General features: G+C 36.2%; 3 protein-coding genes across 3 annotated transcripts; 1 reads left to right on the top strand and 2 right to left on the bottom strand.

Moving 5' to 3' along the window:
- The first annotated feature begins 18,908 nt into the window (after nucleotides 1-18,908).
- LOC126807685 (cardioacceleratory peptide receptor) lies at nucleotides 18,909-42,740 on the top strand. Its single transcript, XM_050532434.2, has 8 exons — nucleotides 18,909-19,083; nucleotides 19,655-19,758; nucleotides 22,625-22,718; nucleotides 30,628-30,770; nucleotides 38,626-38,782; nucleotides 39,688-39,801; nucleotides 40,495-40,666; nucleotides 41,001-42,740. Exons 1-8 carry the CDS (start codon nucleotides 18,909-18,911, stop codon nucleotides 41,329-41,331), a joined length of 1,290 nt encoding a protein of 429 aa, XP_050388391.1. The 3' UTR covers nucleotides 41,332-42,740.
- A 2,183-nt stretch (nucleotides 42,741-44,923) lies between these two features.
- Nucleotides 44,924-46,410, bottom strand: LOC126807686 (uncharacterized). The gene is made up of 4 exons (XM_050532435.1): nucleotides 46,383-46,410; nucleotides 45,909-46,010; nucleotides 45,307-45,449; nucleotides 44,924-44,944 (listed from the first exon to the last, which is right to left on the bottom strand). The coding sequence occupies exons 1-4, from the start codon at nucleotides 46,408-46,410 to the stop codon at nucleotides 44,924-44,926; spliced, it is 294 nt and encodes a 97-aa protein (XP_050388392.1).
- Nucleotides 46,411-51,939: 5,529 nt separating this feature from the next.
- Nucleotides 51,940-65,260, bottom strand: LOC126807719 (calcitonin gene-related peptide type 1 receptor; the record flags this gene model as incomplete). Its single annotated transcript, XM_050532495.1, has 8 exons — nucleotides 51,940-53,244; nucleotides 54,357-54,398; nucleotides 56,102-56,237; nucleotides 57,590-57,672; nucleotides 61,685-61,751; nucleotides 62,442-62,502; nucleotides 63,059-63,209; nucleotides 65,078-65,260. Coding segments are annotated over 8 exons (975 nt in total), but the record flags the coding sequence as incomplete, so codon positions are not given.
- Between the last annotated feature and the right edge of the window lie 6,829 nt (nucleotides 65,261-72,089).

A 72,089-nucleotide genomic window follows, 5' to 3' on the forward strand; every position in this document is an offset into this window, starting at 1 on the left:
ACCATATAATGATTTAATGACAAACGATATCGACATTATAAACCCAGCATTAGCTTTGATGAATTAACACAGGTCAAACTATTAAACGAGAGCGAGAGCAATGGGGTTTAACGTCCACTCGACACAAACTAGGTCATTTCGGAACTAACATATGGTTCAATTTTATTTCAATAATTCGCTTGCGCGTAGGGGTCTTTAGCAGTGGGAGGAAACCGGAGGACCCGGAGAAAACCCACGAGGTTGGACAGGCGACCCTACTCCTTGTCACGTACAACCGGGGAATCAAAACCACGCCAATTGACTCAATGACAGACTTTATGATACAGCGCGCACGTGCTAACCATTCCGCCATCCCACCCCTCCCCCCAAAAAACTATTAGAGGTATATGGTTTATTGTAATACCGTGACATAATGAAGATAGGGGTGGACTAAGGCGATGGGTAATCCTATTAAATGCTCACATTGTAATAATGAATAGTATACGTGCTACTACATTATTTAAAACACCGTGATCCTTTAAGACCCGGTCGTGCCATAAGGTTTGATCCATTACTGTAGAAACCCATTATAAGATCTAACCATAAATCTTTTATGGTGATCTTCTGTTCTGGACCGTCTTTACTAGTTTAAATCAAGGGATCAATTCCAAGGATATGAAAGGAGTTACCACAAGGACCGTCATTAATAGACACAACCGACAGTATGCGCATATACACACAGTTATTCTTTTGTTTCTGGGGGTATGCCGAATGGTGTAAGGCGTGCGCTTTAGATCATAAGGTCTGCCTTTGAGTCAGGTGGTGTGTTTTCGAATTCTTCCACTGCCGAAGACCACCACGCACAAGCGCATTAATGAAAAACAATTGAAAATATTATGTTAGTCCCGAAATAACCTAGTTTGTATTGAGTGGACGTTAAACCTCATTTGCACAGAACAAAGATCAGAGACACTGGCAGCGTTACTCAAAGACGCAAGTCGATATTTCGCACAGCATGACCGCCATCTCGCACCGTTGAGGTTGTGGGGACCCTGGGTTGGAAACCTCCTTACTTTAAGAGATCGCAGTGTGGAAGTGATTCAAAACCCTCATATGACAATTAACTGATTTCTTCGAGCTTAATTAGGTCACATTTATCAAATCATGACATTAACGTCCACTCGACACAAACTAGGTCATCTCGGGACTAACATGGTTCAATTTTATTTCAATAATTCGCGGAGGACCCAGAGAAAAACCATGGGGTTTAAAAGACGACCCTACTCCTTGTCACGTACAACCGGGGAATCAAAACCTCGCCAGTTGACTCAATGACAGACCTAATGATACAATTAGGCCACACAACCCCCACAAAATCAAGCAATATTTAGTCCGATGTTATTTTAGCCAACACTGATCCATTACATAATGGTAATTACGTTACAGATAGTAGATTAGTGAATTTTAAAATTAACTTCTATTCAAGTATGTCTCATTATTTTGACCTTATTTTCCAATCGATAGTTAAGATTTCGACTGCCGAGGAAACAGGGGGTCTGTGTGGGTTATCTCCCCCGCCACAAGCAATTTTTTTGAAAAACTGATGGTAAATGATGCGTTCTACATCCTGAGTACCAAACCCCCAAAGTCTGTAAACCATCAAACATTATATACTATATCAAAGCACAATCTTACCAATTCGTCAAAAACGAGGTAAATGCAAGACTAAAAAGCCCCCCCCCCCTCCCTCCACCAACTATGTGAGAACATTATCCCCTTTAGGAGCCCGCAGATCTACCATACTCACTGTCTCCTTCTCAGCCCATCTCTGAGATGAAAATCATTTTTATTTTTTACGAAATTATACATTTACGAAATTTATGAAATGTCAAACGACTGGTACGAACAGATTAATTATTAGGAAGACAGGTATAAGCATGTGGACATATTAAGTGACTGTTATTATATCCATTTCCGTCTCATTTATCACATTTCCCTTGATTATGACGTTATTCCCGGTAGCACGGTTTCATTATTCATTGCCTTTATAATGAGTGGTTTCTCTAACAGAACGATTGATGATTAATAGATGTGCTGACCATTGTATGTTTCTACATATTGGGGTTCTTCATCAAACTGGATGTTCTATTTACAAGACATCAGGATACGGATATAATAATTAAAGTTTTCAGGAACATAACACAGAATAATATATAATATTATCAATTATCACACAGGCCCACTTGCCAAGCAGCTACACTGCTACTATAGTGAATCCGGAAATGGAACTGTTTAAACAGAGCATCCTGATCCATTAAATACAGTTCTAGATAAACTGAGTAACGTATAACATCTATGAACAATCAGATGTGGAAGTTTATCATATATTAATTAAACATACGTCTACTCTTAGAGAATACATCTAACATTATCTCCTAATCAAGAAATCATTATCTGTGCGAGTAGTGATTAAACAGCATATGTATTTATATGATTGGGAGCCACGGTGGCTTAGTGAGTAAGACGTCGTCTCGCTAACGTGGAGGTCCCGTGTTCGATTCCTAGCTACTTAGGCCGAGAAAGTTCATCGTGAATTTCCCGGTATGGTTCACCGCTCATCCCTGCCGGCGTGGGGGTCTTGCAAGGAAGCTCTATAGTCGTTCGGATGGGACAAAACAACGAGGTCCCGTGTTCACATTGGCGTGCACGAAAAATATCCTTTGGCTGTTGGATATGGATATGAAAGTGGTCAAAACACTGCTATCCGGTCAAAATTTTCATCATAGCACATTATATGGCGTATGTCTGTCTTCATTAGCTCAATCGGAGCAGAACAGTAGAACGTTAAACCCCATTTCATTTCATTTAAATTTCCTTTGTATGTTACAATAAATAACAGATATTGTTATGGTGATATCAACTACTATCGAAAATTGGAAAAGATAAATACCGCAGGGCTTTGTCGTCTACCATTAATAACCGGAATAGTCCAAAACAAAGGTGAACTCGGTTCATGCTGTTAATACAGAAAGCTTCCTGGAAAGGGGATTAAGTCACGGGATTATATTGTTCAACTGTAATTATGAAGCTTTTCCTCACAAACCGACCTTGCGACCCTTCACAATTGGTGTCCACTATTAGTCATTAGTAGCCTATAGACGACTTGATGAACATTCACTTTGCCATGTTAAGTCTCGGTTTATTAGGTATGACTTAGTCAGGCGGGCAGGCGTCTGTTAAATATGTTTATGGTTTATTTATGTGACAAATCACAGAAATGTCCACGATAATATTCAAACCGCAGAATTATTGAAAAAAAAAATCTGTTTTAGTGTAACCCACGCATTCCTGGTTTCCCGCCATTACCTTTATGGACTTTTTGATTGCCAGTTAGGTTTTACAGTATTTGTAATGTTATTATCTTTTTTTCATTTACTGTAAGTGATATGGTAGCTAGTAACTTCAAACACACAAATTTGTTTTATTCGTAATGGAAGAACGTTCCGCTATCTAATCAGCAGTTGATGTCTTGTTCTGTCTGTAAAAAGTTATTTTTGTCTTGCCGCGATTTAATTATAAAGCTACGATTAAACTGTACCCAAAACGTGAGACATATCCACCAACATCGTTGAGATAAAATCTTTAAAAAAATCCGTTCGAGTCGCATGTATTATAACCACGAACAATCCTTTGACAAATACTGATTATTGCATTATTATGGAATAGAACATGCCATACTTTGTTTCTCGAAAATTCTTAACTCTAAACCAAAACTATATAATAAGGTGCTCACCCTGTACAAGGCCGGTTAAGTAAGCCGAGCAACATGCAAATAAAAATCCCCCGTGTGCGCTAGGCTTTAGGTATACTGTTTTGGGGAAACATAATATTTTTCCTGTTATATTTTCCAACCATTGGTAATGTATTTAGGGCCACGGCTATCAAAGAGATATATCGTTAAAAGAGGTACTAATAAAATAGTCATCTCCGTTATCTCTATAAACACACCGCGATATTAGCGCCCCTGGTCTTGTCCTGACGTCTATACTTTTCGGGTTGCATTTTGGTTTGTGTAACGTGATGTTGACTTTCGACTTAGTCATATTTTGTATTTATTTATGTCAGTAAGAAAATCGGCAGCACGCATGCCAAGTAAAAATGCAACTCGAAAAGTAGAAATTAGGGAATTAACACACCGCGATATTAGCGACCTATCATTTTGGATTGCTGTTGTGTTATCAACTTTCAAGTTTCGCCACGGAAGTTATTGTAGTCTCTACATTCCAGGTCATATTTGAATACGCGCATTTCTAAATAACTTTAGAAATTACCTGGAGTTATTTTATGAACTATATATATATATAATGACCTACATAGCGACATATTTCGGTTTGATTTGAAATTATATTTCTGATGTTCGAGCCGTCGGCAAGCTTAGAATACTTTTTGTTATTCTTATTTTGCTTTTACAAGGTTCTCCAAATTTTCACGGTCTTCTGAATTCGTATTTTTATCCTAGCTGTCTATAATTTTTCTTATTAAATAGTCTGGTTCCTCGGGACTTATGTCGAATCCAAAGGCACGTAACATATTTTCATTGAAAAATGGCCATGCAAGGAGTTGCAGCGTATTGTCTGTTGTGTTTCAAAAGGATCTAAATTGGTAACGATCTATTCGATCATGTGAAATACATTACCACATATATACACACACGTGTACGCGTTGAACGAGTTTGTATGCTTGTGTTCATTGATCCAGTTAACAAATGCCGACAATTTCAATCAATTTCAATAAGTTCATTTACGTAAAAACAAAATCACACAATATAATATGCATAATGGGCCATCTTTATTCATATAGAATGTCTAAAGATTATAACTTGAATAGAAAAGGTTCATGTTGGGACATATTCTAGTGATCAACATGTTTATAAGTCGACTAAGATTACTTATTGTATGTGGACTTGACAAACAACAGCTGCAGTCTGCCCGAAAAATCCAAATCAAGAGTTATTATTATGCTGAATTGTATCACAAAATTTTCCAATGTTTTCTAAACCATTAAATATTCTATTTACTTAATTATACACTTGACCAAACACTTGCTGTTGATAGATTCCAATGATAGGAGCTGCAAAGTGTTGTCGCTCTCACGTGAGAGTTGAGAAAATTTCTTTGCCTAACCCTCCAGACCGTTGGGAAAATAGTCTATCAATGTCTTGGTTGTCTAGGCTAGATCATTCAGCGATTTGAACTGTTGCCCTTTTTCGTATTCTTCTAATCCCATTGGGCAGACTACACAATCCTCAAACCAGTTTTAAATCCGTTTATAGCATGGAAGTTTATCCACGTTAGATACATTCCATCGACAAATTATCTTTCTAGTCAGATTATGGTAGTCTTAAAAACTCTACAAAAGTGAGAGTAAAAAGTTGGACCCGAACATTGAAAACTCTTACGAATTCTGTTCTAAATCCAAAAATGCAAGTGGTATGAAGACTGGAGATAAATAGACTTAGGGCTGCGAAATATATGTATACCTTTCCGCACTTTTAATAATGTCTATGAATGCCATTTGCTGGATTTTTGTAATCCCTTGTAAACTCCACTAATGTGAAAGAGGAATCACCGAAAGAAATATTAAAGGACAATATTGGTGCCAGTCATTATCACATATGTGATAGAGCTGGTTAAACACATTCCAAATATAATTTTATGTCAGAGATCATTGCTACGATAGCTGAGTAATACAGATTTTCTGAATCGGAAGCGACGAACGCCAAAGGAAAACACGAGTCGCCTCTCTATATAACTGACTGATGTGACGAATGATAACGGATATACGGGCGAATTTCTGCTTACTAATAATTCCTTCGGAGACCAAAAGTTGTTATATGGGACTGTAAGAGGATACCTGACAATTCAATAAAGTAATTGAATGTCATTAGATAAGAGAACACGAGAAAAAAAGAAATAGTATGTACATTCCCTTGTTTATATTCATTCTATACCTTATAAAAACATGGTAATGCACGGGCTTTTTCTGTTTTTCTTTCGTGTTCACTTATCTAGTGACAGTCAATTCTTTTTATGAATTGTCAGATATCCTTTCACAGTCTCACACAACAACTTTTGGTCTTCAAAGGAATTATTAGTGAGCAGAAATTCGCCCGTATATCCGTTATCATTCGTCACATCAGTCAGTTATATAGAGAGGCGACTCGTGTTTTCCTTTGGCGTTCGTCACTTCCGATTCAGAAAAACTGTATTACTCAGCTATCGTAGCAATGATCTCTGACATAAAATTATATTTGGAATGTGTTCAACCAGCTCTATCACATATGTGATAATGACTGGCACCAATATTGTCCTTTAATCAATATATGGCTCAATTCCGTTCTGTATTGACTAAGATATAATGAATTAAAACACTGTAAACATTCTGCATCCACTGCTGACGATAAATAGCAACCATAACCCAGCGCCACCTATGATTTTAGTCGGTTTTGGAGTAATACTACTTCCGGTAGTATATTACAATTTTGGCAACTTTAACATAATTCTAGTGATAATTATACATTTTGTTAGAAAATAAGTATAGTTAGGAATACACCTATTATGTAGAAACTTGTTGCCCAGCCATCCAATAAAGTTTTAAAAATATCTCTAAAGCGGGAGGCCCCAAATTGCACCCGAACTCATTCGGCCGATAGACTGGACACACTGCTCAGTTCATTAGTCGATTGCATTACCTGTCACGTCACATAATTAAACATGGCAGCGACCAAGAGAAAGAAAAAAATAGCTGCAGCGGTGGTAAAATGGGAGTGGCTGGGAGAAACAATCTCGTTCGAGACACCGGGGAAGACGGTGACGGGTATGAAGCCGTGATAGTCGCCATTTTGTCTTCAAACAATCATGTGACATCTCGACATAAGTAGTGACTGGCTAATGCATTCTATAATCGGACAAATGCTTCGGCGAACCGGACACACTAGGCGAATAATTCGGCTTCGGGACACTGGACACACTAGACAACGATTGATTCAGCCGACCGATTTGGCCGATGATTCTACAAGTATGTCCGACGCTTAAGACACCCCTAGTCTCACACTGATCCGCAGTGAATATTGGCTAGACTCGTAATTCTCTGTGAAACAGATTGCCCTAGTCTCCGTAGCGTTTACAAGTAATCTGAGCAGACGGACCGAGGGACGGAATGACAACATATCCTTCGGCGGGCGTGTATGCTTCAGAACAACTTCAACTAGCATCAGATCAACCCAACCCAATATGCACGCCGACGCGATGATCAAGAAATAAACATCCTGATTTAAATAACAGGTCCAACTTCATCAATTTACTACTGTACTGTAGGCGGCAGCAGATAGTAGGGGGTAGAATAATTTCTTTTCTTCGTAAATATTCTACTCATCCTCCATTAAAATAATTGTAACTGATATTGGGGATTGGTCAAATTGTAATAAACAATATGTTGATTGCGACTGATTTGAAGAGGTGTTGATGCCCCCGTAAATAGACACTTAATAAATAAACCATAATCAGATATATGGAAATCACAGCTTGGATACTCATCTTATTTCTGGTAGCCAAATAGAATCGGCGCGTGTTAATATCGTGTGAAATTGATAACAGGCCTGTCTGTTAACTTTCTTCCTCCGAGGTAAATAAATATTAATTTTGCGTGGTGAATTTGTTAACGGTGTAAGGTGAATGATGATCGCTCATGGTTATTATTTTCCATCGATGCCCACTTATCTTCAATAAAGTACTTGGATCAGCATGATTACCTTTGCTCTACTACTTAACATCAACCTTCGCTCCTATTAGGAAATACAGCACGTAATTTTCTCACGAAGACCAAAAAAGGTTAATAAAACCTCCGCATCAATAGCTTTGATTTTTGTTTCTTAAATAACATAAGGTAAAGAACATCTAATGACTTTTGATAGCTGAGAACTTTTTACCCTAAAACATGTCCAAAGTAATAAAGAAAAACAAATTAGATTCTGTAAGAAGTGCAAACAGAAATATTTTTTAAAGATAAAAGATCTGTGTCAATGGACTGTTCAGATAACGACTTTGACAGAAATCGGCGTTTATTAATGTAACCCATTCTTTTAGGCGATAGTCTCTGGTGACTTAAAGGAGATACAAAACTTTGATTTAGGTCGGCAGTGGAACACAATATCGGTTATATCTCAATTCGAGTTAGCATTTCGTGAAGTCATTATTTTTGTCAGTATTTAAATGACTTTAACGAAAAAGACCCAAACTCCCTTAGCCCCACACCCCACCCCGTCAACGCTATTGGTAATGTGTCATGCTTGAAAATTTGGGTAAAATAGCCAGTCTTTTGAAAAGATAGATTCTTGCTTTCTTGAAATTTTGAGATAAGTTTCTATGTGACATTTCTGTCAAAGCTTGAAATAATGACGAAACATTTTCCGAGTAAAATGGTCCTTATGAGTCAAATAAAAGTTATCATCAATTTCTTTTATTAGAACCTCAACAAGAATGTGTTTTTAAATAGCATTTGATGCCATGTTTATTATTACAGTTTATTTTATAACAGCAACGGGAATATCAGAGACGGTGTATATGTCACGGATCATTTGCAAAACTATCTAACTTTTCAAACTGCTCCTTTTAAACGCTTATAAATTGGATATTAACGAGGTTTTAAACTTTACAAATCAATTTTGGCATGAAAATCATTTTTATGCACGAACATTTAATAGCCGCTATATTTCTGGCGTCCCTTGTATGGATATAGAAGGAAAGGGTAAGGGTGTTGTGGTTTTTTTTTTTGGTTTTTTTTTTTGGGGGGGGGGGGGGTCAGCACTTAGCAAGGGTAGCGTCGTTTGAACAGGACGAAAAACCGAGATTCACCCGTTTATAGTGCACATATCAGAACCCTTTATAGTTGGAGATTGGGGCAAACTTATCATCTCTAGCATTGTAGACGTGGTCATAAAAACCATAACGGCCTGTTAAGTCTCAAAATGACCGATGTATTGTTTTGGCAAGACTTTAAACCCCATTCCCATTCTGTCTGCAAGGGTAAACCCAGAATATAGAAGATATATTACTTCCCACTAAGATTGATGTGATGAATAAAGCGCTACTAAAAGAAAATGTACCCGAGGACTGAAGTAAATGAAATCGCGTTTAATGTCCTACAACAGCAACCGGGATAATGAAGAAAGACTTTTGCCTACAGTGTGCGATAAGGGAAATTTTGCCCTGACAAAGAATTCCGACGTCCTGTCGGTTCTTTTACGATACCTAGATTTTTAGGCTAATTCGAACGACTAGACGCTGTTCGTTACCAGACCCTCCGTCCTGCACCACTGACTCCCTGAGGCAAATGAATTCCATGTAAATGAAAGGTGTTTGTTTTATGGAGGATTTCATGAGGAAAAGGTGATACCTGATGGAAGAAATCCCATGTAAAAAAGGATCAATGTCGTAGGCGGAAGTATTTTACGGAGGATTTTTTCAGTCCTTTATCTCAAATACAAACGGTCAAAACAGGAAAACTTGAATACACATTTATGTTGAATATAAACCCATACACCTGAAAGAATAATAACCTCACAAGACCCCTACAGCCCATACCGGTTTATTATGTAGAATGATAACCTCATAAGACGCAGTTCACACCATACCGGGTTATTATGTAGATTGATAAGCTCATAAGACCCCGTACACTACCGGGGTTATTGTGTAGAACAATAACCCCATAAGACGTCGCACACTTCATACTGGGTTATTATGTAAGACACCGTACACACCATACCGTGTTAATAATGTAGAATAATAAACTCATAAGACCCCGTACACCTTATACCGGGTTATTATGTAGAACAATAACCACATTCCGTGTTATAATGTAGAATAATAACCACATTCCGTGTTATAATGTAGAATAATAACCCAATAAACTAGCATAATGTAGAATAAACCCAGTGAATACATTTACATGTGGTCGTATGGCAGTTACCGTTAAAAATTGATACGGTTTTTGTCAGCTAATAATAACAGCATGAAATATAATTATCAAAAAGAAATAACCTTAACCACGATTCCTGTAAACATGTTATTCAAGGTTAGGAAATTATATGAAATAAAATCTATTTAATAACAGGATAAATATCACACTGGAGTTTATAATTTGATATAAAGAGGAAATAATTCACAGATAATTTTAAACTTTATAATCCTGTCTATAATTTCAGGAAATTCTTTGCAACTTCTTTTTTCTTGATTTAACGGCGATAAACAGTTTCTTTAAGTTTCTCGGATCAGTTCCAGTTAGATGCGCTTAAAATTATGTAGTCAGTAAACATGAGCCGGGTCTTTAATTTAATGCGGCAGTTAAAGTCTTTGGAGAATACTTAATTTTTGAGTTAAACGTTATACTTTTCTGTACCAACTGGCCGCTAATGATGATTGGCATAAGCCATGCAGTGCAGTGTGCTATGAAGGGAATTTTGCCGAGACTGCTGAGCTACGGTCTTCTCTTATCCCAAGTTCTAACTGTAAAAGGTGCGTTTAAAGGTGCACGCAAATGTGTCAGTGACTAACCACTGTTCCTTGCCATGCCCCCCCCCCCCCCGTCCTGCACTTGTGGAAACCACTCCGGAAAATCTCAAGGAACTTTCTCGATTGACACCGGAAGTGAATCCGAGACCTCCTGATTAGCGAAACAACGTTTAACTATCTGAGTCACCGCGGGTCCCTTTTATTCAGTAAATATATAGAATATTATGTTTAACCATGAGAAAATATTAAAACGTCACAAAGACATGCTGTTGGAATTTATAGGTTATTTGCAGCTATCAAATTTCTTCGAAGGAAATTTTGGTATTAGTCGTTTATAGATTTTTTCAAATATATTACATATAATTTCAAGTTTTCAACTTTTCAACCTTGCACAGTCAGATTGAAGACAACAAAAGAAAATAAAACAACCTGCTTCTATATAAAAATATTTGACATAATATAGCTTTACGCTTGGCAATAAAACATTTATCGTCATAAATTGTGTCTTTGTTGTTAAAGCACGAAAGGTGGGTGCCAGGCGGGAACATTACCAAGAAAAAACGACGTACATTCAAATCCTTTAATTTTGACTTCCCTTATGAAGTGGTATGAAATATCTCAATGGTTCTTAAATTATAGCCATATTATCTATTGATGGTGTCTGCGGTGTAGATCCTGGGAGTTAAAATCTCTGAACGTCATTTGGGGAATAACAGTTATCTTACTTGGTGACTATTCCTGACATCCTTTCATTCCCCAACGTGGCCTGAACTTCATTTGGGAACCATTCATGACATTCTTTAATTCCTGCACTTGGTCTGAACATAACTTGAGGAATTGTTAATTCTTTGCAATTACAATATTTTGAACGATTAAAAATGAATATCTGTCCAAACAATATTCAATTCCTTCCGGTAGTTACAAAGATAAGATGAATTGAAGTTTTCGAACATTCGGCATCTTGCAGACTATAAAATCTTTAGTCTAAAGGACCTAAAAAAGTGGTTGTTATGACCAATGTATGCCCGTTTTGACCGAACTTTTAAGCTCTCTTCGATTATGGCCGTTTAGTCTTTTACCCTTGTAAACCAACCAATCTGATTACAATACAGATCTATATTTCGTTTGGTTTTTTTTATACTTTTGATGGCCTACACTGCATAAAGATCTGATCGTCAGAGGTCGTACGAACGGCTTTTGACCTATGACTTCAGACATTCATTAATCAATCAGCGTTGGCGTTTCTAGTGGTTTACCCACAGTTCCGTGCATCGCACGCCAAGAAGTCGCCGATGGTTCCCTTGCCTAATCCCTCACGCCATCCAGAACGCAGGTTATATAACAACTCCTCCAGATCCTAGTGTAGTACAGACAAATAAAACGAAATTTTAATCAGATTGTAAACCAACCGGTGCCATCTTTAAGTTCTGCTGAAATCTTCTGATGATCCGCTTTTTAATCCAATTAAATCCAAACCAGGAGATATCTACACTTGATATTTTGAATTTGTTTTATTTAATGTCAAATAGTCAATTTAAGTACATTTTAGCCTGCAGTAAACGGTCGGAAATCTGAAATTTTCCGAAAAATGCGAACGGCGCATCTTGGCTTTAAACACTTTACCTTGTTTTTGTGACAGAAATATTAAATCTGGTTACTCACTGTCAGGTCTCTTTAAGGACAATTATATTTTGTATCATATTAAGATAGTTAAAGTACAAGGCGCCTGCTGTTATTACGAAGTAGGTGACATTACCCGGATTAAAAAAATTGATACATTATGTCCACGGCGCCATGGGAATTCTACCTTCGCGATTCTCAGAGTAGTCAACTTGAAAACAGTACCGCCCTTCTGAATTGATTAATCACACAAATAATAATTCAAACGAAAGAATGGTGTCGAAAGCGTAAATTGTTTTGATGAAGGGTTCTATTGACCGCTGCGGGGATTGATCAATGACTTGTCTCTGATATTATTAAGGATTATGTCATTTGTGAATTAAATACCGTGTTTCAAGAATGATATCTGACATTAATAGGCGAGCTGTATTTGAGATTCTTTTTTGAAGATTTCCATGACAACAATAAAATACTATTGCATAACGTCGAAGTATAAGACGTATTTCGTAAAACCCAACTGGCAACCTTCTACAAAATTCGTTTATTTCCGAATTTATTCTCAAACATCATACAAGCTGAAGGGTTAACCCAGAAATCAGGACAGATTATTTCCTATGGAAGATATATTTTTCCTCGACAGTCGAGCACAGTGAAAATGGGTCATATCCTGGTCATTGTCCGTCATACTTACACAAATGCAAATTGTATGTCAGTATGGTAGATAGATAGATTTATTTGGCACAAACATATACAACACAATAAATAAAATCACAGAAATTATATGCTTTATATAGAAACATTTTAGAACTAGCGGTAATTTAATATTTGTGCAATTGCTCCAGTCCAGTCAGCCCCCCTCCCCCGGCCCACCACCTTATGCCGGTCCTGGTACACTGTTGGAATTGCTACATCATATTCAATTTTGGCCTACATGTATCTAAATATTTAAAGAATAAAATTCCCCACTTCTTTAAAATTTACAATTGATCAAACTTATATTCTACTCAAGACAGTTAATTAACGTTTAAAAACGATAATGTCTTTCATATTTATCGACTAGACACAAAAACTCAATAACTATTATAAATAACAAGCCTGATCAAACTGCACAGGTTGTTATAACTACATCAGAGTGAATTGTCACCTAATAAAAAATTTAAAAGTCATCTTATATAGAATGTTTAGTCAACTAGAGGGAATCGACTGATGCTAAGTACACATATTCAATGTTTAGGAGTCAATGTGTTCATCGTCTAACATTGTAATGAAATATCTGCCTTATGGCTTTTAGTAAGAATCTCATTTAAGATTTTATAGAGAACTCGTTTATAGTTTTAGTCTTGTTTTGTCTGTTTGTCATTTGTTTTTGTTAGTCGAAAATGGGTTGTCAAGAGAAGCCATGGATTTACTTTTTAAAGTACAATATTGACGATTTCTATTACGTGAAGGTTCAGAGTTCTAGTCTAAGTAGGCCTACCAAATGTTTTATGGTATCAAATTAATCTATAACATTTCATTGATGTTTTTGTTTCCTGTAACGGAAATTAAATCAGGAAATAATAATTTACTATACTTTTTGCGCATTTCTCAAAAATTACATGTTTTCTAAAATTTGGTTACATTTTTATTAATACTCTTCAGAACCGAATATAATACTATACTTAATTGCGTGAATACAAAGAAACCTATCCATTTGGCTATATACAAGCATCTATTTTTATTCCCTCGGAGATATATACATTAGTATATGTGTATTTGTAATAATATGCTTCTAATTAATAACAATGATATCGTCCAGCAACAAATTCCCTATTTTTAATAAATTATTTTCCATATTGGTTGAACTGTTGTCACAATTGTTACTTAAAATCTACTATAATTTCGTTTCATTATTTAAGTATAATTTTTATACTACATCAAAATAAAACGAAACTTAATTGATTGTAATAATATTCTACATGTGTTAGATTGATGTGGACAATGTTATCTCTCAATACGCATTCAAATAAAGCTTGTTTCTGATATTGCTGTTTCCACATGTCTTGCTATTGAAATCATGCGAAGTGACAGGTCAAATCATCTTTTTCAATTACTATCGATTGACTTTCTATCAAAATGTATTCCCGGGAGATGCCATTCCAACTTTAATAACAAAAACTTATTATATCAAAACATGGTAACGAATGAGAAAGTTCCTTTAATGTTCATAGCACTGAGCATTCCTATATAATACACAAAAGCGCCGTATTTCAAACATTAAATCTTCAAAATAATTTACATCTTTTATTCTAAGACTTCAAAACGCATCAGACTTCCAGATACCGGGTTGTTAAATTAGCCCGTGTTTTTAAATTAAATTGAATGCATTCTTTGGAAATGTCTGTCAATGTCTAAAATATAGATTAATTATAAGTCGTATACATTGAAGCCTGAAACGTATGTCAAGGAGTTCATAGCGGCGGTGGCTCGCTAACCTGTAGTTCCCTGGTTCGATTCCGGTGTTGGATGAGAAAGTGCCTCGGGATTCTCCCCCCCCCCCATTGTCAGCGGTGCATGATGGATCACAAGGCAAGGAACAGTGTCTAGTCGTTTGGGTAGTACTAAAAACCGAGGTCCCGTGTACACGTTGGTGTGCACGAAAAATGACCCCTGGCAGTTGAAATTCGTACTTATAGCAGGATATAGCGCAGCTGTCCGGGCAAAATCCTCTTCACAGCATACTACCCGGGGGTTGGGGGGGGGGAAAAAAGTTGGACGTTAAACAGCATTTCATTTCCGAAAACTCCAGTAAAGGCCCTAAGCATGCAGACCAATTATTGGAATTTTGATATGTGGTCAGTCTGTACTTGCTTTATAACGTTGAGAGAATACTCTTGGAAACGCCGTGTAAATAAATCAGCAATTGTTCATCCATAAGTATAAGTTATAGTTTTTGCTTTATCCAGTTACTAAATGAACCTAAAGGATTATCTGTAGTTTTTTTGAATATTATATAACATTATAAATCTGTTTGCTTGTTAAAAGTGAGAATGCATATTTAAATAACAGACACAAATAATAAGTAAACTGTCTTTCTCTGGTACAAGTAGAAAAAAATGTTCTGGGGTCAAGAAAATAAGAGATTAAATTGCTTCCATTATTGCTTGTAATACAATGAAATGAGTAGCAAGTGTCTTTGTATCTTGAAGCTCTTTAAGATGTCTTCTGTCTGAATATCGGGCACATTTATTTGATCATAACTAAGCCGCGAGATTAAAAAATGTTCATATATTGAGACCTATCAAGAAATCAATTAATCGAAACAAAAAATAATAAAACCTCCTTTACACTAAGCTTTGTGTGTGGTGCACTAGTTACTCTCTCTCTGTGTCGCCATGTTTCTTCTTAAGGGATTATATAGATTTTTGTGGTTGAATTTGTAGGTAATCCACGTCTGGTTTATTGACTAAACTTCCTTTTATATTAAACGTCTTATCTTCGGTGATTTCATTTTTGTTATTCTGCCTATGATGACCTAGTAACCCCAATGGCTGAAAGTTTAGATATTATAGTAGTTGATCCTATGTCGGGAGTTAAGTAAGGTATGATCCTTACGGAACTAATCGAAAAATGTTTCTCGTCACGAAAAAACGGTAATTTTTTGTATGGCTTTGTATTGGATATGATTTTTAGCTAATGGGAACCTATATTGAACTTTACTACAGGCGAAGCAAAAAGTTTGTTGTAGCCAAAACATGTATACAAATATAAATAATATACATTGATAATTAATAAAAGTATGAATAACAATAGAGTGTAAATATCCCCCACCTCTCTTAGTGCAAATTCACATCACTACCCTAAATACTTCGAAAAATATATATATATATACCGCTCCCACCCCATCGCCCCATGTTTGAATGGCCGCGATGTTTTGAATGGCAGACGTCGGAGAAGTCTCGTGGAGAAAAATACAAATTTTGATGAACATTTTTGCTAGAATTTTAATTATTACAATAGCTAAACTCATTTCTCAGCGATGTTACAGTTAAATTTAGAATATTCGGACAAAAGGCCAGGAAGGTTAGCTTTATGCAGGACCGAGTGTCTGGCAAGGAACAACGTATAGTCGGTCGGATGGGACAAAAAAACCTCAGGTCCCGTGTTCCACATAGCACACTTTATGTTGTTTGTCCGTCTTCATTAGCTCGATAGGAACAGGAGAGTGGGACGCTAAACCTCATTCCATTCATTCAGAGTATCTGTAATCAAAGGCAATTTTAATTGGTAACCACATTGAAACCAAACTACCATATCCTACCCAACACCGGGTTTCTTTGTATAAATTTCGTGCGCGCTGTATCATAAAGTCTGTCATTGAGTCAACTGGCGTGATTTCGATTCCCCGGTTGTACGTGACAACCTCGTGTGTTTTCTCCGGGTCCCCCGGTTTCCTCCAACTGCTAAAGACCCCTACGCGCAAGCGAATTATTGAAATAAGATTAAACCATATGTTAGTCCCGAAATGACCTAGTTTGTGTCGAGTGGACGTTAAACCCCCATCTCTCTCTCTCTCTCTCCCCCCTCCCTGTCTCTCTGTCTCTGTCTCTCTCTTTCTCTCTTGTATTAATTTTATCGTCAATAATTATCAGATCACCCAGTTTTCTTCAACTGTAATAACCCTGTGTCTCGTTACAGTCATACGTCACGCCTATAAATTAGATGCCATCGTGAAAAACCGATTTTAGATCGTAACATTTTGGCAGACTTGGGAATTAACTGCGGTTGTATGATGGACATTTAATGGCTAGTTATAAGCAATTTATTGATACATATGGTTAATAAAGAAAGTGTTCGTTTTAACCTTTAAGATGCCTATCGTTACTTGTTAGTGATTAATGGCCTGGCTTACTGTCTTATTTCCTCCCAAGTGAAATTAACAAGAAGTATATGTGTTAGTAGGCTGTGAATTGTAATTTATTTCTATGTAACAAACATACGATCATAAGACAGAAAGTACGTGTTACGGAGAGCATCATTGTAATGTACAAGCAATCGGGGAATCGAAACCATGCCGCTTGACTCTATAACACACCTTAGACTACGTCTTAGACCATAATGATTTTACCAATTATAACAGTGTTATTATTAACGTTACGCAAATCAACCTCGATCAGTTTAAATACATTAATTAGAAGTTAGATTTCATTCAAGATTAGTTGCATGAAGGGTCATCATTAAATAAATATTGTTTTTCTTTACACGCCAATTACTCCTTTACAAAAACCTCATGCCGTTATAGATCGTGTACAAAGTTTTGCTAACAGGGGGAAAAAACTGCATACAATCGATGTTCCATCCGAATGATTAGACGATTTCCATTACCAGGCTCTCCTTCCTACATTACTAACTATGGAAAACCAGACATGTTACCCGGTGCCTCCTGGTTCGCGGGAACCATGATACTCACAACAACGCTTTATCATTAGAAAAGGTAATTGCTTTGCTAGTCTGACGATACACTGTTCAATTACCAACCGACTTTTTATTGTGTAAAAGATGACGGTATGATAAGCAATTTGTGTGGTAATAAGGACATTTACAAAACTGTCTGGATCAATTTTCTTTAATAAATCATATATTATACATGATTCTAGCGACGTTCTACATATTCCATATTTTATAAGCGTAGACATGTTCAAAAATACAATGGTATGAAAACAAAATGAACTAGAGGAGAACTTAATTATAATGAAATAGTAATTAAATTAAAGTATGACAATATCAAGTAAGTTGATTGATATGTTGGTGTATAATTTTGTTAGATCGACTTCATAGTATTTGTTTTTCAATCTAAGGTTATTAGAAATTACATGAATTTACAAATATAACCTACAGTATCTGTGTCATGAATACTTAATTTGTTATTGACCCAGTGGGCAATCGTCAGCCTTTCTTAATCAGTCCAGTTAAAGAATGTTTTGGAAACATTTAATATGGATCCTCTCCCCAACCTATGTGTAATTGACCCGGTGTCGTAACTGGTTGGTATATGTTAAAGGGTGGGCGAAAACAAGAAGTGAACCACTCTTCCCAATACCATAAAAATGTAGGTTTCGAATAGCTTACATACACGTCTGGTTTGATTCTGTGCTTTCCGTAATGCTAATATATCGTCATTTATAGAGTGCGTTCATACTGAAGAACAGTTTTTTAAGGCGCTTTTGGTTGTGATATTCGCTGATTATGTCATATTCCTTAACCTTGGAAGACATAAATGTGTCTGACATATCATATTTCGCTAATATGAAAACCATGTTTCGATCCAAGCTAACCAGAAGCTCGGGTGTAAATTCAATCTTTAGGGATTTCTGCTCTATTAACAATATAGATAAACAGAATTTGAAATTTTGTATAGTCCTTAAGAATAAGAGTGACAGATATAAACACAATCCACATAATTTCAGCTGGACTGTTAGTCACACTTAATAGACAAAACAACCAATTTCATTATTATTTAAAATATAAATTAGTGATTCAATGTTGCAACCAGGCTTAAACAACCTAAAAGCTATCCGCAGACTACCGCCGATTCGGGACATTCTATTAGAGAGATGACCGTCGTCATTGGTTCTCCCACATAGTTTTCGTTTTTCGGGTTTTTGTTACCGGGGAAGGCCTTGTGTATTGAATTACAGTTATTCCGACAATATTTTATACTTATTAAACAACTTTCTAACCACTCGACTACCACAGCCCTGAATGTTATGTGTTCAGTGTCTTTATCTTTTATTTCAGATACCCCAGCTGACGTTTGTCTCTGTGATGTTTGTATTTATTGTTATTGGGAACTGTAGCGTTTTAGCTGCTATACAATTATCAAAGAATGGACGAAAAACACGCATGAACTTCTTCATAATGCATTTAGCCATTGCTGGTAAGAACAATCTGATTAAAACACAGATCCTATTTCGTTTCGTTTTTTAAAGTTAAAATTTTCGTTTTACTGTTTTTCAAGGGAACTCATCGAAAGTATTAAAAAGAACGAAACGAAATATAAATCTCTAGCTTAGGATTGGAATTGGTTTAGATTGGTTTTTGTATTATTTTACTAAATTGACAATCAGCAATGAAATTAAAATCTTATTTGACTGAAATTGGTATTTTACTTTAATAAAAATCAAATGGTTAGATTCGACAAGTCAAAATAATCGTTTTGCGGTGACATGGGACTTACATTAGTCGGATTACATTCTCTTCCAAGATCAGTTAATATCGTTTCAAAACGGTTTGGGAATTCGTAATGCCAACAATTACGGTCGTGTTTATATACAATAATCGTGTATTGGAAAACCAAATTCAATATAGAGTCGAACATGGCGACAATAATTTATATACATGTATACTGCTGATAACAATTGAACCAACGCGATTACAACAACATCCAATTAGTAGCGGTGGGTTTTCCTCGAGAAATTATTTTAATCATATCATTTTATATGTTACAGATTTATTGGTAGGAATAATATGTGTATCAACTGACCTTATGTCAAAGATAACAGTCGAATGGCATGCTGGAAACGCCATTTGTAAAATACTCCAGTATTTACAGGTAAGTATTTAGCAGTGCCATAAATGATATTCCTTTTGTTGTGCACTAATCGGGCTAAAGAAGATGATGGACATACACCATGCAGTGTGCTATTATATGGACATTTTGCCCAGGTAGCGACGCTAGGAACTACTCTCCGTTTCGTACTATCCAAACGACAAGACAATCTCCATCGAGCATCACGCTGGAAAATCCTGGACAGCGACGCTACGGCCTACTCTAATATCGAATTCCAAAAACCAATGGTTCTGTTACGTGCAAACCATTGTGTACAGGGATCTCGGTCTTCCGTCAATATATTATATCCTCTGCGTTCCAGTCTATAGTTTCTCTTGTGATCGTAAAGGGAGTTCACCTAGATAGCGATGACAGATTATAGAATCAACGTTTACAATCTTTCTATACGCCTGTACTAAATTTAAATTTGTTTTCGTGACTTCCTTGTTGGAATAAGTACATCTTGGAAGATTAGAAAAACACTTCTAAAATGAAAATTCGACACACACACAATAATTAACTTTTACCGATGTACTAAAAATTTCGCCATTATGAACCTTGGTGGCGCCATATTGAAAGCTTTGTTAGAATTAACGGATTCCTTAATTAAGGTTATATCACTAAGTTTGTTTCATTATGCACCCCATAGTCAAGAATTAATGTTTAAGGCATGTCAATGCAGAAGTACAACAAATGTTAGCCATATATGTGAACTCAACAAACGAAAAGTATAATCAGGTTTTCAAGAAAGCTTGACCACACCCAACCTCGTGCACGACATTCGTAACTACCCACACACAAGAGGAGAACATACCTGGAAGGACACCGGCTTTAAGATCATCGATGGTTTAATTACAGATGTACAAAACGCATACCCGGCACGACAAGCATCTCTACATTGGCCAGTTCTAACGAACCTTTAAGTTACAAATCTTGTGTCTCACCATATTGTCATTTAATGAACAATAGAATATGATTAAGGGGCGTATGACTCTAAACTTCGGAACCTTAAATGGACCTAAAAGCACATATTAATGTAATACGAATGTATGTAAAGTGATTTATTGTAATTTCTAATCAATTACGTTCGGTGAAATACGTGAACAGTCCAATTTGAACGAAAGTCGTTTACATCTGCTTAGTCCATTCTACACGTTTTTGTTTTGTTTTTTTTTGTTTTTTTTTTAAAAATATTATTTTGTTGTTTGTGGATCATTCATTACTAATTACTTCAGCATTGTGTTATAGGATATGTTTTTCTTTGTCGATTACAGATGGCACTCGAAACCACAGAGTACACGACTCGTGTACTGATTTTAAAATGGTCATTGTTTCTTAAATATTGGATATTAGGATCCCATATTTTTCATATCAAGATAACAACATCAATGTCGATTGAAATGGACCAATATTGAATTCTAATTCGTATTTTTAATTTCTAATAATAATGATATTATGGAAAATATTGAATTAGAGATTTAGCTCCTTTAAACAAAAAACAAAAAAAAAATTAAAAAAAATAATAATAACTTTCAACTTAACATGTTTTTCATCGTTCTGATTGATTACGTTTTCTCTGCTTTATAGCTCTAGGCGGTTCGACTTTTTATTGACAATAATATAAACTGCAAGAAACCCCTGAAATAGGCATTATGCACCCAATGGCATTAAATCTAATTAAGATTACTCATAAAACTTGATACTGACACCGTGGCAGGTGTAAACTTTCCAATATAATTAAGTTTTTTTTGTAATTAATGTGATGTTATTTCTTTTTATACAATATAAATTGTCATGGGTATTGCAATCTATATGTTTGAGCAATATATCTCAGTTTCTACGTTTTTATCCTTATTTTCGTGTTTGTTTTATATTATCATTTTTAGCTTCAAATGGTGTAGGAAACAAAAACTACTTCATATTTTAAAAGGATAATTACCAAACTGAATTCTCATTTACTGTGCTGAATGGATTCTGGAAACAATTTTTATAACAAATAAAACAGAAAATCGATTAAAGATCTTACATATTCCAGGTTAAAAAGAAAAGAAATGTATATCTGCAATTTCGTAGCTTTAAAAGCCAGAGCACACCTGGGGTTATTTTTTCTCAGACATACCGATTTGTTATCGAAGACATTTCTATACGTATTTGTTCTCTGTTGCCCCTTTCACTTTGTCTTTTATTATTTCCTGCTGCCCTTCTGTGTCCATATTTTGCTGACTCGCTTTTGTTATTGTGTTGTTTGTCCTGTATCGCCTTTGTTCCTGCCTTGTTTGTCCTGTCAATCAATTGTTCCTGCGTTGTCTAGTATGTCCCTACTTCCATCGCGTGATGTTTGTCCTGCCTCTGCTGTGTCCATAATTTGTTTGTCCTATATCTTCTGTGTTTCTATTTTTGTTGTCGGGCCTGTCTCTTGTTGTCTAGTCTGTCCCTACACGTGTCATGATGTTTGTTCTGTCTTTACTTTGTTCCTTGATGTGTGTTCTGTCTTTACTTTGTTCCTTGATTTTGTTCTGTCTTTACTTTGTTCCTTGATGTTTTTTCTATCTTTACTTTGTCCATTTTATGTTTGTCCTGTCCTTTACTTTGTTCATGTGATGTTTGTCCTTTACTTTGTTCATGTGATGTTTGTCCTTTACTTTGTTCATGTGATGTTTGTTCTTTACTTTTTGTGTGTGATGTTTGTCCTGCCATTACTTTGTCTGATTTTGTCCTGCCATTACTTTGCTTGTGTGATGTTTGTCCTGCCATTACTTTGTTTGTGTGATTCTACTGTGATGTTTGATCTGCTCGTGCTGTCTGTACATGTATTCTGCACCACACAAAGATTAATTATATATATAATATTGTATGTTTATATTTACAGGCTATTGTTACCTATTCATCGACATTTGTTTTGGTGTCTTTAAGTATAGATAGATATGATGCTGTGGCTAGACCCATGAACTTCTCTAGAAGTGGTAAGTTGTTTCATATTTATAATAGGACCTCTTTGATCTGGGTCAAAAACGAAATTGTTCTAAGATAAAATTCTGTCTTCGTTAAAAATAATTATGTCTCTAGGTATAACTGAGGTAGATATGGACAAATGAATACATTTAAAAACTCAGTCAAATTACTTGATTATGAGCGAAGTTATTAATGTTTGAAAGTTTTGACCAGATATAGCCCAAATAGTCTCAATTGTCCAGTACCGTGAGTGTTGTCAATTTGAACGCTTAACACTAATATAACAGACACTGTCTAATCCTCTCAATATCTTAGCCATCCGATCTACAGAGTTGATCATTGGGTTATCTTGTTAATAACTATATTTAAATAATAATTTATACAACCGGTATTAGGCAGCTTCAAGGCTTTCACATAATAAAACTTAGTTTTCTAACATAATGCATATTGCTATTATAATTATTTTAATCTATCAATTATAACCGAGTTAAAGATGACTAGCTAAAGTATCTATTACTTTCTGTTGTATGTATGCCACCGATATTTCATATCTATCCAAGAACAATTAGCTCAACGGGGTATCTAATTCTAACACACTTTTTTAAAAAAAAAAAGAATATCTAGATTACTGTCCAAAGAACACTTTAAAGGCTTTAAAACTTATACCTACTTGAAATTATTTATTACCTTGGAAATGAAACAAAATTTTAGTTTTCCAATTTCATTTCACTCCCAGACATAAAAAAAAACACGATTAAATCAATACTCGGCGTTATATCTTTCATAGGGTAATAGGATACAGACAATGACAGCAAAATCAAAACGATCCTGATCTGTCGTCCCTTGGGGCACTTCGGCCTCTTCTGAATTGATTTACATTTAGAAGAAAAGTTCCAAGAGTAGTATATACCGCTGTTTTAGCTGTAAAAGGAAACCGGACGGTATGAGACACCATATTCAAATACACATCATACTAACTTTATCATAAAAAAAACCCACATGTGACATCCACAAATCCAGTTCTGTTCAAAATTAATCTAAAACATTATATTAGATTGAACGAAATAGATATGAGTCCATTGAGAGAGAGAGAGAGAGAGAGAGAGAGAGAGGGGTAACGTCTACGCGACACAAACTATGTCATTTCGGGACTAACACATGGTTCAATTTTATTTCTATAATTCGCTTGCGCGTAATAGTCTTTAGCAGTCGGGGGAAACCGGAAGACCCGAAGAAAACCCACGAGGTTGAACAGGCGACCCTACTCCTTGTCACGTACAACCGGAGAATTGAAACCACGCCAGTTGACTCAATGACAGACTTTATGATACAGCGCACACGTGCTAACCATTCGGCCATCCACCCCCTCCCCCTACAAGATATTCGAACTTGTATGAGATTAGCATTCACAAGTCACGGTATCCGTAAATGCCTAGCCATAGGCGAATGATGATCAGATTTCTGAATTGTGAGAGGAACTCAAGCTGGTGCTTTCGTCCTAGTACACAAGTGCCCGAGGTCGGTTCCGTGTGTTATGCGCAAGGCACGTTGCTAGATAGGGCCCGAATCTCTAGACCTTGAACCGAACAGCATCGATGTAGATTGAATAGATGATTGCTATCTGTGCCATTCAGCGCTTATCTGACCATCTATTCATGCTCCTTTTGTACGTTGTGCCATAGTTCATATCTAGTAGAGTCCCCTGTAACAGTATTGCGATTTCTCGGGCAGCCTTTCCGTCGTCATTTTCTACGCCGAATTTGTTCTTTTATCTGACTGATCTCTTCCGGCAAGCTTCGTCGGAAACACTTGTTGGGATATCACCCAAGGTGGAAGCGGACGTGAACCCCTATTATACTAACCTGCATGCCTATCGACAATATGTAAAGTGGTCACTATGATAATTCAGAAATTTCGATGTTAATAATTCCACATGAACTATTATTTTATAATCAACATGCTCTTACATGTCACATAAATCGAGAAACTTTATCCTTCAATCTGATGATATGAGTATGTTCTTGCATACAGATGGAAAATTAACTTTGAGAAAATCGTTACCATGTTAGTGTCGGAAACTACTCAATGTTCAAATTAAATTTGTTACTATCTGAGCTTGTTTATCACGTCACAGAAATTACCTCCTGTAGGCAAATTTTTACCCTTGAAAACATTTTAACCTTTTTACAGAAACGATATCACCCGAATTCTTACTTTCTGTAAAATAAGAATCTTTATGGAAGTATCTTATCGATAGTAACACTCACTAATGTTAAATGTAATTTGAAATTAACGCGACAATATCGCTAACAAACACGCACGAAGTCCTACCAGCACAGGGCTGTTTATGTGGATTAAAATTCCCGAGCACAAATTCCGCCATTAATTCATAAAGAAACCAATTGATTGACACCCACATATTTTGTCGTGTTATCTACAGTTTAAAAATCCACTACATATTCAGTTTCAATGTCATTCAAATAGTATTTAGGGAAACAGTGACGCTTTAAAGAAGTGGGAAATAATCAAACGTCTGTCTCAGTAAAAGTACGGGAGCCTGGGTGGCTCAGTGAGTAAGACGTTGGTTCGTTAACCGGAGGTCTTGTGTTCGATCCTTCGACTGTTGGCCGAGGAAGTTCCTTGGAATTTTCCGGTGTGATTCCCTCTTGTCAGTGGTGCAGGGCAGAACGCCTGGCAAGAGACATCCTATAGTTGTTCTGATTTGAAGAAAATCCGCGGTTCCGCGTACACTTTGGTGTGAACTTAAAAGAACCCTTGACAGTTGGAATTCGAAATAACCGTAGGCCGTAGCTGTCTGGGCAAAATTTACCCAATAACACACTGTATGGCGCATTGCCGTCATCATTAGTTCAAATCAATTTTGCACCAGTAAAAGTACAAAAGCACCAAGCGAATAATTCAAACAGATGCACACATATGTTTCAGAATTGAAATTGACAAAATCCTTACATGTCATCACTCGTCTGTCTAATAGGATTGTTTTTTACGCAGTCTGCATAATTCAGATTGTAATAATAATTTATTGTTCAATGCTCTTTTATTTTGCATATTTCATTCTGTACCTGCATTTTAAATTGTCATTTAATAACACCCATTTGATGGTCTAGGTCTGGGAGACACATTTAAATTAAATCTAATTGTTGGACAAGTTGTTTCGCAAATGACTATAATGTATTTCCATCTTCATTATAAATTAGCTGAGTTCCTTCGATTGTAAGGGTGGTGTGTGTATGTGTGTGTTGGTGGGTGATGCGTGTGTGGGAGGTGGGGAGGAGGCCTAACGCGCGTTAGATCACAAGGTCTGTCGTTGAGTCGTGTAACGTGGTTTTTAACTCAAGTTTGTATGTGGCATGGGGTAGGGCTCGCCGCGTTCCCCGTTTTACTCTCACTGCTAAGAGCCCGTGAGCGCACGTGAATTACTGAAATGAAGATATAGTTTCGAAATAACCCTGTTTGTGTAGATGGGTCGTTAAACTCACTCTCCATCAAATAATAACCGTTCGTCCTGCCCACTAACAGAAAATTAGGCTGGTAAACCCCGTGGAACTTTTTAGGCCGGCGTCGGGATCATACCCGGGACTTGATGGCTGTTGCCTCAGCGGCTTACCCACCGAACCACCGTGACTCCCTGGGTTTCAGTAGTTTGGTTTTGTAACACATTGGCAGTTCAAAGGCCAGATTATAGGTGGGACTAGAATCCCGATATAAACGAAGATAAATATTATATATAAAAATATTTATGTGTGACAAACGACGCTATCCAAAACAACAATAACTCGTGTTCGGGCCCATGCAAATGAGCTACTTTATTGGCTAATAAACGGCAAGCTGTTCTTCGACAGAGAAGTAACTGTTGCTAGAAATCAGAACGATGACTTGCAGAGATGGAAATCTAACAAAACATTGCGATAACTATGCAGAGAATTAAGACACTATCACAAAGGTCACCGCGATAAGTAGCAAGGGGCGGAGAAGTCTCTCTCTCTGTCCCTAAAACACCCATTTCAATATTATTACCGCCTAGAAGGGGATAATAATAACGAAATAAATCGGCCTATAAGGGGGTAAACAGCAACCCGTTTTTACCGTTCGGTAAATTTATGACCTCCATCAAATAGACCTAAAGGTCCACTTTCCAGAATATGCGTATATTATGGTATGATGCGTATGTTTTAGGCTCGGTTATTCATAATATCTTCCCCCATGATAGATGTCATAAATTTATCGAACAGTAAAAACGGCTTGAACGTTTACCTCCTTATAGGTCGACTTATTTCGTTATTATTATCCCCTTCTAGGCGGTAACAATATTGGATCTAGAACTTCCAATGTCACTACGCGTTTGAATAGTTCACATGGCTGGCTGTTGTACATGTCTATCCGCTACAAATTGATGTATAGCAGCATAGCAGTGCGGTAGATGTTAGGCAGTGTGTTATACGAACCATTAGACTAGTTCGTTCTTCATCCCTAATAGATAATTAGACACCTTTATTGAAAAACACTGTGAAACGTAATGGAAAAAAGTCTTTCAGGTTAAGTCTATTAGTTCTCAAAATTGGCGAGAGAAATTGAAATTCACGTAAATGACGAGGACCCGTTTACTCCGATTTTACATGCCATTAAAAGAGGTTTCGGTGGTTGTTGGTTTTTTTTGTTGGTTTGGGGTTTGTCGTTTGTTTTTTATTGGTTTGGGGTTTGTTGTTTGGGTTTTTTTTTTGGTTTTTTTAAATGGATATATTAAATGTACACAAAATATTGAAACAAAAGCAGTCTAGTAGCTAGAAACTGATCAAAATAGTTTATTCCGAGAATCCTTAACCATTGATAATATTGTTCAGCCTTTGCACATACTGATAAAGCCATTTAAATTCCCTGAAGTATTTATTCGTGCCCTTTGAAGGATAGTCTCCAATATTGACTTTTTAAATTCATAAAGCTAATGAAAATATACAACTAAAACAAATGGTATATAACTGAGTAGTTATCAAGTACTTTTATCGCTTTGTCTAAAAGCAATCTGGGTCATTGGGTTAAGGGAAGCTACGTAAAGTCTGTCGCAGTCTTCTAAATGCAAATGTTTGTCGGGCGGAATGAATTGTCCTTTTGTGATAAACAGTTGGTCAATATAAGAACGATTCTCCCAGTTATTTCACAAAAGGTCAAAATATAATTAAAGGGAGTATCCGTTGGTAATTAAAAAAAAATGTATGGTTTTTTTTGTTTTGTTTTTTTTTTAAAAAGGAGAATTGTTTGAAAGTCAAATTCAAGTGGCAATCAAACACATAAACGAACCCACGAAATGGGGAAATTTGGACACCCGTCATAGAAATGCTTTACCGAGTGCTTCTATATTTCCTTTGGTTGTGTCTGTTAGAAAATCAAATTTTGATTTGTCACAGTTTCTGGATGTTATTGTTCTTACTCCGCTTCTACCGAAGGTGATATCGTAGACAGGTTTTCTTATTTTCATTTCTAGTCGGAGGAAACCGGAGTACCCGGAGTAAACCCACGAGGTCTGAGAAAGCTCCCCTATCTCCAAGCCACCACATACGCTTACACTAGGGGTTCAAGCCAAAGGTGACCGGCCAGCTAGGGGTCGAAGCGTGGCACTCTGGACCACCAGGCCATCGTAAACCGCGCTGGTTTCTGGCTGAAAGCTATTTCTAATTAAGGGGTGTAACTACCGTTGTTCAAACAGGAGACAGACCACCAATTGCTTCCCACGAAGGCCGTTCCTAGTTTCTGTTATTTACAGATTGTAAACAAAATTGGTCATTCATAAAATTATTTATTAGTCTTGGCCAAGTCTATTTTGGTATGAGATGTGATTAATGTATATTATGTTTCATGGTCGACTTAAATTATTTACAAACGCATTAACACCTGTTGTAATAATGATAATAATCGCGATTAGAAAACCAAACGTTAATTACCGTTACTAGTTATTAGAATTGTTTTTAGCCACGATAGGTAAATGATTGTACTTCCAACAGGCACTAACCCAGCTGGAAGTCTAGGAGTTATTGCCATTAGTTTACTCACAGGAGTTAATGACAGACGGAAAATGTCTCTTTCAATGACTGCACCCTCAATAAATGATAATCACTATCAGAGAGAGAGAGAGAGAGAGAGAGAGAGAGAGGGACAAATACATGCCGAAATTTAAAAGGCCAGTCAATCAGTCAGTGTTGTTCACTATCAAAATTCTATTTTAAGCCGTTGATTTTAAATATCGCTCTGTTTAAAGCGACTTACAAACTAACAGTTTTCATGGATGCTTGGCGATCAGCGTACACACCTACCCTATCATTTGTGTATGATAAACATAAATCTGTAAGTTTGTGGAATACCCATGGTGGTTCGTTAAACCCACAGAGAGGGGAACCTATAGCCACACCAAAAGACAATCGATATCGATATCAAATCCTTATCTAAGTTACTTAATCTAATTTAAAAAGTTATTTTAGCCATCATTTTCAAGCTGCCTTGTATTTTGATATCGAAGGTAAATAGATTATTGCCATACATTTTAGTGTGGCTTTTTAAAATCCGTCCCTTTAAGTTCTCAAATATACTCAATAAGCTGCAACCATTCAGAAAGACCTTTACAACACTTATTAAGCCATCTGTCTTGTTTGTCCAGTCATCTTTGGCTTACGATCCCTTTTGAACATAAGCATAAATCGAGCTTCTTTGAGTACAACTTAAGCCAGTATTATTTACAGACATGATTCAGCCGTTGTTGAAACCTAATCTATAATTATTTGACAAGATGGGCTAAAGTGTAAAAATTGGATAACCATGCTAGTTTCCAGAATCGAAAATAATGTTAAAAACAATCAGATCACATGTCCTTGAAAGGGAGTGAAAAAAAATGAGTTACTACAGCAATACATCAACTTATTCACACCATTTCCAGGATCAACACCATTATATTTTACAGAAATCAACTTTATCATTAACTGAAGCGAAATCCCCTGATCATTTAAATGACAGAAGCGCCAAGAGATAAAACTGCGATTAATAGATTTTATTATAATTTCTTTCGTCATCTGTCTAATCTGATTTCGGTTGACATTTCATAATCGCATTATGATGTGGAATGAATTATTTGATTTTAAGACGGTTTAAAGCACACCGTTCACCGACTTAAACGTGAGGATGAAAATAAGAACTGACAAAAACTATAATTGACAGGAAAATATAGATAAAATATTTTTTTTAATGTTATAAAGAAACGAAAAATAGGTATATTTGTTTCTTGATATTTGGCTTTTTATAAATATAGTGGTCATATTGAGGTAAACGCCAGCTATATCCGCTATTTACCCCCCCCCTCCCCTACCATTTCCCTTTCTTTGATTGGAAGTACAGGATTACAGGATATAGTTATAAAAGGCTGGTGTTGACACTTTGTTTAGTCTCGACATACAGCAAGACCGAAACAAACATTGAGAGAAATGGGGTTTAACGTCCACACGACACAAACTAGGTCATTTCGGGACTAACATATGGTTCGATTATTTTACTTCAATAATTCGCTTGTGCGTTGGGGTCTTTAGCAGTTGGAGGAAGCCGGAGGTCCCGGAGAAAACCCACAAGGTTGGACAGACAACCCTACTCCTTGTCACGTAGCGGTGAATCGAAACCACGCTACTTGACTCAATGACGGAACCAATGATCCAACGCGAACGCGTTAACCGTTAGTCATACGCCCCAGCCCCCAGCCCCCAGACCCCAGCCCCCAATATTCAGGTAAATAACGAGTTAAGGCGAGTCTGAACAGAAAAATACCCCTCCCTTTGCTTATATTATTATATGGAAGCCACACTTCCATTCAGTTGCCAATAATTATTCCTCCAGATATTATTGTAATTATTGGTTTTCATTTTTTAGCCTACCAGGCCCGAGTGCTTATCTCCCTTGCCTGGATAGCTGCCCTGGTCTTCGCTCTTCCGGCGCCATTCCTGTACCAAGTCGAAGAACACCAACAAAAACTCCAGTGTTGGATGGATTTCCCAGAATACTGGCACTGGCAGGTAATTGTTACATTTATATACACGTGTATAACAGGTTGTTTTAATTTATTATATATAAGTGAAAAAAAAATCAATTTAGGTATTCTATGTTTATATCATTATACCTCGCAAAAATATGTACATTTTATTAGTTTAAAACTTATGGTTTGCTACAGCTAATCGGTTAAGTTATTTCTGATTTGCTAGATTTCGGGATCATGGTATAAAATAACCAGACACTGCTTATTTTTAGGAATTGTTACGTTTTACAAATTAAACATTAAAATTTTAGATCCACAGATAGAGCCAATGTTGAGATATAACTGATCTAAGCTAAAACGAAACTAAAATCATTAAGCAAACAACAGACTTCCGCTTAGTATTTTAAACGAAGAAATAACCGTTTTGATCTTGTCCCAATGCTAAATAATACATCAGAATAACCCAATTCAACACACTTTTTTGGCCTACGTCAAAGAGATTTGGCTCCTTTAAAGCATAAATGCCACCAACATTTCTAACCGATTTTTCTTATTGTGGCATTTAATAGATTGTAGCGTCGGTTCAAAAGGGTGAAATTGAGTACATGTAATTGTAATCTACATCTCCGGAAATATAAATAACGATATCCCAATTAAATTGTTTTGAGATAATAACGTTCACTTATCGTGTGATTCATAAAACCCAACTATCTGGTTAACTTACAGTTTTTACAAATATATTGTTTTATCGGCAGCCATTAATCTTAGAAATTTTATAATAACATTTTAACGTAGGTTCTCTTCTAATTTTCTTGTATAAGGCACGATAAATATCGGTGGTAATTCTGAACGTGTATAATGTAGGCATATGTGTTCATTTTTAAAATTTGTGGTCTATATATTTGACGTGAAAGGCTAGACTTCAGAACAAGGACAATCTTGGTTCGCATAGTCGCTGCAAGTTGTGACGGTGTTCGTGCATGATGTCGGTTAGGCATATCCTCTCCTCAACACCTGGTATCACTTTTTTCGATCACATTCTCAGGATTTCTGGTTAACTCTTGCTAGAAATGATTGTGGCTTGAAGGTTATTCCATCTTTTAGCATCAAAGTGATATATTATAGCCCACATTAACCTAGAAAAAAATCTAAGCTTTAATTTGGCTCTTTGATTTTGTGGCGGAACGTTATTTAACGGCAAGATGTACGGTCTATTTTTTCATTCGATTTTAAACCGTTAGCAGTCTTTGATGTGATAATATAAAAGTATTGTCTGCGAATGAGCGTCAAATACTGATATATTATCGACACTTTGTAAATAAATATTAACAAAGGCGCTATAGAGTCAATGGTTGACTACGGTGGTGTAACTTTTAGATATATATTCTGGAGATTAGTTTACCAACTGGCACTTAAAATGCGCCAAACCAAAATTTGTGGCGCAACTGCAATGGTTTTTTTAAATAACATAATCGCTTCATAACACTAAATTGGTAACATACTGTCAAAAGAGACGTAATGAGGCCATGGACTCATAGCCGTTCCATAAAAAGACATTTAACTAACGAATATCTTACATTTCGTTATGTTTCTCGAAGGATTCCAAGCATTTTCCATGGACATTGTGATGGAGTTAAAAAGTCTAGATTAACAAATGATTTTTAATCATTTCGGGCAATCTACCAATATATGATTTTAAGTTTTGCGTTAAAGATAAAGGAAATACCAATTTCTTTGTTTTACGGAATATTATCCTACATTCCGTTATACTTCTCGGGGGATTCCAACCATTTTCCATGGACACTGATTTAGAGTTAATTAGTTTACATTAAAAAAAAACGTGATGCTTAATCTTTTCGAGCGATCTTCCATTATATGATAATATGATATTTAATTTGACGGAGGCGAACCGGGAAATTAAATGCTCGTGTATACGAGATTATGTTTTGATGAAAAGAAAATTGGAAGGCTTTGGTTTCCTGTGCAGAAATGTCGTAAATTTTGTCGTCTTTGAAGCAACAAGCAGTTTTAAGATAACGCCTATAGTTTTGTCTGCTGAAAGTGATAGGTAATTTCAACACCAGATAACTCAAGTGATTTACGAAACAAGCGTTCAAAACTTAGTAACAATGGAACATTGCTGATCGGTATCGTTTAGGCAAGCCGGTCACTAGAAATACTGCAAAAGTTATGGATTAAAATAAATGCAGTATTTAATCAGAAATTAAGTGGTATAGATGTTTATATAGAAGAAGGTATAAGTCCGAACCGAACCCTGCTCCGATCTAAAAAGATCGCATTTAGGCCCATTGTTTTTGGATCGCAGTCATTAAGAAGACTTAGTTTCGGTTCGTATTCAGAGCCAATGCTTTCAGAGTTCTTGATGTAAATATATACTCCGAATCGCACTAGATAAACAGGTCTTTCCGCTCAATCTGTTCATTTCATCTATACCGTACATTGCAATATTTATGGTCTTTCTGTCTAGCCAAATTACAGATAACAGATAAGTCCTGTGAATTTAGATTTTGGATTTAATTAGAATATTGATCTAATATTTGGCTTTTTCTCCTTGACCATTTGATGGATTTCAATCAAATTTGGGAGATGTGTAGCCTTGGTGGTGCTTATTCCTAAATTGGGATATAATATAGGTATGTTCACACATTTTCGTCTTCTTGGTCTTGATCAGTGAAATTGGTTGGTAGGGCGGGGCATATAAGGGATGCCCTAAAATGCTTTTTTGGCTAATTCACCTTTTCGTAATGAATCACATTGGATAATGCATGTTCAGATTTATAGCTGCTCGACATCCTAAGTGTGGAACAGTGGTAAATTTAAACGTTTTCAACGTCTTCTTCTGAAACACTCAAATGGATTACATTTTACATTTAGGTATGTTACGTAAAAGCGCGTGATTGGGTAGATTTGTTTAAATGGATTTACTCAGCCAAACTCGACACCTTCCTGGAGGAAATTAACACCTTTTGTTATTGTGTAGGAATATTGTGTAGGAATATTATGTGTAGGATAAAGCATGAGACTGAGGTTATGCTGGGGGGAGAAAGACTGAAGAAAATAACCTGAGAAAAAGAAAAACCGATGCCGGTAGGCCGAGGTTTTTCTGTCGAGGGTTTTTTCTGAAGTCTTTCTTCCCCAGCATAACCGAAGTCGAGGACTTTATCTTGCTTATAAACCGTCTATGTTTACATGTACGCAAGATGGGAATATCCCAGAATTCCCGTAAGAAAAACCTTATATCATGTTTTCTTATGGAAAAAAACCCTTCCCTGGAAGAATAACCCGGTACAGGTTTAAAGAAAAACTTTCAGAAGAATAACCCCAAATTTCACTGTATATATACAAAGCCGCCCCGCCTTTCAGACCGCAAGTTATTCCGGGCATAGAATATACCCCAAAGATCAAAGAGATTTACTGTTACAGGTTTATAAGTAGGAATGTTAGATCTTACGTACCCATGCACATATGTTTGAAATAAAGTTGTCTGGACCTAAGAATGTGAAAATATAGATATTTGTTTTTAGGCAAGTGTAATTATTACTATACTGACAGCCTAACTAAACTCATTTATTAAGCCCACTTGTTTTGATTTGGTATGGAGCGATCATGTCACCACGATCTCATTGAACTCCTTTATTTTAACTGTACATTTCCCACAGTTTGACTTCTAATATGCCAATGACGATTTCGAAACATGTTCTTCTTTATGGAAACTCTTCCAGTTTGGACAATAAGATTAACGAGTATAAAGAAGCCGTCCAATTGCTCCTGGTGCGTGAAATGAATAAACGTTAAAAGGTCTTTTCTAGTATTTTTGTGGTTCAAACTAGTGCTTTAATTTGATTTGTTGCCTTATTCGTCTTATATGCCTAAGTGTTGTCATTATTCATTTATCGATTAACTTAGAACAAACGCACTTAAGAAGATAAAGACATCTATATATAAGGAGATCGTTCATTATTTGTAACACAAAAGGTCAGAATGCAGCAGTTCTCATTTCACTATATAGTATAGAATCATCCTGATCTAATAACGGACATGTTAAAGGTGTATTCGTATGTCATGGAACTACAGTTAAGCTTCAAATAATTTGAATTATAGTCTAATTTATCAACTTCAGATAAAAAGAACATTCGAGATTAAAATGTAAGAATAAAAATTTTCTAATCTTTTCTGAGATTCTTAAACAAATACGATAGTAATTAGTACTATATGTACCGGTAACTGAGCATGACGTCTTCGTCGACATCTTGGAACTAAACTTCGTCAATCGGCGCGGAATGGTCCAAGGACCAAGGAACAAGCATGTAAAATTCCACGTCGATCGCAGTTGGGTTTGCGGGGCGTTAGACTTTGTCGAATTGTCTCACCCACAAGAAAAACATGAACTAGAAGAGTAGAACATGGGAATCTGCTCCCAAAAATGAAATGTAGCCTTAACTGAATAAATAATTTTACACTCTAGTTGATGCTTAGGATATAATGGTACTTATGTTTTCTTCCTCACTATAAGCTTTCATTAACCCAGATGTCAAGAAGTTGCCAAAGAGTCAAGTATCAACAAAAAAAGTCCAAATTGGAATATGAATACATACTACAACTTAGAGATTTAACCAGACAATAACAGCCATTGATAAAAATCTCATTAGTTATTAAACAAAACGATGTAGCATATCGATTTATTTATTTTATATGAAATGGTAAATCGAAATTTATATTTATATTCCGTTATATTCTGTAACCCATCCTTCTGCGACAGGGTACTAACATTACGTACTACCCTGCCACTAGTGCCAGATAAGTATCATTATGTCTGTTTCTCTAAAGGGTTTCTATCCAATCAGGTGTCATGAAAAAAAAAATGTGTCATGATAATCGAGATCAACCCACGTGACCGCCAGCAATCAAAACACTGTTTTGAAAGACGAAATTAAATAAAGTTATGTATACTATACATTATCTACTTCAATAATGTATTAAATTGCTCTTATTTGAGACATACTAACACGTAGATATTATGCCATTTGTAATCCATTATATGATGACATGGACGTGTCTAATCTGTCTATGTCCGCGGTGATAATAATATCATCTCTTAGTTCCAGGGCCGTATTCAAGAATTTCAGCGGGGGGGGGGGGGGGGGAATCTAAGGTGGCGACAACGTCAAGTTTGGCGTGAGCTTTGGGTGATCATTCGAGATTTTTCTTAAATCAGAATCTCTGAGACAATATTTCTGCTCATTATGGTGCAGACATGTATAGGATTAGTGTAGAGTGGTACCAAAACGGTGGCAATTCTTCGTACGTTTGTTTGTTCGGCGGTGAATGTAAGAGAAAAAAAGATATTCTGCGTGAGCAGTGAAGTGCCTGGACCCCCAACCCCACCCACCCACCCTGGACTGGACATGCTCAAGTGTCAATGTAACACACGACTTGAAATTAAATGTTGGACTGTATATTACCTTGCCTCATGGGAGATGTCTGTGACATTAAACCCTAATTCCATTACCATGTATAATGGATATCTGCACTGCGCTGAGGGATCCGTCCTGCATCAAGGCAATCTAGTTTCGTCTGTAAATCATCTTCTTGTTTATTTCTCAGTTAGCTAACCGACCATGCTAAATCAGTCTGACACAGCGCAAAAAACGATAATGCATCGAAAATAACATTGGGGTTTCCGTGTAGATTTATGCCCTGGGCCCTGTAACTGCTTAATACCTGCAGATCGATGACAAAATTGATTATTTGTGAAAAAAAATCATTCATGTAGACCACGGGATTTTTATTCAATATGATAAGCTGTACTTTTCTGAAAAAGCACAAACTACATTTTTATTGCAAAATTGTATATTAATATTGAAAAGTAGACAGATAACTATTATCAGACGTGAAATACATATCAAATAAAAAAGTAAATTAATTTTGGTGCCAAAATGATGTTTATAATATAAATATGATTTATTCTTTAATGAACTGATATAAGGCGAAATTGATATGGAAGCGCTGTAGGGGCTCTTAGACTTGTCTAAAGGTTAAAATTCAGGAAATTAACGTCTGTTAAAAATAAATCATCGTCCTTTATGCCTTATACCATGAATTATTGCTGTATAAATTCCTAATTTCATTTAAAGCATTTTGATGTGCATATGGAATGACGACTTGGAATGTATTAGTCTATGCCCGTTTCCGATTTTTTATAATTGATTTTAGGTCACAAAATGTTGACTTGGGTTGGCGAGGTGTGGGTCAAAACGCTATACTATTAAATTTTCGCCACAAAACAGGAATCGGAAATCGGTGTCCTCACTAACATATTTGCCGACTGTTGAAAACAAAAATGTATTTGTCGACCTAAAATTTTAATATACACATTTCACAAAACATATCCATACATTAAATTTAATTAATTATTATTAGTACGTACAGCATATTCATTATGGGCTTGTAAAAATGGTATACTGTATGCGTCAGTTAAAAGCGTGTTTATAAAATGTGTGTTTTTTTAAAAAAAAAAACAAAAAAAAAAAAAACCAATATAGAGGTTTGCAACATCTTAAACTAGAAGGTAGATTATTCCATAAAATAGGGGCTTGGAAATTAAAAATGTGTGTTTTTTTAAAAAAAAAAAATATAGAGGTTTACAACATCTTAAACTAAAGGGTAGATTATTCCATAAAATAGGGGCTTGGAAATTAATAGAGTGCTGAACATAAGAGACAAGTTGAACGTATTTGGGCTTTAAAAGTAGTTTATCTGATGTTCAGCCAGGTGTATAAAGTTCTAAAGAATCAGATAGGAAAACAAGAGCTAAATTATTTAAGCATTTAAGAGTAAGTAATAAAATCCTAAAATCAATTCGATATTTAACAGGTAACCAGTGTAAATCCATCCGTTTAAAACACGGATCCTATTTCGTTTCGTTTTTTTTTGTAGTTCAAAATTTCGTTTTACTTGTCTTTACTATCGAAAGTATAAAAAAACGAAACGAAACATAGATCTATATATTAATCAGATTGAGTGTAAATTATATAAAACAGCAGTTATGTGATCACATTTCTTAGTTAAAGTTTAGCATACTACAGCCAGACTTTAAAAAGTCTAGCTGTAGTATGCTGAACTTTTTGTAATCTATCTATAGGCTTTAAAGGTAAACCAACTAAACGTGAATTAAAATTATCTAATCATGAAGTGACAAGAGAATTAACAAGTGACTTGGTGGCCTCTAAAGTTAAAAATTTACGTATAAAACGAAAAAAAATATCACAGTTACCAATTACTTTAGAGCGTTTATCATGTACAAATACATACTTAATTGCTGCCTTGAGCCTAATAACAAATTTTCAGAATAGAAGGACCCATCGTGTCGAAAGTGGCAGATACATCTAATAGAATTAAAAATGTACATGTTCTATTATCAATTTTCAATAAAATATCATTTGATACCGGGGTTAAAACTCTTTCGGTACTGTGAATTTTTTTGACGCAATTCAAAGACGTCGTTCCAGTAGCTCAGTGAGTATAAAGACACTGGCTCAGTAACCAGGGGGTCTCATGTTTGATGACGAGTTTGGTTCTGAAAGTACCGAGGTGATTTTCCAGCCTGGTCCACCTTGTCAGTGGTGCAGGACGGGTGAAATGGTAAGGAACACAGTCTGTTCGGATGAATCGAAAAACCTAGGTCCTGTTTATTTTTTTCTCTATTGTCAGTTGAAACCCGAAATGCCGTTTTAATTGAATTGAAATGAAATGGGGTTTAACGTCCTACTGTTCTGTCGGAATATATATTTATAACGATTATTTTTTACTTCAGAAATATAAGAACATCGCACAATAATCACTCAGTTCAACCCCATCTTGTATTTCTTTTTCAGTTATTTTTTACATTGGTATCTTTTGTAACATTCATCTTGCCAGCGTTGATTATCTCAGCATGTTATATCGCCATTATCTACATAATCTGGAATAAAGGACAGAATCGGAGCAGTATGGAAGAGTCTCATAGACTTACAGAAAAGGATTCCAAGAATGGTAAATAATATTATTTCTGGTAACCCCAAACACTGAGTGGATATAATATGTCATTCATTTCCATTCATGTTTGTGAAATTTTAATTAATTCTCTCTAGATCATTTTCTAAATGAACTAACTTGCTGATCGCGGGGATTATATAAATAATAAATGATATGGAAACACTCCACGTCACATATTCAGTAAGTAATATATTGATACTGCACGAGGACGTTAGTCTGAGAGTTGTATCAATATATTACGTAACGTCTTGCTCGATCTAGAGTGAAAATCTTATTAATAAGTTTATATTGTTTTATACTCAATTGTCCGTCTTCATTGGCCCAGTCGGAACAGAACAGTAGGGCGTTAAATCACATTTCATTTCATTTCACTTATACTCAATTCGTCCCAAAGTTACGTACAGTACTAAACATCTACCTATATACAATTTATCAGTAACTCCAGTCTGATTAAAATACAGATCTATATTTCGTTTCGTTGTTTTTATACTTTTCACGATCTCTACTACATGAGACCTGACCGGTTGTAGTAGGAGGTCGCGTCAGGTTTCATACGAGCGGCTTTTGGCCCTATGACGTCAGACATTTGATTAACCAATCAGCGTGTATTTTTCTAGCGGGATACCCACAGTTCCGTGCACCACACGCCAAGAACTCGAAGCAACAGGCCGTTTCATTGGCTAATCCCTTACATCAAACAGAACGCGGATTATATAACAACTCTGCTAGATCCTAGTGTAGTAAAGACAAGTAAAACGAAATTTTGAAATATAAAGAAACGAAACGAAATAGGATCTGTGTTTTAAGCAGATTGTCAGTAACTCTTTCACTATTTTCAGTTGACTGATACATCTATCATACAGACAATTTTATTAAAGTTGTGGTTATCAATTTTATTTCAGGTGAAAATGGCCAATCACGTAATCATGTATTGTGCCGACGTAATAATTCTAACCGGGGTATTATACCTCAAGCTAAGATACGAACAATAAAGATGACTCTTATTATTGTTATAGGTAAATAAATATATTTATTCATTGACATTTTCTTTACAAATTTAAATAGCCCCCAATTCTACCACAATCTATTGCTAATGTTGCTGAATCTCATAAAATACATTTGTTTAAGCATCTTAGCATTGGTGGAAAACAAGAGGACCAAGAGAAAACCCATGGGGCTAGGCGGACGAATTTATTCCTTGTCTAGTACCGTACAAGTGTGGGATCTAAACCACGCCACTTGACTCATTGACAGATCTAATGATCTAAACTACACGCGTTAGACCACTCGACTGCACCCAACCGTCCGGTTTTATATAAGCCCAGTATAAATGTGTTCCGAATGCTTAATAATCCCGGCAAAAAGATAGGCCGATCACTATTCTATATATCGAAATTACATATTTTGAAACGGGAACTTTCAAATAGAGATATTTGATTAAAACCAATGAGATTAGAGTTGATACCAGAAATATATTATATTTCTAACATAGTACATCTTGGAATTCCATTGGTTATTAGAAGAGATGGTAATTTCCAAAGTGAATTTTTTTGCAGCTTGGTTGATCTCCGGGGAGGTAACTCTAGTTATTCGATACTTCTCGTACTGTTCCACAAAATAGTATTATATCCTATGTAATAAGTTCTAGTCACAACCACAAACAACAAAAAAATACATCCTTTTCATCAAAGTGTCTTGTCTTGTTTCAGTATTTATACTGTGTTGGAGTCCTTTCTTCGTATATAATTTATTAGAATTGTATGAACATATTCCAAGAAATGATCCACTAAGTACGTTCGTGCAGAGTGCCGCTCCCTTGAATTCAGCCGCCAACCCCATAATATATGGTATATTCAGTACAAGAATATGTACGAATTTAAGGTAATTATTAAATTTAATATATTTATCAAATTGTTAATAAAAATTATTGTGTCTTAAAGGGTCGATACGTCAATGCAACTCCGATACTCGGTATTCTTATTACCCAAAAGATAGTAGGCATCTTTCAACTATATCAGTTGCAAAAATATTATAGAACTAGTTGGTTACTTACTGCTTCCTTATTTCAAAACCAAATCACGCAAATGGTCTTGATGTTGTTAATACTTGATGTCTACAGTGGACTCTGTCACATCCGATGTCTGATCACGTTTTCATGAGTTAATCTCATCCTAGTTTTGAACGAAAATTGTTTGTTCTCTTGTTTATTTTTTAGGATACCCGTGTTGAGTTGTTTGGCTAAAGCTTTCTGTGGACGTTCAAAACCAAGAAAATCCCGCCAGATGCGCGTCCAGGGGCAAGTTATCTCCCTTAGTGACCAGACATTCATTACAGATGGCAGTGGAAGCAGACGTTTAACAAAATCATCCAATAATCATTCTCTATTGGCCAACAGACGACCATCCGGGCTACCCGTTGTTCGTAAAACTTTATCACCAAGAGACAATCTTTTATTAAAAACTATCGTTCCTGTATCAAAGCAGAGAAATGGCTGCCACAAAATTCAGTCATCGGTTATAAACTGTAGCGAGGGCATGTTAGTTTGAACGGTAAGCTCTCTTCTGGCATAAGGCTTATTTGCCCGTGTCCGAAGATTTCCTTAGTTTACTTGCTCCCAAATCGCGGGATAGTGTGACCCAATCTAGACGAAAAGTTCAAAATTAAATGAAGCTTTACGTTCTATTTTTCTGTACCCACCGACCAATGAGTATGGTCATACGCCAAGGCCTGTGCTATGGGGAAACTTTTGCCGGGACAGCGGCGGTTTCTCCTACTATTCGTCGAATTTCAACTGCCAAAGTGATCCACAGCACATTTTTCTCTAGCGTGGAACAATTTGAAACTGTACATATTCCCATGTTGTTTTAAAATGTATGTGTATTTGTATGTGCAAATCTCCTTTTTACGAATATTAGTCTGGGTGGATTGACAACATTTGAGCGTAAAGAGGGAGGTAAATAGCCTTAAAAATGTCGACGCCCATGAAATTAATTTAAGAATTACCATTTCCGAAATATCTTTTTACAACATCACAATTCGTCATAAAAATGCATGGACTATGGGATTTATTTCGGGAAGGGGCGTGCAACTCTTTCTTGAATTTAGCTTGGAAAAAAGTTTTATTGCCAATGCGTAACCGGGAGTTTGTTTTTGTTTTTTGGGGTTTTTTTTTGTTTTTTTTTGTGGTTGATTATCCAGTAAAATATCGTCAAATGTGGAAAACTGGCCCAGACCCTACGTACATCGAGGACTAGGGGGCTCTTCGTTGAGCAATCTTTGATGACTTAAATGTAACTTTAAGCGTATCAACCCAATAAGACAGCTGTTGGGAGTATGGGTGATACATATGACGTCGGCAGCGTAAAGTTTTACATGTATTATAAAAGGCCAATTATATTTTAAATATTTAACATAGTCTGTCAAACGCAACCAAACACATCATACGGTAATTAATTTGAATAGATGGTGCTGGGAAAAAATAAGAAACATCAAGTAATTTTTCTTTTGTCATTTGGCAATTCTTAGAGTTGGCTAATGTAAATTTTAGATATTGGGCTGACGTTCTTGCTATACTAGTTAAATAATAGATAATGAAAAATTAATAAATTGAAAATTCTAGTCATTTTTTATTCTGAGCTTAACTAAATAGTCCTTATTGTCAAGTACCATTGCTACTATTATACACGAAGTCTCAAGTTTCCAGATTAACGATATGGCGGACATTGTTTGATCCACTTAGTGCCGTAGCCATCCGATGCTCTAGAGGGTTGATTATGGGTTTGGCATATGAATAAATGTCTGAATAATTCATATACCATTTGACGCTAGAAAAATGCATCGATAAGTAATTAATTTAATAAGACCCCGATGATGTGTGTTTTAATACAACATGATACTATTGGGAATAACTACTGTATATTGATTGTTATGTAAATAACTTTTGTATATACTAATCAATGAGATAAAATCGTGTTATGTATAAATTTATTTATTTCTTTATGTACATAATGTAATGTACATAATAAAATATTTCAATTACAGGCGACTGTTTTGTTCTTTCACATTCAACCTAACCCTGACTACTCGACATTCCTAGATATACATGTATACTCTTCAAAACAAAGTAGGGGATATTGAAATGCAAATACCCATGCAGGCTGTGTGATATGATAAATAGTCAAGGATACTTGACGTGCTTTGAGAGTATGTTCACAGATGAAGAACTTATCGCCCCAACAGAACCACTGAGCTGCATGGGCGACACGCAATAGCGCCATACACATGGGGGGGGGGGTCATTATCAAATTTGAAACTTCAAGGAAGGGTTGATGAAAACTGCCGCTTGATGGTTTATCCTATCCATGTTTGCTTTCCTATCGGTTCTTGCATAAGATTTACTGTTTAGCGTATCTTTGCTTTAGTGTATTACGTTTAATTTGATCCGGAGACCTGTTCGTCGACGTCAACGTAAACCGACAACACTGCAAGAATTGGCTGTGGCACTGCAAGAGGAGTAGGTCATATTTCCCCAAATCGTGATTGGACGGTTGATTAGGAGCATGCCACGACGAATTGCTGAATGTCTGAGGATTGGTGGAGCAATTACCCATTATTAAAACAAAAATCAGAAACGACCATTTCCACTTTTGACAGTGTATCTCTTTGCGAGTGATATGGGGCCGTCAGAAAAGCCACCTTTATGAACTGTTTATGTGCATGTGTAGGCAATTGGCCTGTTATTAACATACACTGGTTACCTCTAATAAAAACAGCAGTGCATTTCCGTAGTTTTGTATTGTTTATGAATATCCCCTACTTTTTTTGAAGGGTATATATTTAGATTATTTAGAGTATATTCTGAAACAGAACTGTTAACCCAGGTGCTCGATTGTTAGCCCAGAAACTTCTAAATCAAGATTTGCACCTGTACTGGGCGGCGGGACGATTTATCCAATTCTACCCCTTTTACCACCTCAATATCACCACATACTACCCAATACTACAACATAATGATGCAAAATGGACATATAATTTTATTGTTTTCAAAAATAGAGAGTTATATTGCGAAAAATGTACTTCAAATGTGATACCGATGTTTGACTGTTCCATTTCCCTATATCACCCAAAACAAGCAAATAATAACCCAATACTACCAAATACTTGGGGTGGTATTGGGGTGGTTTTGGGTAGTATTGGGTAAATCGTCCCACCCATCGGTATCGGTACCGGTACTGAGTTAAAAATAAAATGTTGTATTTTACATATCATTCTGCTACCCTCTGATCTCCCTGACAGAAACTAGACCAAAAATACGGATCGCTTCAAACCATAGTCGCATAGAATGACAACTGAATATGCTTGAAATCCGAAACCAGGGTTACCATAGTTGTTACCGACCATTCCTCTTTAAATGTCATTATAACGTCAATCTTTAATACTAATTGTGGAGTTTATGAACATGTTTGACGACAGAATCATCTATAACTTAATCGGAGAGATTAATAATTCTTTGAAATCCGATCGCGTTTTCGAAAGTATAAAAGTGATTTAAATCATAGACTATAGATGACTCGAGATTTGCGTTCCAATAAACATCCAATAAACATCCCTACCAGATTTTAAACTGCCCCATCAAACTAAAACTTATGCCAGACTTTTTCGTCTCCATAAGGAACAATTTCTTCAACACCTGGATCTCTCATTTACAAACCATTATGAGATTACCCCGGTGTCGAAGAATTCTGATGTTCGACATTCCTTATAATAATCCCATAACTTTTATAAGAAAAAAAAGAAATTTAATTTGTATGTAGACTCACATGAAATGGTGGGTGATTTAGAGACGAAGAACCAACAACATACCTAGGTGTCGATATAATGCATCCACATCACAACTGGTATATCGTTAAACCATGGTAACTTTGTATAAATATATCTTTGCATTTATTTTGTTTTCCATTTTTCTTGATAATCTTTATGTAGAAATATAATTAAGTCTAATTAGAACAATCAGACTTAAAAAAACAAGATAAATTACTCTCTTGATGGTACCTTATATTAAAGTTTATTCATATTCAACTTATATTAAAATTTATTCATATTTAGCTTATATTAAATTTTATTCATATTTAACTTATATTAAAGTTTATTCATACTCAACTTATATTAAATTTTATTCACATTTAATTTATTTTAAAATTTATTGATATTTAACTTATATTAAAGTTTATTCATATTTAACTTATATTAAAGTTTATTCATATTTAACTTATATTAAAGTTTATTCATATTTAACTTATATTAAAATTCATTCACTTCGATTCTGGGTTGCCGAACAATGTATAACATAAAACACTCAACCAAAAGAATCAATTAGTAAGCAAATCTAATACTATTTATAAATCGGTCGAAATGTCCTCGAAACATATAGGAAGATCAGTACTAGGGAGACTAATATTCGATCCCCTGTCATTGTTCAGTTTCGATAAAGACGACAATTTAGAAGCCGCAAGCACTGCCACGTGAACAGCTCGGTTGTTATTTGTTTGCGCGTTCTGTCCACGGGAACAAAGAAGTCTCTTAAACTCTTTCCTGAATTTATTCCCACTCAACATATATAAGATAAAATTAATAGCGTGGTTAGTATACATGAGATTGTCGACAACTGCATGGACAAGGTTATGAACAACTTGTTCCTCAACAGATGTGGAAATCCATAGGTGTGTCTCTACTAATCTAAGCAAGGCCACTGGTGCTGCCAGAAACAGAAAAGCAAAACTGACTAAGATGAGCATGAGGGTAACTTGTTTCTGACTCTTGGCTTCAGACGATGATGGAGACTTCTCAGTACCTTTCTGTTGTCGTCGATTCTGTGGTGGGACGTGAGTCATTTGGGTTTGAATTGCTTTAGATTGATGGAGATTCTTGATAATGAGGATATTTAAAGTGAACAAACTAACCAGAGGGATGAAACAGTAGATAGTTGAGTCTATCCATGAGTAAACTTTAGTCACAAAATATTTATTCAAGTCACCCTGAATTGAACATGTGTAAATATCCGCTTTAACTTCAACCATTGACCTCGTGAAAATGTTGTGTAAATTTATAGACAGAGAAAAGAAACCAAGACCAACGATAGCCATCACTGCTTTCTTGGTGGTAATCAGCCTCGAAGCCCGAAGGGGAAAGGCCACAACCAAATATCTCTCAAAGGTCATAGCTAAAACTAATAATACATCCCAATGAATTACAAAATAGAACACAAACATGATGAAACCACATGACCATGCACTGAAGATTTCGTGCCCAGGAAATTTTCGCACAAAGAAACAGATGTTTAGGATCAAAATACAAGTATCCAAAAGCGCTATGACTGCCATATATAAACAAGTTGTTGATTTCCTTAAAGTAGAGCGAATTAAAACTAGAAAAGCCAAGGAATTTCCCAAGATTCCGATTGAAGCACATACTGGAATATAGTACAGGTTTATCGCGTCAGCTAAACGTTGTTCCCAGTACTGAGTTCCGTTTACGTTGTTCAAGAATGCTTCGTTCATCCCATTTCCTTTCTGATCGACAGCTACCCCAGAAGCATTACCTGCTGTTGCTTCAGTTTGATTAAACATCACCAAAGATGCGTTTCCAGAACACCTATTCAAAAAAAACATCCATCGGAATATTGGCGTTGTTGTAATTAATTCCTCATCTGTTCAAAGAAATATTCTTCTTTCATTGTCTTCTGAAAAGGAATTGATTGGATGTTCAATAATTAATGAAATACGTCAGCCGTGAATTATTTTTATTTTATAAGCATGTGTATCATTATCATTGCATCATCCAGTAACCGCAAAGATCGCGTGTTAAGAAATATGACCTTGTAATTTTGAAAAAAAACAACAACTGACCTTAAACCCCAAATGAACTACTATCACATGTGGCTGTTTTCCTAAAAACTTTAAAGTACCACAGACATATTTTTTGTATGAATGTTCTTATCCCACAGACTACCTACACGAAGATACTCATTAAAGACTGGTTAATATGGAAAAGGGTTAATCAATGCACTTACCTAAAACTGACAGATTACCAGCTACGCTTCCACACTTTTGAACTTAATATTTTATACTACCATACCGCTATAATAAACATGTAGGTAACCAAAATCAATTCCAATATTAGTTAGGAATCGAATTCTTTATGACATTTATTATCTGGGGAAAAATAAAATTGCGCCAGGCATTCATTTCCCAGTAAAAATCACGAACGCATTATTTTTCTAAACAAGTTTCACTGTTTAATTAATGCTTTGATGACCGATATATGGTTCCCGTGTGCTATCTGCCATCAGACTTGGGTCGATAGAAGATGAACGTGATGAGAAGGTACCACATGTATGAGTGACAAATTGTTTGATTGAACTGATCATATTCATAATATTTGGAGACCTTGATCTTGAATTTTTAATTTATTGCACCTGACCACCAGCAGTATCATTCGGTGGCTGTACAAGTTCAAGATCAGGGTTCTTTTGATGGAAGAAAATCACCGAATTCCTTATATATATATATAGAGGGAAATGGGGGTATAGCATCAACTTGACACAAACTAGATCATTTAGAGACAAACATATGGTTCAATTTTATTTCAGTAATTCGCTTCCGCGTAGGTCTCTTTAGCTGTAGGAGGAACCAGGCGACTCAGAGAAAACCCACGAGGTTCGACAGGCGACCCTAACCCTTATCATGCCACGCCATTTGACTCAAAACAAACCTAATGATTTAAAGCGCACGCGTTAAGACATTCAACCAACGCCCCCTCCCTCGTCCCAAGTTTCTTTTAATTCCTCGATTAATTAAGGCGCACGATAACATTATCAACTGCCAATGCCAATTTTCAAGACTTAAATGTTTACTTATTCTTATAAAACATTATAATATTTGACCCACGAGGGAGGGGGGGGACTGAATGGTTAGCACGTGCGCGCTGTACCATAAAGTCTGTCATTGAGTCAACTGGCGTGGTTTCGAATCCCCGGTTGTACGTGGCAAGGGGTAAGTTTTCTCCGGGTCCTCCGGTTTCCTCCCACTGCTAAAGACCCCTACGCGCAAGCGAATTATTGAAATAAAATTAAACCATGTGTTAGTCCCGAAATGACCTAGTTTGTGTCGAGTGGACGTTTAACCCCATTTCTCTCTCTCTCCCTCTCTCTCTCTCTCTCTCTATTTGACCCACTTTAAAATTGCTATGAATCTGATAGAGCTATATTTTCAAATCACTACAATAAAATATACACTATTATTATAGATTATTGTCGTTCTTCTTATAAAATTGAACTATATACATATTAAAGATACATTATGGGAGATTAGATACAGAGCTGGTAGTTCTCACTATAATAGTTAACAACTAGATAATTTAAGAGGAATTTGCTGAAAATTTCAGTCAAATTGATCCACTCTGAACCGAGTATTTAGGGATTTAAATTTGGGCCTAGCCTCGATCATCATTACTAAACATAGTCTCGATTATCCACTTTTTTGATTTAATCAGAAGCAGCAGGCCGGGTTCTAATCCAGTAAATATCGCAGGCTAGCGATGACATTGAGAGTTGATTATGGTCTGGATAAGTTAATTAATGTCTAATTAATAATTTAGATAGCATTCCAGGCCTAAAGAAAGACCTGCAATTGACAGATTTAGCTCTTGCATAATGTATGTTTAAGGCTATGGTATATACCGTTATGTTAGATCTGATGATGCAGTATAGAAAGTCAGAAAAATAAAGACAAAATCAAATGGGATTTTATTTGCTACTCCATCCGGTCTAATAAAGACGAACATCCGGCAGGCATCAGGTAAATGTTCACAGGACAGCGAGGCTACGACTTACTCTTATTTCGGATTTTGGTTCGAATTTGGGACCATGTGTGGTCAAATTAACATATCCCTTTAAATATTTGCGCCACTTTAAAAAATCTGATAGCGCTATCTTTCTAAACTACTACAGTATTGGTGTATAAACGTTGTCTAAGTAGCGAATAGGTTACATCAAACTTATATTTCACATAACATTACATAACATCCAAATTTGTATAGCGCAATAAATACACGAATTAAGAGTTCCAAATGCGCTTGCAAAATTATACCGTATGTTTCCAGTTCATCCTTAGTGTTCTGTGAACAGATGAGTTATTAATCTGGTTTAGAAAATACAGACAAATGATCTGAAGAGTACTGGAAGGAACGTTTGGTCATTTATAAGCAAGTCGATTGTACTGTTAAGCGTTATGAAGAAGATCGTAGACATTATTGCGGCATGTCTGTGCAGATGAGATTCTTGATGTAGGATGGCAATCTGTCCCACAGAGGTAATGCAAAAGCCTTCTTTTAACTCTGTGCAAGATGACTAACCTTTAAGTTCAAGCCCACGGCTTCGATGTTCCTTATTCTAAATAAAGTATAGATGATAGCTGCTCGGAAAATCTGGGTGAGCTCTGATGAATTTCGCTCAATACCCTCTTTTATAACCCCCTAATTTCTGTATGTCATAGACTGTCCTTGGCGTTACTTGCCTTCCCAAATATGGAATAAACATCCCATTCCCCAAAGACCCGGGGGGGGGGGGGATTATCTTATTTGGTCTACCAAACACGTGTCATAAACAAGATAGTATTCGATGGATATTTGGACAATGGTAAAGATTTTACCAAAATATCATTGTGTTTTTTATATATATAAATACGTCACTAAAATTCATTTGAGGATGTGTGATTTGACTCTATAGAAAGTGTGAACCAAATAATTAGTTAAAGATACAATATGGTGGCAAGGAACATAGTATACACGTATGGCATCACGCCATATGGCGCCAAGAACGCGTGCGTTGTTTACATCGAACTTAGTATTACAAACTGGTCCGGGCAGAATTGGCGCCTTTTACTCATTTTACGCAACCGCCCACTATTGTATGTACCCATTTACAATAAATAGGGAGTATTTGTTCTATGATAAATTGTTTTAGAAGACGTATTAGCGTGATTGTGTGGGCTAAATGCAGGCTCGGGACCAAATGGTTGTAAAGCGCAAACTTTTTAAATTTTAAAATCGATATCAGAAGAAATTGGATACCAGTCACAATCAGTCCACCACCACCAGTACTGACTGTTTCACAGTCCCACTGTCATTTTTTTTCGCGCAAAAGAAAAGTTAAATTATACCAAATCAAAACAGTGTTAATTATAAATTAACATTTTAGATAAGGTTTTATATAACCGGAACTTAGTCACTAACTTCGGTGGCATCGTACCGCTCCCGTGGAGAAAATCCGAAACCCCAGCAGCGACCAACGGTGTAGCCTTAAATTGAGGCAAAAGCATTTGCACATCTCCAATATTGACAGGATAGCTCTTTGTTGGTGGGATGCTCTTATCGACCGTAGCATATCTCATTAACGTTTGCCGTCATAATGGGATCGATACCTAGATGTTTGAAAATTGGCAGATAATTGCGATGTTTCGAGGCCTATAACTTTTGAGTCAACACATAATTAACCAACATATGTCTCTTTTGTACGGGTTTTATTTATATTTATATATTCAGCTTCCTGTATGAACACGTGTTCATTAGTCCGACTGATGCAGAAAAGTAGAGCATTAAAATCCAGTTATTTCATTGATTCCTGTAGGATGTAATGAGACCTACCATAGTGCTAGTTGTGTCTTACAGAAGGATACTAAGGCGATGATAACACCACGTTATGAAAATAATCACGCGATAATATTCATATCTATTTTGCTGTATGCTCTCACTAATACTGTCGTTATGTCGTATTATAAAAATGGCGAAAATTACATGGCCACTATCAGCTACCATAGTATTTGAGAAAATTGCGTTAGAAAATAGTGAGTAGAACATCTGAAGTAGAGACTATACAGCAGGAAGTTGTTTGTAGAAAGTTGAAATTATGTCCATGAAATAAGAATTATGACGATTAAAAGTTGAAAAGCTTGACAGTAGAGACTATACAGCAGGAAGTTGTTTGTAGAAAGTTGAAATTATGTCCATGAAATAAGAATTATGACGATTAAAAGTTGAAAAGCTTGATGTTTTTGCAGATTAGTGCATAAACTTAAATAGGTTTTCACTATAAAAATATCCTTATAGATAAGAATTTTCCCGTTTACTTCAGATTTCTACTGTTTACTTTTGATTTTCTGCCTTTTACTTTTTACTTTATACTGCATTCTGAAATTCGAGGCCACTTAGCCACCACCACCCATATATCCTGGGCAATCTGATCCGGTTTCTTTCGTTTTTATATTAATGAGGGTAGGATAGGCGACTACCTACCCGTCAAGTACGCCTTTGGGTACGACAAGTCTCTAATAGTGTGGGGAATAAAATACATGTACATTACTGTGTTGGTTGTGTTTTGTCATTGTGATTTTTTAGCATAAAAACTTTTAAATCATATAGGAACACGTTACTGCCAAACGTTACTGGGATATATTTTATAAGATATTTACAAAACTGTGTTTAATGTTATTGGATTGTATACAAAAGGGGCAAATGATCACCTCAAGTTATCAATTGTACTCACTAACAACTTTTAATCCACCCCAACTGGTTTGAAACTTTTAATATTAATTCTTTTCCTCTATTAACCTATAACGTGACAAGTCCTACCTTGCTCGGTTAGGATCTATCTACTATATTAACTTGTCTGGAAAAAGAAATAACCAAAAAACAGCGGCTAATCCGAAAGAAAAAAACTTGAATGTTGACCAAATTTGATAAGGATGCTTTCAAGAAAATTGTTCTCTATCGTGTATACAGGAGGGTTTTTTGAGGGGGGGGGGGCATATAACAATATCATATTATAACGCTGGAAAAGAAAATAGAAAAAAAAACCTTCCGACCCCAGTGCTTCACGCAAAATATAAAAATCAATAGGGTTTATCCTCCGAGTGAAATACAATAGTCCCGATGCTTCACACCAAATCTAAAATAATTCGTTCAAAGCTGTGTCCTCGGTTGCGTTCACAACAATTTAAAAATTTAACCACAAATGATACCATTAGTCATCTATGTTGACCATTAGCTTGGCCTTTTAAAATATCAGTAGAGATGGTAAGTATGTTCAACAGATATTGATCCTGAATGTTTTAAAAACCTAATCATTTTAATTTGTCGTAGCTCTTCTGACTATTTCCCGGAATTGCTTAAGATCGTGTGCTATGTTCTAAATGTTGGTATTAATATTTCATATTAAACATATAAAATTCACAGATATTTTAAACATTGGTTAATGTTCAATCACTCCACATTCACTTCCCAGTGTTTCATTGGAAGCCTGTACTGGGCCACTTGGATAACCTTGGTTACTTCCCTTTGTCCAACGTTATAAAGAGAGAGTGAGAGAGAAATGGGGTTTAACATCCACTCGACACAAACTAGGTCATTTCAGGACTAACATATGGTTCAATTTTATTTCAATAATTCGCTTGTGCGTAGGGGTCTTTAGCAGTTGGAGGAAACCGGAGGACCCGGAGAAAACACACGAGGTTGGACAGGCGACCCTAATTTTTGTCCGCACGCGCTAACCATTCGGACATCTACCCACAACCCTACCCCACCCCCCGCCAGCGTTATAAATATTCGTCGTGTAATTAGTTCAAGTTTCAAAAAATAATATCGTGAATTTTAGATTCTGAACAATGTATTCTCCTACAAACACCACAGATCTGTCGGTTTCTGGTTAACACTCTCACAGTGGCCCTTCGATTCAATTCGTTTCTAGTTCAAATGATCCCATAATTTACTCGAACACAATAGTGGCTAGCACTTTCACAGTAATTAAACGCATATAGTTCACTTTTTACATATTATTCTGCACATGACCATACAGGTTTCATTTAAATAAATAAATTAATAAATATCAGCTTTGAAGCTACACTATTTTATAATGAGTCTTACACGACAAGAATTTGTCAGACCCAAATACGAAAATAAAACACTGGTACAACATTTCAATGTCCATTTTTATGCTAAATTTATTTTTCACCTAGTCTATTTTGTTACTAAACCTGTTGTTTATCGCATCCCTTAACAGCCATCAAATCCCGTCGGCCATTTTAAATACTTTCTCTTTATCCGGGATCATGAATTGATTAGGCCTACCAAAAGCAACAACTGGTTTTATTTGATTATCAGTTATGATTATCCACAGCGACGACACATTTATTAGTCAAGAGGCATAACGTATGAGCTCGATTATTTTGGTAAGATTCAGGTTGTTCACTTTTTGGACCTGGGTCTAGTCTACTTTTACAGGACGTGATGTCATTATCTTCATTTGCGTTTGTTAGGTAATTCTTTTTAGTAGAACTTCTAAGCGCTCCAAGTTTTAATCCCACATCCTTTCTTAGAACTGGTAGTGTTCCTCTTAAATGTGCACGTACCTTTATAATGACAACAAAATAAAGATATAAATAAAAATAAAATGAAATGAAATGGGGTTTAACGTCATAATATTCTGCTCCGACTATGGGCTAATGAGGACGGGCATATGCCATACAGTGTGCTATGAGGGAATGTGCGCCGATACAGGCCCACAGACACGCTCTCCATTTTAGGTTCGTAGAAATGGATAATTATTTGATTTCGCTATATTGTGAACTCGATATAGCAAATAAAGACTGGGCGAAAGTATTTTATAGTGAGCCGTCTATATCGCTACACATAATGACGACGTGCCCCCGAAAAACTCTTGTTAATGAGACAAATAGAGAGTATTAACGTCCACTCGATAAAGACCAGGTCATTTCGGAACTAATATATGGTTCAATCTGAGTTCAATAATTTGCTTGCGCGTAGGGATATTCAACTGGGGGGGGGGGACCGGGGGACCCACCACACGTCTTGTCGCGCACAAGCGGGAAATCGTAACCACGCCACTTGACTCAATGACAGACCGTATGATCTAACTCGCACGCGTTAATATATTCGACCACCCAACTACCCACTTGTTAATGATACGGAAGGTCTGTGCAGAAATAGATTCTTAATCTGTTTATTTAATAATAGACGTCATTGACCAAAAATCTAATCGTGAGGTTGTGCGCTAATTAAATTATGTGCTAATTAGATTTTATTTTTTTCGTTTTAGTATTTTAATTCGGTTTTGTTGTTTACAGCTTGTCAACTTGTAGCTCATTAATCGTTAATTAAATAATTGATAAACGTACAGAATATTGCCAAAAATATGATTTTAATTGCGGATCCTAATTTATTCACGGATGTTAAACAGGAAATTTACACAGACGGATATAAAACTGTGATTCCCAAAGGATTAATGGGGTGCCCCTCTGAGAACTGCCCTATGCGGCAGTCTGTAATGATCTAAGGACAGCACCGGATATGTCTATGTCCTATCACAAGGTAAAAGCGGGCGGGTCATGTTCTATAAATGTGTCATGTCTGTCACAAATTAAAACCCGTATTTAAAACGTATTCGGGCGTATTCATTGGTTATAGGAAGTGGGCGGCAGTTCAACATGTAGCTTGTTCTTACCTCATGGTTAAAAAAACACAACAATAAAGACACTAAAACTCCCTGAAATAAAACAATTCATACATCATTATATGAAAGCCACACAAGGGATTCACTACGGAACGGACAGTGGTGGTACACTGAACATCGATAGCGTTTGTCCTCTTATGACGACAATGCTTAGCACAATATTAGAAAAAACTGTAGTCTATTATCGAATTCACAAGGTTTTCGATAAAGGGGTAACTCTAGTACAAAAGGTCGCAGAACGTTGAATATCGACAGGGCTCGCCCTATCATAACCACGATGCTTCACACCCAAACTGATTAAAACACAGATCCTATTTCGTTTCGTTTTTATTGTTCAAAATTTCGTTTTACTTGTCTTTACTACACTAGGATCTGAAAGAGTTGTTATCATTGACGTGTTCTGAATGATGTGAGCTATTAGTCAATGAAACAATCTGTTACGGCGAGCTTTTGGCATGTTTTGCACGGAACTATGGGCAATCCACTAGTAACATCAATGCTGATTGGTTAATCAAATGTCTGACGTCCTAGGGTCAAAAGCCGCTCGTATGACCTTTGACGCGACCTATCGCTACAACCGTTCAGATCTTCATGTAGTAGGCCATCGAAAGTAAAAAAAAAACGAAACGAAAGATAGATATGTAGTTTAATCAGATTGGTTCACATCATATTTGAAAAGAATCCGTCAAAAATTGTAGCCATTATCGCGTTCACATCAATTTTTGACGGACCGACGTACAGGGTGCAGACATAATACGCCAACACTGAAAATTTATGTGGGCGTATACAAATTCTGGTATACAGAATACAGGATGCATCTATTAGTGATAGAAACAAACCACTAAACGCCGATTGTAGTCACAGCAACAGATTTATTGACCTTTTGTTTCGTTCAAAATAAGAGAGCAACACTATAGACTAATCCCTATAGCAAGCCGAAATTTGAATTGTTGGCCTTCGAAATAGCATAAATGATACTAAATTGTCAGGTATCTTGCAAACTATTGACTTTAGGCCCTATAAATATAATATTACGGACAGATAGGCGGCTAAGTGGGCAAGACGCTAGCCTGGAAGTCGCGTGTTCGATTCCTGCATTAGCCAAGAAAGTTCATCGGGATTGTCAGCTGTGCAGGACTGGTAGACTGACAAGGTCAGCTGTCTAGTCGTTCGGATGGGACGAAAAACCGAGGTCCCGTGTATACATTGGCATGCACGTAAAAGATCCCCACGTAAAAGCCCCCCCCCCCTCCCGGGCAGTTAGAATTCGATATAAGAGTAGGCCATAGTGCCGCTGCCCGGGCAAAATTTCACTCATAGCACACTGTATGGCGTATGCCCGTCTTTATTACCTCAGTCGGAGCAGAACAGCAGGACGTTAAACCCTATTTCATTTACCGACAGATAGGGAGTTGACCCTAAGGAATTTTTAAATGACATCTTTTTTATGCCCCTGTTTGGTGAATCGAGGTTAAAGGCCACGTAATCTTCGATTATTTACAGACTAGCATATTACGGTCGGATTTCATTTATTTATCTTATATTACAATAATTTAATTACACAGTACAGGTGTTGGGATAAGATGGTGGTATCCGTACAGTTCCGCATCGACATACCTTTTAATTAGAATGATCTTTTAAGTACTCAAGTTGTACGAAGAACTGTTAACCCCAGGGGCGTTATTTCATAAATTCCCGACGGTGCTCTACATAAAGATATAAATATTTTTGTTTACCTGAGAATTGGACATTATTTCTGAAAGTATTTCAAACGGGTAGGAAATGTCTAAGTCTGGTGGTGGACGATATATAACCAGGAATAATTGTACACCAAATAAAGGCACCAACACAAATGACGCTTTTAACGCTTTCCTGTTAATAAAATATAAAGTTAAACGCATTATTCACTAATTTCATACGTAGACGGTTGTAATTATCTTTTGATAACGAATAGAACAAGCGGTTACAATGCAAGGTACGCCCACATTTTGCAAGAGATGGATAGAGAACTGGTTAAAAATAAATGCAACTTTTGGTACAATCGGGGGCCATAATCCAGGAAATTATGGTCCGGTATGCACGAATATCGAAAGGCACAAAGATCTTTTGGATATAAACATATAATATTGTAAGTTTCATCAAGATCGTATAAATATTGTGACCACAACGGTTGGTATTACATGCTTTTACATTAATTGCGTACACGTATAGTAGCAGCCATTTTATCGGGCGGTTTCGGTCCGATTTTCACGAAATTCGGACTTATCATTCATTAGGGTGTTATGGTGATATATTTAAACGTTTTTTCAAATCAGAAAAAATTGTGACCCGTAGAGTTTCCACAAGCTAAAAAAAAACGCGATTTTTCGTACAATCAGGGGTAATAATCCAGGATTTTACAATCCGATATGCGTGAATATCGACAGGAACCAAGATCTTTGGGTTAGAAACATATAATTTCATCAAAGTCGGATGGCAATTATGACCTCTTTAGGTCCACAACCTTGATATTACAATATTACAACAGAGCCGCCATTTTGTCCGGCAGTTTTGGTCCGATTTTCACGACATTCGAACTCAACCGTCATCATGGCGTAAAGGTGATATATTTGAACGTTTTTTTTAAATCAGATAAAAATTGCGACCTCTAGGGAGACCACTAGCTAATCCAGAAAATTGTGGTCCGATATGCGCGAATATCGACAGGAACCGGGACCTTTGGGTTATAAAGATACATTGTAAGTTTCATCTAAATCGGATAATAATTGGGACCTCTAGAGTGTCTACACGAAGTTTCAATCCGATACATATATTTCAAGTTTCGGCAAAATCGGATAAAAATTGTGACCTGTAGAGTGTTCACAAACAAATTGCGGGCGGACGGACAGACAGTGGCGACTACATAATACGTCCACATGAAAATGTTGGTGTATAAAAATAACCTATTCAACGTAATATAGACTCTGCTCCAATAAACATTGATGTGTTGGGGTTTTCGAGGAATTGAAAATGAGCAGTCTACATGTATGGCCCATAAGTAATCCTGCATAGTTCATGTATGCATATTGCATACATTAAGTTCATATTTACCATCTTCGCATTTTGTTTGATCTAGCATAACATAATGGTTACGTTTTGCAATAGTCTGAGCAGTTTCTGTTGAATATAGGCAACTATCATTCAAAGAATTATTTGTAAAATTTGCTCAGTTATATTTATACTACCTATAATTATTTGGTTCATTAGGATGGGTCTGTAATTGGTTTAATAATATCCTTAATATCCCACACAAGAAAAACACGTTTACCTGAAACAGAAATTGATATTTACACGATAAGAATCCTACTAATGGACTGAAATTACTAATTTGTATTTAAAATCTCAAATAGAAGTCAAGGCGGATATCCGTTGGCCTCCCAAAAATGACATGGTTCAATCTAGCCATTCAAGAGAGAAAGAGAGTGAGAGAGAGAGAGAGAGAGAGAGAGAGAGAGAGAGAGAGAGAGAGTTTAACGTCCACTCGACACAAACTAGGTCATTTCGAAACTAACATATGGTACAATTTTATTCTAATAATTCGCTTGCGCGCCTGGGTCATTAGCATTAGGAGGAAACCGGATGACCCAGAGAAAACCCACGAAGTTGGACAAGCGACCCCACTCCTTGCCACGTGCAACCGGGGAATCGAAACCACGCCAGTTGACTCAATGACAGACCATTCGGAAATCCCCCCACCCCCGATCCATTTGGGTAAGACGCTGGCTCGCTAGCCTGAAGGTCGCCTGTTGAATCCCTGCATTGGCCGAGAAAGTTCAAAGGGATTTTCCGACGTGGTGCAGGATGGAAGACCTGGCAAGGACAGCTGTCTGGTCGTTCGGATGGGACGAAAAACCGAGGCCCCGTGTTTACATGCACGTAAAATACGCCTTGGCAGTTGGAATGCGATATAAGAGTAGGCTATAGTTCCGCTGCCCGGGCAAAATTGCGCTCATAGCACACTGTATGGCGTATGTCCATCTGTATTAGTATAGGAGCAGAACAGTAGGACGTTAAATTCCATTTCATTTCATTTCATTTCAGATTCCTCAATCATCGCGAATACCAATTCTCGCGCTGTCCAGCTTAAATGTCTACCTGTGATAATCGAGTTGCAAAGTTCAAGGTTCGTTCATTGTCAAGGTTTCCGTGGAGGTCGCCATGTTTGATTTGAGTGTGTTTGTATCACAACCTTGACGCTATCGTTCACGTGACTGCGTTAAGGGGGGAGGCTATCCGAAAATTTTTATTCTGAAATGTTAAAGCTAATGAATTGAAAATAGTACAAGTAGTTAGGAAATGTAATAAACAAGGGAAAACTAGCATTAAAAAAAAGTTGTTGCCACGGTAACACATTTTTTGGGAAAAAATTATGCAAAACATAGGTACACTATATCTCTATAACTAGTTAAGATATCTTCGCCAAATTTGCAGGATATTTAAACTAAAATCTACCACAGAATCAGCCAGAAAGCAATATGAATTTCATTAAAATTTCAAAAGTTATCAAAATATTTCTCCAAAGACAAAATATTATGGTGAGGCAAATGTTTTAAACACCATTTTCCAAGAAACTATAAAAATTATAGAGAAAAACTCTCTGTCTCGTTTTGGGGTTATCATTAAAGAATAAGCAGTCCGAAAATGAGACATTTATCTTTATTAGTGCCAGAGATATGGTGTACCTATGTTTTTCATACTTTTTCCCAAAAAAAAATGTTACCTGGCAACAACATTTTTTTTTTTTTTTTTAATGTTAGTTTTCCCTTGTTTATTACATTTCCTACTACTTGTGCCATCTTTAATTTACTAGCTTTAGAATTTCAGAAAGCATTTTTTGGGTAGCCTCACCCCTTAAAGGGAGATAATGTTACCTGGCAACAACATTTTTTTTTTTTTTTTAATGTTAGTTTTCCCTTGTTTATTACATTTCCTACTACTTGTGCCATCTCTAATTTACTAGCTTTAGAATTTCAGAAAGCATTTTTTGGGTAGCCTCACCCCTTAAAGGGAGATAACGTAGCTATAAGTTCGGGAATTGCAGAATAGTCTAGGAAAGTCTAGATGTTGTAAAACTCTCTCCATGGGGGTATCATCGTTTCTTATGATGGATAATCTCTCTTTGACCACAATGACAAATGGGCAGAATGAGCAGAGGACGGGTTAACTGTCTTGTCGAGAGAATATTCGGTTCTCTTGAACTAGTAGCAATGACTAAGATTGCTACTCTCGTCTCTCCCAAATCTGCTCTAGCTGAACTATCGATTGATATTAGTCTCACAGACAATAATGGGTCCTTGGATATATGATAATGAAATAAACCAATTCATAGTCATTTGGGTAAAACCGGACATATTTTATTATCCTCTAGGGATAAATCACACAATTTCATATTAAATTAAAGCAAAACATCATATCACTTTGTAAATAAGTAATTGAGACCCTAAGTACCGCCAGAATAATAGATGTATAGAAGCTTAAAGCGGGCATTAGGTAAGATTAGATAAAGAGCTGGCAGTTCTCGCAATGGTAGTTATAAATTGATAATGAAAAGAATTTGCTGAAAATTCAGTCAAATTACTTTACTCTGAGCCGAGCTATAGGCGATAAAATTAAATCTAACCTCGATTGTCATTACTATCGTTGTTACGATAATAAACAAAGTCTCGATTATCCATTGTTATGTTTATTTCATCAACCACAAAACGTATTCAAATTTACTAAATAACGGAGCAATCCAATTTCATCGAGAGTTGATTACGTTCTTAGTTAATGTCCAATTAGTAATTTATATAATATTTCAGGCCTAAAGAAAGACCTGCAATGGGTAGATTTAACTCTTGCATAATGCTTGTTTAAATTATTAGACCTAGATCCGACTAGAGATCAGACAAGGCCTCATAAATATTATGATTTGGTAAACATATATTTTCAAAGCAGACTCTGATCCTCTTTAATAGTTTACCCTGGAGACGGGAAGTAATGTTATCTGATTTTAAAACGTCTGAGAAAAATCCATGTCAAACATCCACTTAACAGTCATTGAATTAATTTGACAAGTTTTTACGACAATGGCATAATATTTTATCATTTATCGCTAATGTTACAAGGAGAGTTATTTTGAACACCCCGTTTTCATTTTATACTTGTAGCATTAACACTATAAAAGCCACTCATCATGTTTCATTTGATGCCAGACAACCACCACAGTCTGTATAATGTCAACAAGTGAAAATATTCATCACAATTATAATTTTAAATGCATCTGCTAGCCATGCTAATAAAGATGTTCGAAGTAAATCATTTCATTGTCACATTTACTACCAATTAGATAAATGTGTCTAGGTTTTGTTGTACGGATTGACATACCAACCAAAATATCTAATATTATTATACAACCTTACAATATTTTGTCGGATATAACATACAATGACGCCTATACGCATCTCGGCAAGATCTACCACTCGTTGACAGTAGACATTGTCCAGTAACCCAGGCGTCGCTGTTTGAATCTGTATCTGGGTTAGTTATATAAAACGTGGCCGTAACCATTACATTTGGGTAAGTAAATTGGTTGACATCCACAGTGTGCAATATAATAGTCAACATACCTACGTAAGTAGACCTTAAATAATAAGTGGGTGTGGCTGTCTAATGCGCGCTTTAGATCACATGATCTGTAATTGAATCAACTGGCATGATTTCAATTCCTAGATTGTACCACCTAGTGGGTTTTCTACGCCCAAGCGAATTATTGAAATAAAATTGAACATATGATAGTTCCGAAAAACCCTAATATGTGTCGAGTGGGCGCTAACCCACCCCTCTCTATCATAGATTCCAAATAAAAACACGGAGCCAAATAGATACATAATTGATGCGGTTTCGCTGACAGGGTATCAAGTCAACCCGGATACCGTAGTAAACCGCGACACCGATGATCTACGACTTGAATTATGTGGGGAGCCGTTAGTAGTTCGGGTTTCTGAACAAACTACAATTTGAGACAAAGTAGATGATTAATATTTTGACGTGTCTGGTGTTATCCAGTGAAAGTAGATTGTTAACCGATCTCCAGACAATATACCATTTAGTATCCATTAGTATTAGTCTAATACATCGGTAATAATTTAGTTTATGATCTAGTTCACTAAAAGTGTGCTATTGTTACTTAATAGAAGATCGAAATTCCTTCTCTTATGTACAATGAACTTATCGAACCCGAAAATCTAGGCAAAAAGCCTTTATCTAAATCTAAGGAAGTTAAATGTAATGTATTTTACCAATATACACAATAAATTAGGAACGTATAATATCCATTCATAATATCCAGTATTTTGTACCCAGCACCTAAAATCGAAAATAATTTTTTGTTAAAACAAGTACGATAGCACTATATAAACCAGGAACCGAGCCATTCTCCCAAGCAGAGTTGTCTTCCCTTGCAGTTCACACTAACGGCTGGGTAGCGAGACTTCTGTGAAAAATGGAACCATAGATCTGTGACTAGATCTATGATAATACTGAGCATGCCGTCAACACCATCATCTTGGAATTGTGACGTCATATCGCTGCGTCTGTATGCAAAGAACGCGCATGTCAAGTTTCATATCGATTATGCGTGGATTAGTGGACAGAAGGCCCTCGCCCCCAAGAGAAACCACAATATGTAGCGCTTGGGGATTAGTTCCTGGTCTAACAACAAAAATAAACATATTAAGAGGACTAGGTGTTCTTAGAATTAGGTTCAAATATTGATTTAGTTTCATCCAATATGTTCTTTACAAATATCCATCCTTTCCATGTCGATAGAGTAAGCAGTAAGCAGAAGTAAGAATTTGCGTTAAATTATTGGCTGTATACGCTCGTATTATAATCGATGTAGAAAGCATCCAAATAAAATCAGATCGACAATTTCATTTTTCACAATGAAAATTCTTGATAAAGCTTCAAATCATTAATCTATTCAGCTAAATGAAAATGCATAGGTACTCTAACTAGTCTTATTGCATTTTGGAAAAATATAATGTACATACTTACTCTTGATCTTGACGGTATATCCGTATCATACTGTATATTAATACAGGTAGCACTGGACTTACTGTAGATATGTAAGAAAAAACCCAACATAACGTTTAATTGGCTGAACGATTGACTGATTCGTCAGGTCAAGAGCTTCTTGTAATTGTATTATTTTTGTACAGTGTATCATGGATCAAGATAACGGGTGTATCAGTGGTCTGTATCCATAAACGTCGATAAAAGAGCATGTCAAGTACATTCAATAAAAAAAGTAAAGATATGGCCCAGCTGTCAACTTCCTGTGAGTGCAGAACTACATTCGTTGCATTTGAAAGATCAGAAGGCCTACAGGGGAAATGTAATGAATTGGGGTTTAACATCATACTTGTCTGCTCAACTCAGACTAATGAAGACAGCATCGCGGCTCCCTGGTGTGTTCATAGGAAAAGTTCGAAAGAAAACATTTGACTGCAGTAGTGACAACGTTGCTGTAACAACCACTGAAGGTGTCTTGCATCTTTCAGTATATGGCCAGTTCTGTTGTATATAACCCCGCCTCCCAACAAAATACTCAAAATTATATCACCAATCACACATTTGTAACCGTAATCAAGTAGAAAACATTAGCTACTTACCCCAACCTGCCAAATAATAACCATTAATAGATTTTGGTACTTTAAAAGCTCGAACTATAAGTCTGTGTAGATGAAAACCTTCCAGGAACATCCAGGAAAAATTAGCAGCTTGGGTATAACGGGTGAGTATATATAGTATTTTACATCCAACCTAGTAAACAAATTTAGATGGAAATGCTAGTAGTAATATGTACACAAGACAAAAACGATAAGCCCCCTCCCAACTCTATCCTATATTTTCATCTAATCCAATATTATTTATAACGAAATAAATCGGCTATGGACATAAAGGCCCGCTTTCAAGAATATGTATATCATATGGGATATCCGTGATTCTCGGTTATCCATAATATCTTGAAATATTTTTTTCTTTTTGTGGAGATATCTCGACTGTTTCTGGATTTAAAGTTCCATGGTGTCTGTTGTTATGGCTAAAGCCCTTTGGCGCGGGTCGGGTGTGGGGTTCCCAATAAGATATTGTCGAATTGGGAAGTTGACATTTCAAGCTAATACCTAAGCTGATTTTAAAGTTAGTAAACCTTAATGTTTTTCAACGAAATGAATGTCACTTCGTATTGTTCATTTAAGCATTCATATCAATTAATAGTTTATAAGAAGAGGTTGTTATAACTTTGTCTCTGAACATCAATCGCGATTCATTAAGATTCGGTTAGATATAATCACTTACTTAAAGGAGCTAAATCGCTAATATTTGGGACCTACAAATTGACAGAAATGGGTAGCAAGGTATATAATAATGTAATATGAATGTAAATAAACTGATTTACATTCAATCGTTTCCGTTTTTACTCTAATTTCAATGCAGTTATGTTTGGCGAAATACGCCAGAAGTCTCAATCGAATGTCAATCTCTAGTGTCTGTTTATTCCAGTCTACACCGATAGTATTTATTGCGCATGCTCTCCAGATAAGAATATGGGGTCACCGTTTGACATGACTTGTGGAATATGTCTAACCTCGTTCTTCCGAGTAGCTTGTTACAAATTGCGCTGAAACGCATTATGGTACACGATTCGTGTACCAATCGTAAAATGTTTATTTTGTCTTAAATATTGGTTATCAGAAGCCCATCTTTTCCCAGTAAGATCACAACACCAATGTTGATTAAAATTGACAAATTATTCGTGTTTTCATTGTCGAAGGTTTTGGATGATATTGAGTTAGAGACTTAGCTACTTTAATACATTATTATACAGACAAGCATAATCCATCGATGACCTAACTAGCCATTTTATTAAAAATAATATAAACCTGTACGATATGCCGCGACCATTCAAAGCATATATCTTTGTTTTCCTTCTATGATAAACGGATATCTAACTCAAAGGTAGAAATAAAATAAATGTCAATTCATTGAACTATATATTATGTTATCGATATATTACTTAGTAATTTGCTGGAAATGGTGTCAGCGTAATGATTATCCAGTCCTAAATGCATGAAGCCATTATGGCAATAATCCCTCCTACTCTCTGTCCCATCCGTCGATATTATATCCGGGTTAGACTTGTCTCACGTCTCTAGAAATACTGTTAAGGTTTCCTTTCATCGAATGAAATATGATCTAAGGCGGAATTTACCATAATGACTGACATTTCAAACGCATAAACACATGGTTAGATCTATTTGATAAGACCAACTTCAAGTTTAGTCAAAGGTCACGAGATGAAAACAGGGCTAGCGCTAATCCCAACCCTAACCCTGGACCTAGGCCTAACGCTTATCATAATCCTAACCTACAATCTCGCCAACAGTCACATGTACTAACCTAATTTACTTCTCAGCGACCTTGACGAAAATTGAGTTAGCCTTAATAAATAGATCTAGCCTAAAAACATTGCCCGTAATTAAACACAGAAAAGCTCATTCAATCCAGCAAGGCTTGCTTTTACATTTCCCAGAAAATGAATTAAAGAAGATGTACTAAATGTAGCTATTGTAAACGTGGTGTTCTGGGTCAAGTATTTCATTAAGCCATGTGGCTTCCGAATATCTTACCGTATTCTGATGCATCAGCGTCTCTTTAGCCAGATTATGTAACCTGTTATTGTAAACTAAATTATCCCACAGAATCACCACAATATTCCGTACAATAAATGATATAAACAAATTCAGGTGAATTCTAACTCGATGCTGTCTTCGTAGAATCCTGAAAAAAAGAATAGTATAAATATATTCATACCAAATTAAAGTTGTGTGTGTGTACACCCTTGTACATACTAGCTTACATGTTTAAAATGCTACGACGTTTGGATTTCGATGAAATATGGCCGCTGCCCGACTACAATAAATTTCCCTCCTTGTACACGTGGTCACAGAAAAAGTGGCCTCAAATGATCTATATTCCTTTCATTTTCTTTGCATCGTGGCTGATATTTAAGACGCCCTAATACTTCAAGGAGTTCACATAGCTAACAATATGTCACCACACATAACCACATTTTAATTCATGGAGGTAATCAGGAGCTTATCCATTGCTTGGTAGACAGGGTGCTTTAAAGACTATTCAAACAGTGACTGGTAGTCATGAATGAACGATGTGGAGAACTGGGGATATGTGCCAGTGATATGAAGATCGTGTCACAGTGTGACCATTCTTGCTGTGAAAGTTTGGATTCGTTGAGAGCGATTTAATCGAATTTGAGGAAGAACCGTGAGAAGACTATAACAGTAATCGCGAAGAGATAGAATAAATGATCGGACGCGAGATGCAGCAGAATTATGCTTCAGAAGATGGTGGGTGGAAATGATGTTTCTCAGGTGACAGATCATCTAATGCTTTGTAAATGTCGGACCGCTATCATCTCTACAATAAATTAATTGAATGTCGAACCCTTGTCCTTTTTATTACAGCTACGATGCTGATAAAACATTTAACTTATGAATAAATATGAAAATTTAATTGGTGAATATTTCTTGTCACAATGGTTTAATGTAATGAAATGGTGTATCTGTTTGATCAGTCATCCTGTGGACTTATGTTACTTAGTTTTATGTTTTTGCCACTCTGGGAATAATATGGACATAGAATGAGATGAAATGATACATATAAACAGACATATTAAAGCAGTACCCGTCTTTTTAGTTCTTAGGGTTTTTGATCAATAAATAACCCAGTCAATTCTTGTGTGCGATGATTTTTTTTAAAAACCTAAATGTTTGAAACTAAAAGCTTTTGGAGAAGAGCAACTAAGTACTTTTTATTTTTAAATTAGTTTTTTTCCTGAAGAAATTACAGACACAGTTGTTAAATGGTGTTCCCGGAGAACAGAAACTCAAATTGGCGTGGCCTAAGTTGTATTCCGTTTACCATTCTCTGAAATGTATTTCATTGCAATTAAAGTTATATCTTTAGTTCATTTGGTCACGGTACAAGAAGAAAAGGGTGATCTTAACCTTATACCACAAAGAGCCCAACATGTCACAAACATCTGAATAAAAATATTCATGGGGGTTAATCATATCCGATTTATTGTTTGGCCTGGTCACATAAATCTATAGGCAGTGACGTCATTTTAGTAGGCGATCACCCTGATTCGTGTCTTTTACTCATAAATATTCTTTAAAACCTGAGCGAAAAGGAAGCTCACGCACGCTTCTTCGAATTTAGACCAAAAAGTCTACAAATCATGTCAAGCAAAAGGGAGAAAGAGAGAATTGGTATTAATAGAGGCATTACATTTGTTCCATTGCCCAAATTTTAATAGACAGGGTAGTCTCGGCCACCCAGAACCCCCTATTCTCCAAGGTACGGATGGTTTGGAACAGTTGTACCCACTTGAAGAAATGTGGCTAGATAACCAAATAAACCTCCTGTCACGCTGGTCAATGAAACTTTTTACTTTTCTTTCTCGTGACGACGAATTAAGATTAAGAAAATCCATAAATATGGCCCTTAAAGAGAAAAAAATATCAATAAAAAAACTTTATTGGTGTTAGATGTTGGACACGTAATGCAAATATATTTGTCTGAAATGACATTTCTTGAAAATTATTTCATGGGCGTCGCCTTCTTGATTTGGATCTATTTATCTCCCTTCGCTCTAGTAGAAAATTCGTTTAAGTGATAAAGACTAAGACCGGGCCACTGACACTATCAAAATTATTTTACAGTTTTCTGTAAGAAGAATGCAGATATGGAGTTTTTGATTCCGTGATGAAACAAAATAACTAAAAACAGTCGATATCGCTGCGGAAAGGATGCGCGGTAGGTTAACGCACGTCATCGCCACCAGCTTTAATTGTATTTCAACTTCCCATTTCAATATATGAGTTTCTAAAAATAAAATAAAAAAAAACAAAAAAACAAACACAAATACCATACTGCCCATACGGCAATACGTAAAATTATCCAAAATGACTTATCAACGATAATATGTTCATCTGTAGGTCTAGAATTACTGATAAATGTAGTTTTATACGCGTAATTGGCTAACTCCATAAACTCTACACCATCCATCTTTTATCATTATTCTGATTAGCGTTAATTACCTGTACCAAAGAAATATGACGCAGGCTGGCAAGAGCAGGGCCAGGCTTAATACATTACCGATTACAGCTACATGGAACAATATCCTATACCCCTGAAATACAAAACGGTTAAAACCATGCATATTTGATACATTACACGAATTGCGTCCCGCTCTCAAAAGGATTTTATAAATACAAAACTTATCAGATTAAAAACAAACACATTGTAAAAAGGGAGTTATTAACTGTCTTGCAAGTCCTTTGATATTTATATATTGAAATCTCCAGTCCCCCGTCTTTTGTATTTAAGACAATAATCGGATTTCAGAGTCGCTGTTCTAGATATTTATTAAAACTCGGTTAGGCATGTTAGAGGGTTTCATTGTGTCAACCATCGCCGGTTAGAAAACTTAAAAGGGATGATTTCCTTTTGTAAGATCAGTTCAACTTGTATAATTTCTGACTTGACTTCTAAAATAAAATAAACATAGCGAAAGGAATGGACGCCATGATGCGAAATTGGAGAGGAAGATTGTAGTTAGAATTTGAAGACAGACCCAGATTTCGTAAGATTTGGTTAATATGTGCCAATAACAATTAGAGTGCCCATCCATTCATTAGTTAAGACCGCTAGCTTCAATTTGATACATATGTTTGATTTCATTTACAATATCTGACTATATTGTTATAAAGGGAAGGGGGGGGGGGGGGTAATGCGGCTAAAATGAGAACGTGCATGCATCGTGATTATTCATTATCTTGTACTGAAACGATATTTAATCCCATGTGCATATCGTTTCGCCCTTAATAAAACCCGTCAGCTCTCAGTAGTAAGTTGTGAGGGGTACGGTCAACAAAGCTCAAAAACATGGTTTCGTTTAAAAACGGCAACTGTCATATTACCCTTAATACGGATCAGTCGGTGTTTTGATTTTTGAAATAAAAGTGAAATCTGATTTGTACCTCAAGTTCTGCATTATGGCAACTGTTTTTAATACTATATAGATTATTAATTAAATAGAAAGAGTCTGCGAAGTCTCCTGGAGATTAAGCCCCCCCCCCCCCCACATACACACCCCTCGAAGTTAGCCGGGCTTTGGGATCTGATCTGCAATCGAATGTGACATGCCTATCCACATCACAGAGATTTAGTTCGCTAATATAAAGACGATCTTTAATACTAACCTCTAGATTAACACATTTTGTATAATCCGTCCATTCTAAACCTGTTTCTGGTTCCCGCCACCAGCTGGCATTATTATCACAACTCTTCTCAGCTCGACCTGCAAGAGATATACAATAAAGATATTCAATTCTAAAATATCTAAAACAACTGATGTCGGATGATACGAAAAACCGAGGTCCCATGCATACATTGGAATGCACGTAAAAGATCCCTTGGCAGTTGGAATTCGATATAAGAGTAGGCGATAGTGCCGCTGCCCGGGCAAAATTTCCCTCATAGCACACTGTATGGCGTATGCCCGTCTTCATTAGCCCAGCATAGGAGCAGAACAGTAGGACGTTAAACCCCATTTCATTTTCATTTCATTTGATGAATATTCATGATTTTGAGGCGGGTGATTAACAGAGTTAAGAGGATGGTTACGTTGAAATGAAGGGAGGATACCGGTTTTTGAGCAAGAGGATGCCACATATTAAGCGTTCAAGACGGGGCAAAGATGAAGCCGGGCAAAAAGACGAGAATTAACATTAGAGTCAATGGGAAAATCAATGGTTGAATGTGATCAATAATGGTAGTCAACTGGTCAAAACGGTAGTAATCCGATCCTTGTCAACAGAAGTGTTCGATGGGCGTTTAGTAGAAAATTAAATACGAGACTTCAGAAAGAAGATGACACAATAGAGACATGTTTCAAATATCCCTTTACTTTATTTATCTAGCTCTACATGAAATGAAATGGAGACATCTTACTTTTCTGCACCAACCGGGATAATGAAGACTGAGATAGTGGCGCTACCGCTTACTCATTGAATACACGGGGTTTCCGTCCCATCCCAACGAATGGACGCTTTTCCTTGCCCGGTTTTCCGCCCTGTAACAGTCGTGATTGATAACAATTGACAGAGATGAACTTTGAGGTTTAATTTATTTGGGTTGTTTTGTCTTTTTCCTTTTATTTCCGAACTACATATTGTTGTACTATATGACTGGAATAAAGAACTATATTGGAATTATTTTTTCTGGATGCGAAGAACACAACATAATCTGCAATATATCATTTTTGAAATTCTTAGAGATTGACTAATTCATCAAGACCAGCTTTCCATTCTTATTCTATTCATCTAAGATAATATTACAGCGGAGAAATAATAAATGAAGCCACTTTCACCCTCCTCCTTCATCCATGTCGAAATGAGGATTTGCAATAAAGTGTATTAATGATATCGTATTGTCCTTTCGGGGACACTAATTACAAATAAGTCAGATCTGGAAAAGAAAATGATGATGTTTAATTCATAAAGCAGCTAAATTTGAAGAGAAATGTCTCTTTTACATCCCGAGAATTCGTTGGGTTGGTTAATCTATTTCCTTCCACCAGTTTAATGAAATATTTCAAGGAAAAAAAACCGAATACCGTTCGCAACATGCTGCTCATTTATCAAAAAATTAGCCGTCGACATTTCGGAATCATCTTAAAATAATGTCTGATCATACATATTTAAAGATTTCATAAAAAAAGAACAGGAATCTATTTTCTCTAAATGAATCCATATTTTGTGTGGTTATTCAAATCTGATTTCAAAACTTAATGCTAACATTGGTACTTAGTTACACGACAAGTTTCAACTTGATCAATGTATCTATGATTGTGTAGTTTAGATCGAAAGGACATAATGAAATGAAATCGGGTTTAACGCCCTATTGCTCTGCATCGACTGGGCTAATGAAGATGGACACACGCCATAGAATGTGCTATGGGGGAAATTGTGCACGGACAGCGGCACTTCGGCCTACTTTTACTTAGAATCCCTACTGTCAAAGATTATTTTAGGCGCATGCGAATGTGTGCACGGGACATGGGGTTTTCGTCCCATTCGAACGACTAGACAATGTCCTTGCTAGACCCCCAGTCCAGCACCACTGACAATGGGGAAACCGCGCCGAAAAATCCCGAGGAACTTTCTCGGCCAACACTGGGAGCAAACTTGAGACCTCCTGGTTAGCGAGACAGTGTCTTACTTTGTGAGCCACCGCGGCTCCCTATATTGTAATTAAGAAGATTAAAACAATAACACGGGATAGATAATCTCGATGAAAGCGGATTAATAATAATAATAATAATAATAAAAACTTTATTTAATGAGGCAACGTATTTAGTTTGCAAAAAAAAAAAACTAATCTTCCATAGGTCCCTCCTAAACTACAAAGACATATATACATGTAATATCAGGATAAATTTAAAATCTTTAGAAATGCAATAGCATTTTAAAGTGGGAAGTTTGATAAGTCACTCCCAAACTACAAAACATATACATTATACAAGTAGAATATAGGAAGAACACTATAATTACACACAAAATAAAATAGAATGCAGTTGCAAGTTAAAAATAATAAGTATGTCATCAGTTGAATATTATGGTTCCTTCATTGTGCAAAATAAATGAGTTTTCAGTTTAATCTTAAAATTTTCAACATTTTTACACATCTTTATATCAAAAGGCAGATTGTTCCATAAAAGACATGCAGAATAATGAAAAGTACGTTTCATGGATTCCGTTTTGCATTTTTGAAGAAAAAGAGATTTACTGGTCTGTGAACGGAGCAAGATATCCGTTTTGGAAACAAGAGATTTTTCAATAAAATGGAAATTTAGATAAAGTGGAGTATTAAATGTAATAATTTTGAATGATAAGACAATTTTATTGTAAAGAATCCTCTGTGTAAGGGTAAGCCAACCGAGTTTAGTAAATAAAGAGGTGGACGGAGTTTCAATCGGTGCATCAAGAATAGCTCTTGCTGCCCTCTTTTGTAATTTTAAAAGAATGTCTAATCTACTTTTGGTAGCATTTCCCCAAATAATAGAGCAATAATCAAATATTGGTAGTATGTAACTGTTATAAAACAAAATTCTTGTCTCGTAAGGTAAATGATCTTTTATCTTATTTAGGAGAAATATTTTTGATGCAAGTTTTTTAGACATATCTGCTATCTGTGCTTCCCAATTAAGGTCTTGGTCAATTTGAATTCCAAGTAATTTTGCGGTAGTAACCGTCTCAATTTTCTCACCATGGAGTGATAAAGTTAGGTTTTTCTGATTTCTTTTGTGTTTTGTTGAAATCAGCATTGATTTTGTTTTCGAAGGATTGATTACCATCCCATTGTTTTCACACCATTCCGCAACCAAAGAGAGATCATTTTGGAGATTTTTGGCAATGGATAAAATATCTTTGTGTGAACAATGCAGGGTACTGTCATCAGCAAACAAATCTATCTGACTTGATTCAATATTGAGTGGGAGATCATTTATAAAAATTAGGAATAGGAGAGGACCCAGGATCGAACCTTGTGGAACCC

This window comes from Patella vulgata, chromosome 9 (genome assembly GCF_932274485.2).
Source record: "Patella vulgata chromosome 9, xgPatVulg1.2, whole genome shotgun sequence".
In the NCBI taxonomy this organism is placed as follows: Eukaryota; Metazoa; Mollusca; class Gastropoda; family Patellidae; genus Patella; species Patella vulgata.

Bases quoted from the DNA above. Each gene is read 5' to 3' on its own strand.
- LOC126807685 (XM_050532434.2), top strand. From the start codon at position 18,909: ATGTTATGTGTTCAGTGTCTTTATCTTTTATTTCAGATACCCCAGCTG. The intron at 19,759-22,624 runs GTAAGTATTTAG...TTATATTTACAG, and splicing joins AAATACTCCAGTATTTACAG to GCTATTGTTACCTATTCATC. The intron at 38,783-39,687 runs GTAAATAATATT...ATTTTATTTCAG, and splicing joins AGAAAAGGATTCCAAGAATG to GTGAAAATGGCCAATCACGT.
- LOC126807686 (XM_050532435.1), bottom strand. From the start codon at position 46,410: ATGTTTAATCAAACTGAAGCAACAGCAG. The intron at 46,011-46,382 runs GTAATGCTTCTG...ATGTATTATTAG, and splicing joins TCAAACTGAAGCAACAGCAG to TTTTAGCTATGACCTTTGAG. The intron at 45,450-45,908 runs GTTTCTTTTCTC...TTGTCCATGCAG, and splicing joins GATGGCTATCGTTGGTCTTG to TTGTCGACAATCTCATGTAT.